The sequence below is a fragment of the Jaculus jaculus genome, chromosome 11 (assembly GCF_020740685.1).
Source record: "Jaculus jaculus isolate mJacJac1 chromosome 11, mJacJac1.mat.Y.cur, whole genome shotgun sequence".
NCBI classification, from domain to species: Eukaryota; Metazoa; Chordata; class Mammalia; order Rodentia; family Dipodidae; genus Jaculus; species Jaculus jaculus.
This window is the reverse complement of record NC_059112.1, coordinates 104,668,242-104,737,932: the sequence shown is the minus strand read 5'-3', so window position 1 is coordinate 104,737,932 and position 69,691 is coordinate 104,668,242. Positions and strand designations below refer to the sequence as shown.

At 45.4% G+C, this 69,691-nt stretch overlaps 1 protein-coding gene across 1 annotated transcript; it reads left to right on the top strand.

The window, feature by feature from the left end:
* Positions 1–25,922: 25,922 nt before the first annotated feature.
* On the top strand, positions 25,923–59,793 carry C11H16orf72 (chromosome 11 C16orf72 homolog). The gene is made up of 4 exons (XM_004652253.3): positions 25,923–26,163; positions 26,891–26,971; positions 43,043–43,318; positions 57,474–59,793. The coding sequence occupies exons 1-4, from the start codon at positions 25,938–25,940 to the stop codon at positions 57,716–57,718; spliced, it is 828 nt and encodes a 275-aa protein (XP_004652310.1). The 5' UTR covers positions 25,923–25,937; the 3' UTR covers positions 57,719–59,793.
* The last annotated feature ends 9,898 nt before the right edge of the window (positions 59,794–69,691 follow it).

The window sequence follows — 69,691 nt, the reverse complement described above, 5'->3', positions numbered from 1 at the left end:
GATGTGTTCCCTCCCATGGGGCGGGCCTCCAATTCAGTTAGAGGGTAGCTGGTTTCCACCATGACAGATGTGCCACTATTGCACCTGTTGGCTCATTTGGCCTAACTGGCCAAACATAAGGCTTTCAGTGTCTACTTTTGAGTATCTTCACTGGTGATTTCTCTCTCTCCCATTGAACTGCATGCAGAATAGCTTCTTCCAGTTTTCTGTCAGCTGGTCTACGTGGAGGTTATCAGAGGAGGTTATCAGCTCAGTTCCAGCAGGGTTTCTCAGTGGCCTTGCAGCCTGAGTATGTGGAGTCTTCAGCAATAGGGTCTTACCATCTATTCCTGGTGGGAAACCAAGGGCCTTGGCAATGGTCTGTAATGTTTTGGGGGCATCAGGAACCTCCTTGGCCAACAACTCACTGGAAGGTATCCTGTCCCCCTTACAGGCATTTTTAATGTGGCGCTGGAGATGGCTCCCATGGCATTGTGCATGCTGGACAAGCACTTTGCCAACTAAGCTACATCTCTGTTGCTTGCATTTCTTTTTCTTTTTTCTTTGGTTTTTCGAGGTAGGGTCTCACTCTGGCTCAGGCTGACCTGGAATTCACTATGTAGTCTCAGGGTGGCCTCGAACTCATGGCGATACTCCTGCCTCTGCCTCCCGAGTGCTGGGATCAAAGGCGTGCGCCACCATGCCCGGCTTTGCATTTTTTTTTATAGCTCAGTGCTAATCCACCATGTGGATGGAGATCATCTGCCCTCTATCCACTTATCAGTGAAGATGCCACCTTCATTTTTGCACTTTTTCTTGGTCTTCTGTCTTGTCTGGTTATTGTGACTGTTGCTGTTCAGTCACCCAGGTGGGCACTGCTGGTGGGCAGATGGTTGTCTTCCAGGTCTGGATCCAGGGATCCAGGGAGAACAGCCCAGGTGGTCCTTGCAAGGTCCTCTTTGCATTCCGTTGATCAAAATATGGTCACATGGTTACCCTAACAGCAAGGGTTGTTGGAAAATGTAGTTCAGCCACCTGCCAAGGAAGAGACAACAGCCTTGGCCCAGCTCTCAACCTCCTGAGGAGAGGCTGCGTGTTGGTGCAAACCTGTAAATCCTGCACTGAGGAGGCAGAAGGATACCTAGTTCAAGACCAGCCTGGGCTGCATAATGAGGCTCGGTTTCACTAGAACAAAACAAAAAGCAGGGAGTGGTGGCGCACGCCTTTAATCCCAGCATTTTGGGAGGCAGAGGCAGGAGGGTCACTATGAGTTCAAGACCAGCCGGAGACTACAGAGTGAGTACCAGGTCAGCCTGGGCTAGAGTGAGATCCTACCTTGAAATAACCAAACCCAAACCAAACGAAACGTGTATATCATCACATTCAAAGTATACTGGGTCCTGATAGATCAGAATGAAAATCTCTAGCTATCTGAAAACCTGTAATCTCATAATTTGGTAGGTGAAGGCAGGAGGATTGGGAGTTCAGGGTCAGTTAAATAGTGATTTTGAAGATAGTTTGTTTCAAAACCAAAACCAAGCTGGGTGTGGCAGCGAATGCCTTTAATCCCAGCACTCGGGAGGCAAAAGAAGGAGGATCACTGTGAGTTCGAGGCCACCCTGAGACTACATAGTGAATTCCAGGTCAGCCTGGGCTAGAGTGAGACCCTATCTCGAAAAACCAAAAACAAACAAACCAAAATATTATTATCATCATCAACAATAATAAACGCCTTTTGCCTAAAACACCCTTTTCCTCTATCCACCTGGCTGGTTCTGGGGGACCATGATGTCATCATCCTGGTTCTTTTTTTTTTTCTTGGTTTTTTGAGGTAGGGCCTCATTCTAGCCCAGGCTGACCTGGAATTCACTATGGAGTCTCAGGGTGGCCTCAAACTCATGGCGATCCTCCTACCTCTGCCTCCTGAGTGCTGGGATTAAAGGTGTGTGCCACCACGCCCGGCTATCATCCTGGTTCTTTACTATCCTCCACCTGTTCATCCTCCTCCTTCATCCTCCTCTTTCTTTGTTCCTTTTTTTTTAAAAGGAGGAATGGTGGCTCATGCCTTTATTTAATTTAATTAATTTATTTATTTGAAAGAAAGAGAGAGAGAGGGAGGAAGAGGCAGAGAGGGAGAGAGAGAATGGGCACACCAGGGCCTCCAGCCACTGCAAATGAACTCCAGACGCATGCGCCCGCTTATGCATCTGCCTAACGTGGGTCCTGGAGAATCGAACCAGGGTCCTTAGCTTTGCAGACAAACGCCTTAACCACTGAGCCATTTCCCCAGCCTTCTTTTTTTTTTTTTTGAGATATTGCATCTAGGCCTTCATGCGTGCTAGACAAACGTTCTACCACGGAGCTGCCTCCTGTTCCAGGGTTCCTGTCTTCTAAGGAGACATCCATGCCCGTTACTTCAGCTAGTACCCATCAGGGACTTCTGTTTTGCAGCTTCAGAAGCCTTTGTCTGGTTTATTTTTTCATCATCCACCCACCTCTCCCCCAGACCAGAAGCTGCGTTAAGATGAAGCCCCCTGTGCCTTGCACACTCGTGTGCCCTCAGCTCCTGCCTCAGAACCTGGCTCCAGGTAGGAGCTTAACGCATGTTAAGTGAGCCTGGACTTGTAGATTAACAATTAAATTAATGAATGCAACATCCCAGCCATGCTGATGTCATGTTTCTGAGAAACAGACATACACAAATTAGACTGTTTTCCAAATATTAATTAATGGGGCCTCTGAGATTTCCCTGGGGGGCTGGCTGAGGAGCGTTCATACTTCGCATCCGAGACAGAAATAGAGTGAAATGAGTTATGCTGGGTCATCGGTGAGTCAGCGTCTGGGAATAGAAACACTGCAGAACCTTTGCTCTGATTAGCGCAGGTAATTATTAGGTACAGCAATTAGGCAGGAATGACCTCAGCCAGGTTGTTTGGGAGCTCTGGAACTTAAATTAGCATTAGCTGTACTAATTTTGCTTTAATGACAGCATTTTCCACCCCAAGCTGCCCCCCCCCCTTTTTGGGGAGTTTTTTAGGTAGGGTCTCTAGCCCAGGCTGACTTGGAACTCCCTATGGAGTCTCAAGGTGACCTTGACCTCACAGCAATCCTCCTACTTCTGCCTCGCGAGTGCCGGAATTAAAGGCACGCGCAACTATGGCTGATGTTTCTGTGTTTTGTTTTGTTTTGTTGTTTTTGAGGTAGGGTCTCACTCTAGCCCAGGCTGACCTGGAATTTACTATGAGGTCTCAGGGTGGCCTCGAACTCACGGCGATCCTCCTACCTCTGCCTCCCACTGCTTTGCGCCACCGCGCCTGGCTCATGTTTCTGTGTTTTTGAGGTAGGGTCGGTCTCACTGTAGTCCTGGTTGACCTGGAATTCACTATGTAGTCTCAGGGTCACCTCGAACTCATTCCTCCTACCTCTGCCGCCTGAGTGCTGGGATTAAAGGTGTGCACCACCACACCCTGATTTCATTTCTTTCTTTCTTTCTTTCCTTTTTTTTTTTTTTTTTAAGTGTTATATTTATATGGTAGAGAGAGACAGAGAGGAAGGGGCAGACAGAGCGAATGAGTGAGTATGGGTCCACCAGAGGCTCCTGCCACTGCAAATGAACTCCAGACACATGCACCACTTTGTGAATTTGGCTTTATATGGGTACTGAGGAATCAAACCTGGGCCATCAGGCTTTGGAAGCAAGTGCCTTTAACAAACATTGAGTGCCTAATATAGTTTTTTTTTTTTTTTTTTAATTTCTTCCTGTGGTAGTTTGAATAGATGGCTCCCACTATATTCAGTGTTTTATTAATTTGTAGTTTGCATCTGCAGTCACCTGGCTGGACACAGTGTCACTGCGTGAATCTTAAAGTTTGGTGGCGGGTTTGAGAATTCAGAATTCAGTCTAAAGACATGCAAAGTGTGCCTAGCTGGAGTTCCTGAAGTGTGCTGTGCTGTGTGGCTTTTGAATTTAGCCTTGTGCTTCTCTCTGTGTTTGGACCTGTGAAGGCAGGCCAGCTTCTTCTGCCATTATGGAACTTCCCCTGGATCTGTAAGCTTCAATAAATATAACTTCCTCCATCACTGTGCCTGGTCTGGAAGTTCATCTCAGTGAACCTGAAGCTGTCTGATATACTTCCTTTCTTTTTTTTCCAAGTAGGGTTTCACTCTAGCCCAGGCTGACCTAGATTTCACTATGTAATCTCAGGGTAGCCTTGGACTCGTCTTTCTTTTTTGTTTTTTGCCATTTTTTGGGGGGGGGCGGGTTTCGAGATAGGGTCTCGCTCTAGCCCAGGCTGACCTGGAATTCACTATGTAGTCTCAGGGTGGCCTTGAACTCACGGTGTTCTTCCTACCTCTGCCTCCCGAGTGCTGGGACTAAAGACAAGCGCCACCACTCCTGTCCTAAAGCAGTTTTTTGTTGTTCTTATATTTATTTATTTATTTATTTGAGAATGACAGACAGATAGAGAAAGAGAAATATGGCTAGAAGAGAATGGGTGCATCAGGGCCTCCAGCCACTGCAAATGATCTCCAGATGCATGCGCCACCTTGTGCATCTGGCTTACTTGGGTCCTGGGGAATCAAGCCTCAAACTGGGGTCCTTAGGCTTCTCAGGCAAGCACTTAACTGCTAAGCCATCTCTCAAGCCCCAAAAGCAGCTTAAAATTTTTTTTTAATTTTATTATTTATGTGAAGAGAGAGAGAGAAAGTGGCCCCTTCATCCCTTCATTTCTTTTTTCCCCCCGAGGGGCAGTCTCACTCTAGCCCAGGTTGACCTGGCACTCACTCTGAGGTACCAGGCTGGCTTCAAACTCACAGCGATTCTCCTTCCTTAGTCTCCCAAGTGCTGGAATTAAAAGCATGTGCCACCATACCCAGCTCCTTAATTTAATTTTTAATCATGGGATGGAGAAATGGCTTAGCAGTTAAGGTTGCTTGCCTGCAAAGCCTTACAACCTAGGTTTGATTCCTCAGTAACTATGTAAAACCAGTTGCACAAAGTGGTGCGTGCATCGGAAATTGTTTTGCAGTAGCTGGAGGCCCTGTCACATCCATTCTCTCTGTCTACCTCTCTTCTCTCTCTACTTGAAAATTAATAGTAAAACAAAATAATTTTTAAAAGATTTATTTATTTTTTTTATTTATTTAATTATTTATTATTATTTGTTTTTCAAGGTAGGGTCTCACTCTAGTTCAGGCTGACCTGAAATTCAATACTCTGTTGTCTCAGGGTGGCCTCGAACTCACAGTGATCCTCCTACCTCTGCCTTCCGAGTACTGGGATTAAAGGCATGCACCACCACGCCAGGCTAAATATGTTTTTATTTATTTATTTATTAGAGACAGAGAGAAGGAGACAGAGGGAGATAGAGAAAATGGGCGCACCAGGGCCTCCAGCCACTGCAAACGAACTCCACATGCATGCACCACCATGTGCATCTGGCTTACGTGGGACCTGGAAAATTGAACCTGGGTCCTTAGGCTTCGCAGGCATGCACCTTAACCCCTTAGCCCATCTCTCCAGCCCCTATTTTTTTGGTTTTCAAGGTAGGGTCTCACTGTAGCCCAGGCTGACCTGGAATTCATTGTGTAGTCTCAGGGTGGCCTTGAACTCTTAGTGATCCTCCTACCTCTGCCTCCCCAGTGCTGGGATTAAAGGCGTGCACCACCACGCCTGGCTGATAATTCTTTTTTGTTGTTTTTGAGACAGAGTCTTGCTTATGTAAATCTTTGGCTGTCCTAGAACTTGTTGTGTAGACCGGCTCAGCCTTGAACTTCCATTGATCCTCCTGTTTCTGCCTGCTGAGTGTTGAGATTATAGATGTTGGTCACCATTCCTGGTTTCACTCAGGTTCCTCTGACCTCCGGCCTGCCCCCACACTTCCTGATGTCTGACTGGATCTGAGGCATAGTGTTGCAGATTACTCACCGAGTGCTCAGAACATACCCATGACCTATGAGCAACGGCCTATTCTTAGTACTGTGCTGTCTTCTCTACGTTACAGATGAGGAAACTGACTCCTGGGGGTTTGAGGGACTTGTCCAAACCACATAGCTGGTGGGCAGGTGGAGGCACATAAACACACGATACACCTCTTGGCTTCAGCAGTAAAATATATCCCTTTCCTAACAATGCACCTTGCAACCTGTGGTCAACCTGGGATCCCCCCACCTGCATCAAGCTGCATGCAGACCCGCTTTAAACAACAGAAATAAGCTATTTCCCTTAGCTAACTGGCAAGGCGCCTTTCCTGTTCAGACATGCTCCGAGATACATCCGGAATCAGGAGAGGGGACGGCTCCTGCATGGATTGGTTTTGGTGTGTGCTCACTGGGGTAAACTGTAAATTTTTTGTTTGTTTGTTTTGTTTTTCGAGGTAGGGTTTCACTCTAGCCCAGGCTCACCTGGAATTCACTATGGAGTCTCAGGGTTGCCTCGAACTCACGGCGATCCTCCTACCTCTGCCTCCCGAGTGCTGGGATTAAAAGCGTGCACTACCACGCCCCGCTGAACTGTAAATTTTTAAGGAGAATCTTCTATTTACCATCTTATGCCCTGAATGCATAATTGGAAGTCCATATGATTAAAATTAGATGCGTGATAGGAAGGGGCAGATACGGTAGAGAAAAGGTTATATAATCAAGTCTGTCAATCAAAAACCAATCCAGTCATGGTGGCACACGCCTTTAATCCCAGCACTTGGGAGATAGCATTAAAAGAATCATTGAGGTTTATGGCCAGCCTGGGACTACAGAGCGAGTTCCAGATCAGCCTGGTGCTAGAGGGAGACCCCACCTTTATTATTTATTTATTATTTACTTATGTATTTAACAGAGACAGAGAAAGGAAGAGAGAGAGAGAGAGAATTGGCACTCCAGGGCTGCAAGCCACCACTGCAAATGAACTACAGATGCATACATGTCTACCTTTTTTAAAAAAAAAAAAATTTTAAACTGAGCATGGTGGCGCACTCCTTTAATCCCAGCAGTCGGGAGGCAGAGGTAGGAGGATCGCCATGAGTTCGAGGCCACCCTGAGATTACATAGTGATTCCAGGTCAGCCTGGACCAGAGCGAGACCCTACCTCGAAAAACCAAGAAAAAAAAAAATTCTGATATATTTATTTATTAGAGACAGAGAGAGGGCTTGTAGCCACTGCAAATAAACTCAAGAAACATGCACCACCATGTGCATCTGGTTTACGAGGGACCTAGAGAATTGAACTAGGGTCCTAGGCTTTGTAGGCAAGCGCTTTAACTGGTAAGCCATCTCTCCAGCCCTTTTTTTTTTTTTTTTTGGTTTTTCGAGGTAGGGTCTCACTCTAGCCGAGGCTGACCTGGAATCCCTATGTAATCTCAGGGTGGCCTTGAACTCCTGGCGATTCTCCTACCTCTGCCTCCCAAGTGCCGGGATTAAAGGCGTGTGCCACCATGCCCGGCTTTTTTTTTTTGTGTGTGTGTATTGAAGTAGGGTCTCACTTTAGCTCAGGTTGACCTGGAATTCACTATGTAGTCTCAGGGTGGCCTGAACTCACTTTTTATTACCATATTCCGTGATGATAAAAAATATCCCATGGTAATACTCTCCCTCCCTCCGCTTTCCCCTTTGAAACTCCATTCTCCATCATACCCCCTCCCCATCTCAATCAGCCTCTCTTTTCTTTTGACGTCATGATCTTTTCCTCCTCTTATGGTCTTGGGTAGGTAGTGTCAGGCACTGTGAGGTCATGGATATCCAGGCCATTTTGTGTCTGGGGGGAGCACGTTGTAAGGAGTCCTACCCTTCCTGTGGCTCTTACATTCTTTCTGCCACCTCTTCCGCATTAGACCCAAAAAAAAAAAAAAAAAAAAGCACAAAGAAGCTGGGCGTGGTGGCGCACGCCTTTAATCCCAGCACTTGGGAGGCAGTGGAAGGAGGATCGCCGTGAGTTCGAGGCCACCCTGAGACCCCATAGCGAATTCCAGGTCAGCCTGGGCTAGTGTGAGACCCTACCTCAAGAAACAAAAAACAAAACAAAAACCAAAACAAAAAGCACAAAGATAATAGATAAATAAACTGGGCACGTTTGCACACGCCTTTCATCCCAGCACTTGGAAGGCAGAGGAAGGAAGATCGTCGTGAGTTTGAGACCAGCCTAAGACTTCATATGAATTCCAGGTCAGCGTGGGCTAGAGAGAGACCCTACCCCGAAAAACCAAAATAAATAAACAAACTCCACCTTTGTCTCATAGTTGACTGATCCTGAAATTTTCTCTGGTTTGAGAATCCGGGCTCCCGGGGAGTGGAAGCGCCTCAGCCTCCAGCAGGGGGCGGCGTGGAGCCGCGCCTGCCCGCGGCCCTCGGTACGAGCCCAGCAGCTTTGCGCTGCCCGCCAGGGCCAGGTACCGGGAATTGCCGACCTGGAGCTGCGGTCACTTGGGAAAGGGTTTCTCCGGTGAGAGTCTTCCCCTAACCCCCCGTGTGGTTATACATTTTATTTTCACTTTTTTTTTTTTTTTGGTTTTTCGAGGAAGGGTGTCACTGTAGCCCAGGCTGACCTGGAATTCACTATGGACTCTCAGGGTGGCCTCGAACTCACAGCGATCCTCCTACCTCTGCCTCCCAAGTGCTGGGATTAAAGGCGTGCTCCACCACGCCCGGCTACTTTTTTACTTTTTCGAGGTAGGGTCTCACCCTAGCTCAGGCTGACCTGCAATTCACTATGTAGTCTCAGGGTGGCCTCGAACTCATGGCGATCCTCCCACCTTTGCCTCCCGAGTGCTGGATTAAAGGCCTGCGCCACCAGCCTGGCTCTTCTTCTTCTTTTTTTTTAAGAACTTATCTTTTCTTAAATATTTTATTTATTTATTTATTTATTTATTTTGTTTTTTCAAGGTAGGGTATCATTCTAGCTCAGGCTGACCTGGAATTCACTATGTAGTCTCAGGGTCGCCTCGAATTCACAGTGATCCTCCTTAGAGTGAATATTGGGGAATTTAACCTGGGTCCTTTGGCTTTGCAGGTGAATGCCTTAACCACTAAGCCATCGTTCCAGCCCTGTGATTATTCTTCTAAGAGTAAAATTTTGCTATTATGGGGAGATTCAGGAAAAGCCAGAATTTTTTTTAAATTTTTTTTTGTTCATTTATTTGAGAACGACAGACACAGAGAGAAAGACAGAGGGAGAGAGAGAGAATGGGCGCGCCAGGGCTTCCAGCCACTGCAAACGAACTCCAGACGCATGCGTCCCCTTGTGCATCTGGCTAACGTGGGACCTGGGGAACTGAGCCTTGAACCGGGGTCCTTAGGCTTCACAGGCAAGCGCTTAACCGCTAAGCCATCTCTCCAGCCTGAAAAGCCAGATTTTAAGTTATGTCACTTAGATGTTTGCAGTTACCTTCTTTTTTTGAAATATTTTTCTTCTTCTCTCTCTCTTTTTTTTTTTGTTGTTGTTATTTTGTTTTTTGTTTCTTGTTTTTTTGACGTAGGGTAGCACTCTAGCCCAGGCTGACCTGGAATTCACTATATAGTCTCAGGGTGGCCTTGAACTCACGGTGATCCTCCTACCTCTGCCTCTGCCTCCCTAATGCTGAGATTAAAGGCGTGTGCCACCACGCCCAGCCCTGTTTTCCTTTTTAAATTTGTTTTTACTTTTATTTTATTTGAGAGCTAGAGAGAGAGAGAGAGAGAGAGAATGGGTGTGCCAGAGCATTCAGCCACTGCAAATTAATTCCAGAAGCATGTGCCACCTTGTGCGTCTGGTTTATGTGGGTCCAGGGGAATGGAGGCTGGGTCCTTTGGCTTTTGCAGGCGAGTGCCTTATCAGATAAGCCATCCCTCCAGCCCCTGCAGTCACTTCTTGTTGCTGGGATAAAGCGCCAGAGCAAAAGCAGCTTGTGGGAGGAAAGAGTTTATTTGGCTTACAGTCTCGAAGGGAAGACTCATGATGGGAGGAGAATGCATGGCGTGAGCAGAAGCTGGACGTCACCTCTGTCACGGCAGGTAGAAACCAGCAGCAGGAGAGTGAACTGAACCCTGGCAGGGGAAGCTATCACAACCCACCCCGATCAACACAGCTCCACCAGCAAGGCTCCACCTCCCAAATTGCCATCAGATGGGAATCAAACACTCAAAACACGTGAGTTGGGGCTGGAGAGATGGCTTAGTGGTTAAGGCACTTGCATATGAAGCCTAAGGACCCAGGTTCAATTCCCTAGTACCCACATAAGCCAGATGCAGTTTATGCAGAACACCTAATTCAAACTATCACACAGATATACAAGGTTTTTCAGTTTTCAGCTTTTATTTTTGGAGGGGTGCATGTGCGTACAGTATGTGTGATATATGATGAGATGTCTGTGTGGTGTATGCATGCATGTGTGTGCAAATATGTGTACCCTGCAAGCACGTGTGTGGAGGCCAGAGAACATCAGGTATCCTCTGCCTCTCTCATCTGCTTGGTTTTATGAGGTAGGGTCTTGTTCTAGCCCAGGCTGGCCTGGAATTCACTTTGTAGTCTCAGGGTGGCCTTGAACTTACAGCGATCCTCTTACCTCAGCCTCCTGAATGCTGGGATTAAAGGTGTGTGTCCAAAATGGCCTGGATATCCATGGCCTCACAGTGCCTGACACTACCTGCATAAGATCATCATAAGAGGAGGAAAAGATCAAGACATCAAAAGTAAAAGAGAGACTGATTGAGATGGGGAGGGGGTATGATGGAGAATGGAGTTTCAAAGGGGAAAGTGGGGGGGTGGAGGGTATTACCATGGGGTATTTTTTAAAATCATGGAAGTTGTTAATAAATAAATTAATTAATAAATTAAAAGGTGTGTGCCAACACGCTCTGCTGGGTCTTTTTTTTTTTTTACAAGAAATATTTAATTATTTATTTGTTGAACAGAGAGAGGCAGGTAGAGAGAGAGAATAGGCATGCCAGGGCCTCTAGCCACTGAAAATGAACTCTAGATGCATGTGCCATCTTGTGCATCTGCATTATGTGAGTACTGGAGAATTATAACCTGGGTCCTTAGGCTTTGCAGGCAAACACCTTAACTGCTAAGCCATTTCTCCAGCCGTTTGGTGTGTTTTTATTTATTCATTTGAGTAGAGTAAGAAAGAGAGAGAGATGCCTGGCTTGATGGTGCACACCTTAGCCTTAACTGCCAAGTCATCACTCCAGCCCACAAATAATTTTTTTCATTTTTATTAACAACTTCCATAATTATAAACAATATCCCATGGTAATGCCCCCCCCTTTCCTCTTTGAAACTCCATTCTCCATCATATCCCCTCCACCTCTTATTCAGTCTCTCCTTTATTTTGATGTCATGATCTTTTCCTCCTCTTATGATGGTTTTGGGTAGGTAGTGTCAGGCACTGTGAGGTCATGGATATCCAGGCCATTTTGTGTCCAGAGGAGCACGTTGTAAGGAGTCCTACCCTTCCTTTGGCTCTTTCATTCTTTCTGACACCTCTTCCACAATGTGGCTCTTTCATTCTTTCTGCCACCTCTTCCTCAATGGACCCTGAGCCTTGGAAGGTGTGATAGAGATGTTGCAGTGCTGAGCACTCCTCTGTCACTTCTTCCCAGCACCGTGATGCCTTCTGAGTCATCCCAAGGTCACTGCCATCTGAAAAGAGAAGATTCTCTACCAAAAGTGAGGGTAGTATTAATATATAGGTATTAACATTAAGAGAAGTGCTTACTGGGCAGTTTGATGAGCACCCGTAGGGCTCATGACTACCCCATTTTAGGGTCTCAGTATCAGGTGTGTACATCAGGAAAGTATTCCCTCTCATGGAGCGGGCCTCCAGTCCAGTTAGAGGACAGTTGGTTTCCAACATGACAGATGCGCCACTATTGTACCGGTTGCCTCATTTGGCCTGGCTGGTGAAACTAAGGCTTATAGTGTCCACTGCTGAGAATCTACACTAGTGATTTCTCTCTCTCCCATTGAACTGCATGCAGAATGGCTTCTTCCAGCTTCCTGTCAGCTCTTCTAAATGGAGGAGGTTATCAACTCAGTTCCAGCAGGGTTTCTCAGTGGCCTTGCAGCCCAAGTATGTGGAGTCTTCAGCAATAGGGTCTTACCATCTATTCCTAATGGGAAACCAAGGGCCTTGGCAATGGCCTGTAATGTTTTGGGGGCATCAGGGACCTCTGTGCCCAACAATTCACTGGAAGTTATCCCATCCCAGTCACTGAAAATTTTCTAGTCACAATCTATGGCTCCTGAGTGTTCCATTGTCCAAAAGGTAGGTAATAAATATTTTTAAAAAATTATTAAAAAGGGCTGGAGAGATGGCTTAGCGGTTAAGCGCTTGCCTGTGAAGCCTAAGGACCCCGGTTCGAGGCTCGGTTCCCCAGGTCCCACGTTAGCCAGATGCACAAGGGGGCGCATGCATCTGGAGTTCGTTTGCAGAGGCTGGAAGCCCTGGCGCGCCCATTCTCTCTCTCTCCCTCTATCTGTCTTTCTCTCTGTGTCTGTCTCTCTCAAATAAATAAATTTAAAAAAATTATTAAAAAAAAAAAGACCGGGCATAGTGGCACACGCTTTTAATCCCAGCACTTGGGAGGCAGAGGTAGGAGGATCACTGTGAGTTTGAGGCCTCCCTGAGACTGCATAAGGAATTGGCTAGAGCAAAACCCTATCTCAAAAAACCAAAAAGTAAATAAACAAATAAATAACTAAGATTAAAAAATATATTTCTAAAAAGCATTCAGGGCCTGGAGGATGATTTAGCAGCTAAGGCATTTGTCTGCAAAGCCAAAGGACCCAGGTTTGATTCCCCAGCGCCCATGTTAGCCTTATGCACAAGGGGGCGCATGCGTCTGGAGTTTGTTTGTAGTAGCTGGAGGTCCTGGCATGTACCCATTCTCCCTCTCCCTCTCTCTCTCTCTCTCTCTCTCTCTCTCTCTCCTTCTTTCTTTGCCAAATAAATAAAAGTAAAATTTAAGAAAAAGTATTCAGGGGCTGGAGAGATGGCTTAGTGGTTAAGGCAGTTGCCTGTGAAGCCTAAGGACCCAGGTTCAATTCTACAAGACCCATGAAAATGAGATGCACAAGGTGGCACATGTGTCTGGAGTTCATTTGCAGTGACTGGAGCATGTGGCATGCCCATCCTCTCTATATGTCTGCTTTTTTCTATCTCTCTCAAATAAATAAGTAGATAAATAAGTACAAATTCTTTATTAAGAAAAGTATCAAAAATACACAAACACATGAGCCTACAAGGGTCATTTTACATTCAAACCAGCACATCATATTATGGGGTAAAATTGTGAGACCACATGCTGAAGTGAGTGCACAGTGACTCATTTGACAAGGCGGTAAGTAGATCAAGACGTAGCTTTGGGTGGTCGTCGCGTCTTGTGGTTCGTTGGTGTCTGAAAAGAGCAACATGCTCTGTTCTTAAGGAACCAGGGCTTCCACACAGTGGTGAATCACATGGGGATGGTTCCCGGGCAGTCAGATGACCTGTTTGCTTTCTATTCTTAACTTTCTCTCTGGCCCAGGGCCTCTCTAGGGTAAAAATAAGTAGTGTTTGGTAACCCTCAGTAGAAAGGTGGTATTTAAGTCCAAAGAACACCTGAACCCAGCTAATTTGCACTAATTACCTGCACCCAACATAGATTAACCATCAGGGAAAACCTCCTTGCCACCACCGTTGTAAGTGTAATCCTATCTTGCAGAATCTCATATATATATTTTTTTGGGGGGGGGGTTCGAGGTAGGGTTTCACTCTAGCCTAGGCTGACCTGGAATTCACTATATAATCGCATGGTGGCCCTGAACTCATGGCAGTCCTCCTACCTCTGCCTCCCAAGTGCTGGGATTAAAGGCATGTGCCACCACGCCCAGCACAATATATATATATTTTATTTTTTAATTTTTTTGTCCATTTTTTATTTATTTATTATTTGAGAGCGACAGACACAGAGAGAAAGACAGATAGAGGGGGAGAGAGAGAATGGGCACGCCAGGGCTTCCAGCCTCTGCAAATGAACTCCAGACGCGTGCGCCCCCTTGTGCATCTGGCTAACGTGGGACCTGGGGAACCGAGCCTCGAACCGGGGTCCTTAGGCTTCACAGGCAAGCGCTTAACCGCTAAGCCATCTCTCCAGCCCTATATATTTTTTAAATAAGGAAACATTTATTTATTTTTATTTGATAGCAAGAGAAGAAAAAGCAAATAGAGAGAGAATGGGCACACCAGGGCCTTCAGCCACTGCAAATGAACTCCAGGCTCATGTGCCACCTTGTGCATCTGGCGTACGTGGGTTCTGGGGAATTGAACCTGGGTCCTTTGGCTTTGCAGACAAGCACCTTAACTGCTAAGCCATCTCTCCAGCCTAAAACATTTATTTTACTTTATAATATTGAAATGTATTTTGTAGTGTGTGCACTATATGTGGTATCATATGTGGTTTTTGTGTGGAGAATCCCATGCGAGGCCTGGTCATCCCTAGAGACTCTGGTTACATATGGTGAGGGATTCCTGAGGGCCTCGTGTATGCTAGGCAAACATTCTACCTCTAAGCCATACACACCTAGCTCCATATATATAAATATATATACATATATTTTATTTTTATTTATTTTTATTTTTATTTTTTTTTGAGGCAGGATACCACTCTAAGTCCAGGCTGGCCTGGAATTCACTATGTAGTCTAGGGCTGGTCTCGAACTCACAGCAATCCTCCTACCTCAGCTTCCCTAGTGTTGGGATTAAAGGTATGCACCACCATGATCAGCCCTTTTGGCTGGTTTTTTGTTTTTACATGAGAGAGAGAGAGAGCAAGCGAATGAGAGAGAAAGAGAGACAGAGATTGGTGCACCAGAGCCTCCAGCCACTGCATCAGACTCTACACGCGTGGGTCTCCTTGTGCGCATGTGCAACCTCGCACGTGGGTCTCCTTGTGCGCATGTGCAGCCTCGCACGTGGGTCACCTTGTGCGCATGTGCAGCCTCGCACGGGTGTCACCTTGTGCGCATGTGCAGCCTCGCATGGGTGTCACCTTGCGTCTTTGGTTTATGTGGGATCTGGGGAGTCCAATATGGATCCTTGGGTTTTGCAGGCCAAAACCTTAACCACTAAGCCATCTCTAGCCTTTTACTTAAATTTTTTTTTTGTTGTTGTTTATTTGCAAGCAGACACAGATAGAAGAGAGACAGACGGAAGGGGGCCACCAGGGCCTCCAGCCATTGCAGGCCAACCCCAGATGAATGTGCCGCCTCGTGCATCTGGCTTTATGTGAGGTTCTGAGGAATCGAAGTCAGGTAATTAGGCTTTGCAAGCAAGCACCTAAACCACTGAGCCATCTCTCCAGCTCCCTGCCCCTCTTTTTCTGAGGTATACAGTCTTGCTCTAACCCAGGCTGATCTGGAATTCACTACTATGTTGTCTCAGGGTGGCCTCGAGCTCACGGCAATCCTACTTCTGTCTCCCCAGTGCTGGAATTAAAGGTGTGCACCACCATACCTAGTTACCTAGTTTATCTTCTTCTTCTTCTTCTTCTTTTTTTTTTTTTTTGAGGTAGGGTCTCACTCTAGCTTAGGCTGACCTGGAATTCACTATGTAGTCTCAGGGTGGCTTTGAACTCATAGTGATCCTCCTACCTCTGCCTCCTGAGTGCTGGGATTAAAGGCGTGCAGTCACCACTCCTGGCCTCTCACCTCTTACACACTTCCTGTGTGAAGCAACATTCTTAGGTGTCTGATAAAGTTCAGGAACAAGGTAGACTTCTTTTGAGATATGTTGGGGCACAGGCCCAAAAGAACATAGATGGCAGCCTACCCTGGTAAGATTAAAAGAATTCCAGTCAGGGAATACATCCTTGATACTGAAAATTTAAAACAGGGTAGTCATGAGCCCTAGGGGTGTAACATCTGCTTCTGACTGGCTAAATGTATATACTATGCTTATCAAACTGCCCAGTAAGCACTTCTCTTAATGTTCCTTGAAGAAGAAAAACTAAAACAAAACAACCAGTAAAACCCATCCCAACTCAATGCCTAATTTACATTCTCAAGGATATAAGAAACCTCCACACAAGTCCCCATGTAGATCACCCCCTCAGGATCCCTCCCAACTCAGCTACTTTCTGCTTTACTTTCTTTCCTAACATAAATTTTTCTTTTTTTTTCTTTCATTTTTTGAGGTAAGGTCTCACTCTAGCTCAGGCTAACCTGGAATTCACTATGCAGTCTCAGAGTGGCTTTGAACTTAATGGCGATCCTCCTACCTCTGCCTTTCCATAGCTAGGATTAAAGGCATGTGCCACCATGCCCAGCAAATAGGTCTTCTTCTAGCCCAGGCTAACCTGGAATTTACTATGTAGTTTCAGACTGGCCTCCAACTTATGGTGATCCTCCTATCTTTGCCTCGTGAGTGCCGGGACTAAAGGCATGAGTTCAAGGCCACCCTGAGACTACGTAGTTCCAGGTCAGCCTGGACTAGAGTGAGACCCTGCCTTGTAAAAACCAAAATAAGTAAAAATAAAAACCTGAGGCTGAGTAGAGTGCCTGCTCAGCATGTACGAAGCCCTGGGTTCCAACCCCAGCACTGCAGAAACTGTGGTGGTTTGAATCAGGTGTCCCCCATAAACCTATGTGTTCTGAATGCATGGCTCCCAGTTGGGAGGTGGAGCTACACTGGAAGGGGTGTATTGTTGGGGAGGCTCTTAGGGGTGTTATATACAGGTCCCTGTTGCCAGAGTTTGGCTTACTCTCTTGCTGCCATTTTCCAGCTGCTGTGGCAGAGGTAAGGTCTAACCTCTGCAAACACCATGCTTTCTCTTGCCGTCGTGAAGATTCCCTTCAGGAGTGTAAGCTGAAATAAAAACTTTCCTCCCAGAGCTGGAGAGATTGCTCAGCGGTTAAGGTGCTTGCCTGCAAAGCCTATCCACCTTGGCTCAATTCCCCAGTGCCAGCATAAAGCCAGACACCCAAGGTGGTGCATGCAGGCCAGTCTGGAACTACAGAGAGTGAGTTCTAGGTCAGCCTGGGCTAGAGTGAGATGAGACCCTACCTTGAGAAAACAAAAAGAAAAAAAAGAGAAAAGAATGATGAATTGTCTAGTCAGACCACTGTTTCTTGTATAACACACAGATTTAGTTTTCTCTACTTAAAAAAAAAAACCCGTCTAGGGTTGGATAGCACAGAGCTGTTCACAAATTCACTCTCAGGCGCATCTTCCTTTCTACCATACAGTTGTTTACACAGTGCTTCTCCCTTTAAGGTTACTTCATGATCAAAGACAGGCTGCTGCAGTCCAGGATATCTTGTTTGTGCGGCAGGAACCCGGAAGGAGGAAGTAACCAGAGCCAGAGGCCAAGCTAAATCAGTTCCTTTTAAATAGCTTTCCTGGAAGCCCCACCCAATGGTTTCCTCTTATTATTTCATCATCCTGTCTTAGCTGCAAGGGAGGCTGGGAAATGTAGTCTTCAAGTTGAGCACATTGCCCAGTTGAATCAAACAGGCACTATTAGCAAAGAATCATGGTGGAATGGACATTGAAATGGACTGGACATCACAAACTCCTTTTTAAAAAATTTATTGATTTTGGGCTGGAGAGATGGCTTAGCGGTTAAGCGCTTGCCTGTGAAGCCTAAGGACCCCGGTTCGAGGCTCGGTTCCCCAGGTCCCACGTTAGCCAGATGCACAAGGGGGCGCACGCGTCTGGAGTTCGTTTGCAGAGGCTGGAAGCCCTGGCGCGCCCATTCCCTCTCTCTCCCTCTATCTGCCTTTCTCTCTGTGTCTGTCGCTCTCAAATAAATAAATAAAAAATTTAAAAAAATTATTGATTTTATTTGCAAGCAATGAGAGAGGGGGGGCACACCAGGGCTTTCAGCCATTACAAAGGAACTTCAGATGCATGTGCCACTTTGTGCATCTGTCTTATGTGGGTCCTGGGGAATCGAACCCTAGTTGTTAGTCTTTGCAGGCAAGCGACTTGAGTGCTAAGCCATCTCTCCAGTCCACAAATTCAGTCTTGTGTTTGGTGAGGCAGTTTAGAATGTCTGGACACCAAAAACAAAAAAAGCAAGAATGCCCTTGGACTTGCCCTTGCAGTCTCTTCACTTTGCTAGAACTCAGAGAAGAATCTACCTTCTCCTTCTCTCTCTCTCTCTCTCTCTCTCTCTCTCTCTCTCTCTCTCTCTCTTTTGTTTTTCGAGGTAGGGTCTCAATCTAGCTCAGGCTGACCTGGAATATAATATGTAGTCTCAGGGTGGCCTCAAACTCACGGTGATCCCCATACCTCTGCCTCCCGAGAGCTGGGATTAAAGGCGTGTGCCACCAGGATGCCTGGCTGTCCTTATCTATTGTCTAAGAGTTTCCTAGACCTGCTTTTTATTTATTTATTTATTTGAGAGCGACGGAGAAAAGGAGGGAGGGAGAAGAGAGAGAGTGAGAGAGAGAGAATGGGTGTGCCAGAGCTTCCAGACTTTGTAAACGAACTCCAGATGCGTGCACCCCCTTATGCATCTGGCTAACATGGGTCCTGGGAAGCGAGCCTTGAACGGGGGTCCTTAGGCTTCACAGGCAAGCGCTTAACCACTAAGCCATCTCTCCAGCCCCCTAGAGCTGCCTTTCCAGAAACAATCTGTACAGCTCCTTGGAAAGAAGCATTCCTGGAACGTTTAAATTTGATCCTGACATTGTGGTTGGTTAAACTCAGGTCCAAAACTTGGTGTCATGGCTGGTTATCTCAGCCCCCATTCAGAATCTATAAGTTAGGGCTGGAGAGATGGCTCAGCAGTTAAGGAAGTTGCCTGCACAGCCTAAGAACCCAGGTTCAATTCTCTAGGTTCCATGTAAGCCAGTTGCACAAGGTGGCGCACGTGTCTGGAATTCATTTGCAGTGGCTAGAGGCTCTGGTGGGCCTATATTCTCTTTCCTTCTCTCCCTGTCTCAAATTAAAAAACAAAATTAGGGCTGGATGGATTAGCAGTTAAGGTGCTTGCCTGCAAAGCCAAAAGGTCCAGGTTAAATTCTCCAGGACGCGTGTAAGCCGCATGCACAAGGTGGCATGCATGTCTGAGGATCGATTGGAGTGGCTGGATGCCCTGGTGCACCCATTCTCTCTCTCTCTCTCCCTGTCCCTCTCACATAAATAATAAATAAAATATGTTAAAAAAATTAAAAATGCGGGACACAGGGTGAGCTTTACCTCTCTTGCCTCCTTCACGACAAGAGCTCCCTGTACTTTTAAGCTCTTTTCTTCTCTCTCTCTCTTTTTGTTTGGTGAGCGCCATCACGCCGGGCTTCTTTCCTTTTCTTGTTGTAATAAAGTCTCTCTAAACCTTATCTTCTGGTCTTTTTTTTTTTTTTCCCCTTTTTTTTGTTTTTCAAGGTAGGGTCTCCCTCTAGCCCAGGATAACCTGGAATTCACTATGTAGTTAGGGTGGCCTTGAACTCACGGTGATCCTCCTACCTCTGCCTCCCAAGTGCTGGGATTAAATGCGTGCGCCACCACGCCTGGCTATATAATTTTTAAAACTTTTTTTTTTATTGACAACTTCTATACTTAACAGGCAATAAACCATGATAATTCCCTCTCCTCCTCCACTTTCCCCTTCACAACTCCTCTCTCCATCATATCCTCTCCCTCTCTCCATCAGTGTCTCTTTCATTTTGATGTCATCATCTATCTTTTCCTTCTATCACGAGGGTCTTGTGAAGGTAGTGTTTGGCACTGCCAGCTCATGAATATCGAGGTCAATTTATGTCTGAATGATTGCATTGTAAGCAGTGCTACCCTTCCCTTGGTTCCTACATTCTTTCTACCACCTCTTTCTCAATGGATCCTGACCCTTGGAAATATGATAGAGATATTTCAGTGCCAAATACTCCTCTGTCACTTTGTCTTGGCAGTATGGTGCCTTTTAGGTCATCCCAGTGGTCACTGCCATCTGAAGCTTCTCTAACCAAAAGTGAATAAATTTTAATTCTTTAAATTCATAAGACAAGAGTCAATTTATTGGTATATTGGCAAAGAATCTCAAAATTTCTTTCTGGGATTATATAGGTATAAGCAACAATGCCCAGCTTTATATCTTTTTTTAAAGTATTTTATTTATTTATTTATTTATTCATTTATTTGAGAAAGAGAGAGATAGGGACAGATGGAGAGAAAATGGGCATGCCAGGGCCTCTAGCCACTGTCAAAGGACCCCAGAAACATGTGCCACCTTGAGCCTCTGGCTTTACGTGGGTACTGGGCAATGGAACCCAGGTCCTTAGGTTTTTGTAGGCAAGCACCATAAGCTCTCCATCTTTAATCTGAGAAGTCAGCAACATTTGATAGAAATTTTCACATTGAAAATGTCTTTATTTAGTGACTGTCACAGCACAAATCTTTTTGGAGTGGGTAGAATTGGAATGCGGGAATGTTTGAGACAAGGTCTCATCCAATCCAAGAGGACCTTAAACTCACTATGGAACTAATGATTATCTTGAACTCCTGATCCTCCTCTCTGTGACTCTGGAATCTTGAGGTTACAGATGTGAGCCACCATACCTGGCTCATAGCAAAAATCTGCATGGTTATTTTCACATTTCTTTGCTCGAAAGGTGGAAGAAGCCATTCTGCATGAAGTTTGATGGGAGAAAAGAGAAATCACCAGTGAAGATACTCATCAGTGGACACTGCAAGCCTTATAATTGGCCAGCCATGCCAAATGAGCCAACAGGTGCAATAGTGGCACGTCTGTTATGGGGGAAACCAACTGCCCTCTAATTGGACTGGAGGCCCACTCCATGGGGGGGAATACATCCCTGATATTGAAAACTTAAAACAGGGGTAGTCATGAGCCCTAGAGGTGTAACGTCTGGTGTTGTCTGGCCAAATGTATATACTATGCTTATCAAACTGCCCAGTAAGCACTTCTATTAAATGCTCACATCCTTATATTAATGCTACTCTCACTTTTGGTTGAGAATCTTCTTTTCAGATGACAGTGACCTTGGGATGTCTCAGAAGGTATCATAGTGATGGAAAGAAATGACCACAATGCTCAGTACTGCAGTATCTGTATCACACCTTCCAAGGCTCAGGGTCTAATGTGGAAGAGGTGGCGGAAAGAATGTAAGAGCCAAAGGAAGGGTAGGACTCCATACAACATGCTCCCTCCAGACACAAAATGGCCTGGATATCCATGACCTCACAGTGCCTGACACTACCTGCATAAGACCATCATAAGAGGAGGAAAAGATCAAGACATCAAAAGTAAAAGACAGACTGATTGAGTTGGGGAGGGGCTATGATGGAGAGTGGAGTTTCAAAGGGGCGAGTGGGGGGAGGGAGGGTATTACCATGGTGTATTTTTAATAATCATGGAAGTTGTTAATAAAAAATTTTAAGAATTTTAAAAAAAGAGAAAAAAATGACAGGTGAAAATAGAGACCTGTGTGGCCGTGGGTTTGGGCACTAAGGCAGGAAGCTGATGTTTTCCACGTGTACTAGAGATCCAGCATTCATGCAGCGCCGTTTCATTTCCTTCTAGTCTATGGCTGAAAATAGATGCCTTTGCCAGCTAAGGTCAGGGACAAAGCTGCTCATGCCGAGTGTGCATGAGGGGAAGAGGTGAGGTCTCGGCTCCTTAAACACGTCGACCACGACTCTGCAGCGGTGCTTCACACCTGTTATCCCAGCCTTGCAGAGCTTGAGCACAGGAGATGGCGGAGTTTGAGGCCAGCCTGGACTACTTTACTTGCTTTGTTTTTATTTATTTGAGAGAAAGACGGAGATAGAGAGAGAATGGGCACACCAGGACTTCCAGCCACTGTAGTGGAACTGCAGGCGTGTGCGCCCCCTTGTGCACATGTGCAACCTTGCACGCTTGCGTCACCTTATGCGTCTGGCTTATGAGGGACCTGGAGAGTCGAACTTGAGTCCTTAGGCTTCACAGGCAAGCACCTTAACAGCTAAGCCATCTCTCCAGCTCTTGTAATTGTTTTTTTTTTTTTTTTTCCAGGTAGGGTCTCACTTTACCCAGGCTGACCTGGAATTCACTCTGTATTCTCAGGGTGGTCTCGAACTCACAATGATCCTCCTACCTCTGTCTCCAGAGTGCTGGGATTAAAGGCGTGCACCACCATGCCTGGCACCTTGTAATTTTTTTTTTTTTGAGAGAGAAAGAGGATTGGCATGCCAGTCCACCAGCCACTGCAGTCGAACTCCAGAAGTGTGCAGTATACACCATCTCATGTGCATGTGTGACTTGCATCCCATTGTGCATTTGGAGAGTTGAACATTGATCCTTATTGTAGGTAATTGCCTTAACTGCTAAGCCACCTCTGCAGCCCAGGTGGTTACCTTCTAAAAAAATAGTGTATCACTTATTTATTTGAGAGAAAGAGAGAGAGTCAGGCGGGTGGGATGGGGAGAGAAAGAATTGGCACATCAGGGCCTCCAGCTGCTGCAAACAAACTCCAGACGCATGTGCCATCTTGTACACCTGGCTTACATGGGTCTTGGGGAATTGAACCCCAGGTCCGTTGGCTTTGTAGGTAAGCACCTTGACCACTAAGCCATCTCTGCAGCCCAGGTGGCAACCTTCTAAAAAAAGATTGTATCATGCCAGGTGTGGTGGTGCACGCCTTTAATCCCAGCACTTGGGAGGCAGAGGTAGGTGGATTGCTGTGAGTTCAAGGCCACCCTGAGACTACATAGTGAATTCTAGGTCAGCCTGGGCTAGAGTGAGACCCTACCTCAAAAAAAAAAAAAAATCAAAACAAAAGAAACAAACAAAACAAAATTCTTCCAGGGTGGGGAGATGGTTCAGAGGTTAAAGGCACTTGCTCCACAAACCTACCAACTGGAGTTCGGATCTCTAGCACCCCAGGTAAAGCCTGACATAAAATGGCACCATGGCCATCTATAATCCCAGAGTGTCCACAGAAGAGGCAAGTGGAGTCAGGAGAATCCCAAAGCTCACATGCCAGCTAGTCTGGCCTTCCCAGCAGCAAAACAAGAGAAAAGCTGTGTCAAACAAAGTGGAAGGGGAGGATCTACAATGTAGCTCAGCTGCTGGAGAGCTTGCCAAAGCACAGTCTTGGGGTGGATCCTCAGCATGACATACAACAGGTGTGGTGGTGTGTCCCTGTGTTCCCAGCACTTGAGATGTGGGGACAAGAGGATCAGAAGTTTAAGGGCATCCTTGGCTATATACAGTGAGTTCACAGAAGACTTGTATGAAAACAAAACAAAACAAAACAAAAGTTGCCCTAGCCTGGTGGTATGCACCTATAACCCCAGCACTAGGTAGGCAGGACATGAGGATCAAGAGTTGGGGGTCACCTGAACTACACATAAGAAAAACAAAATAGCTCTCCAAATAATAATAAAGAAAGAGGGATTGCTTAGAGGTTAAGGTGCTTGCCTGCAAAGCCTCATGATCCAGATTTAATCCCCCAGTACCTACATAAAGCCAGATGCACAAAGTGGTGCATACATCTGGAGTTCCATTGCAGTGGCTGGAGATCCTGATGTGCCCATTCTGTCTGGCTTTCTTGTGTCTGTCTCTGCTAGCAAATAAAAAAAGTATTAAAATTAAAAAAAAAAGAACGAAAGCAAAAAAGGGCTTGAAGTGATGGCTCACAGGTTAAAGGCCCTTGCTTGCAAAATTTGATGGCCTGGGTTCAAATCCTCAGTACCCATGTAAGCCAGATGCACAAAGTCGTGCATGAGGGGCTGGAGAGATGACTTAGTCGTTAAGGCGCCTGCCTGCAAAGCCTAACGATCAGATGTCAATTCCCCAATACCTACATAAAGCCAGATGCACAAAGTGGTACATGGGTCTGGAGTTTGTTTGCAGTGGCTGGAGACTTTGGTTCTCCTATTTTCTCTCCCTCTCTTAAATATATAAATAAATAATTTTTTGGGGGGGGGTTTAGGTCAGGCTGACCTGGAATTCACTATGCAGTCTCAGGCTGGCCTTGAACTCACAGCGATCCTCTTACCTCTGCCTCCTGAGTGCTGGGGTTAAAGGCATGAACCACCATACCTTTTTTTTTTTTTTTTAAAGGTATTTTGAGGTAGGGTGTCACTCTAGCTCAGGCTAACCTGGAATTCACGATGTAGTCTCTGGATGGCCTCGAACTCACAGCGATCCTCCTACCTCTGCCTCCCAAATGCTGGGATTAAAGGCATGTGCAACCACACCAAGCTGCTATTTTGAAACAGTATTTCATGCAATCCAGCCTGGCCTCAAACTCTTATGTCGTGGTGGGTAGCTTTGAACTTCTGATTCACCTGTGTGCAATTCTCAAGTGATGGGATTACAGACTGCAACCTTGTCTGGTTTATTTGCCAGCATGCTAGGAAACGCCGTCCCTTCAACGTGTGTGTGTGTGTGTGTGTGTGTGTGTGTGTTTCAGGCAGCATTTCATAGCTCATGCTGGATTCTGAACTATATAGTCGAGGCTGGGCTTGAACTCGCGATCCTCTTTCCTCAGCTCTTTGAGTGGAGAGGTTACACTCGGTTCCCACTACGTCCAGCTTTGAGGCAAGTCTGGACAAAGTGACAAGGGCGCGAGCCGGCTGTCCCGCGAGAGGCGGGCCGGCGGGGATTTCGGGAGGGGCCGGCGGGGGCGGGGCAGGGCCGGCTGTCAGGTCAGCGGGCGGGCGCGTGCCCTGCTCTCCCAGCCGGGCCTGCGTCCGCGCGTGCCGGGGAGCGTGCGTGCATGCGATCGTGGGTGCGGGACCGGTGCGGGCCCGGGCCGAGGCGGGGAAGCAGGACGCAGGCCGGGATCCTCGCACCCCTCTGCGCCCGCCGAGAGTGGGACGCTGGAGGAGAGCGGTGCGAGAGAGCTTTGCAAGTCATGGGCACCAAATTCACTTTCTGCGCTGCCCTCAGCCCAGGCTCGGAACTGGAGGGCCGCCCTGGGGGTCACCCCCTGCTCAGCGAGCGCAGGAAGAGCCCCCGCCGGGCGTCGTCACTGGGCCCAGTCACGTGACTCCGTCCTGACAACTGGGGGCAGGAAGCAGTGCGCACGCGCAAGCGCTCTCCCACAGCCCCTATATACATTTTTTTCTCCCTCTAGGACGTCACGTGACTCAGATCTGCCTACTGCGCGCGCGGGGTGGGGGAACAAGCCGTGCGCATGCGCAACCCCTCTCCCACTTTTTTAATATATATTATTTTCTTCCTCTTGGCCAGACGCTGCCACTGTCAACTCCTCCCCCTCCCTTCCGTCTCATCCTTCCTGACATTTACTGTTTTTTCCCTCTTTCCGCCCCGCCCCGTGATGACGTCAGGCAGGCAGGCCGGCGAGCCAATCACGACGCTGTCTTCACGGCCCAGTGAGGCGCGGGCCAATCAGGATCCTGACAGCAGGCGCTCCCCGGCCGGCCCTCTTCCCGCCCCCCCCCTCGCGCGGGGCGCCTTGGCCGAGTGGGCGGGGGAGGGCGGGGACAGCCCGCCGCAGAGGCGTCGACAGCGGCGGCGGCGGCGACGTTCTTCAGTGTCCGGGGTTGGGTTCGGCGGTGCGGGTCGGGCTGCGCGCAGTGTTCGGCAGGCAGAGCGGCCGCGGCCTTTAAAAGCGAGGCCACGGCGCCATGGGTGGGCATTAGAAAAGGTGCCGGCGGGCGAGCGCAGGGACGGCGGCGTTTTGATTCCGGCCCGCGGCGACCCTGAGTAAGGGAAGACCTAAGGGTGGGCGGAGAGAGAGACAGAGAGAGAGAGAGAGAGAGAGAGAAGGGGGGGGACGCTCGTCGCTCGGTGGCGGTGGTGGGAGGGTCGTCCCCGTCCCCGGGGCTGGTGCGGGTCGGAGTGGCCGGCCCGTGGAGGTGAAAGGGTAAAAAAAAAAAAAAAAAGGGCTCAGGAGAGCCTGGGCCGCCGCGAGGACTCGTCGTCGTCGTCGTCATCGTCGTCGCCGCCGAGCGCCGGGCCTGTGGACGACGACGCTCCCGCCGAGGCCTCGCCCGGGGAGGACGCGGCGGCGGCGGCGAGGCGGCGGGGGGCCGCGGACGATGGAGGAGCGGAAGGAGGAGGGCGAGGCGGAGATCCAGGAGCACGGGCCCGAGCACTGGTTCTCCAAGTGGGAGCGGCAGTGCCTGGCCGAGGCCGAGCAGGACGAGCAGCTGTCGCCCGAGCTGCAGGAGGAGGCGGCGGCCGCCGCGCAGCCCGAGCACAAGCAGCAGAAGCTGTGGCACCTCTTCCAGAACTCGGCCACCGCCGTGGCCCAGCTCTACAAAGGTGAGGCCGCGCCGCCATCTTGGCGCCGCCCGCGGCTCCCCTGGCCGGCCCCCGGGGGGCCCCCTTCGGCCCCCCCCTTCGCCCCGCTTCTCACCTCCCTCCCTCCCCGGCCGGCCCCGCGGCGTGACGGTGGCCGACGACCGTCTCGGGGCCCGGCGTGGGCGCACACTTGCCGGCCCTCTCCTGCCATCTTGGCCTGGGCGACGCTGACGCTCGGCCTCGGCGGAGCCCCGGGGCGTCTTTGATCGGGGGGTGGGGGGTGGAGAGAGAGAGAGAGAGAGAGCCCGACGCGGGGACAGGGCCTGCGCGCCGCCGGGTCCCCCAGCCTTCACCCCGGGCGGCCCCCCGTCGGGTCGCAGAGGCAGGGGAGGAGTCCCCGGCACAAAATGGCGAAGGAGGCGGCGGGGCGGCCCCATTGTGCCCCGGGCCGGGCCGGGGGCGGGGACTTCGGGGGGTGCCTCCCTGCACCTCGCCGGCCGGCTCTGCGCCCCCGGATCCGCCGACGCTGGGGTTCCCTCCCCCCCCCCCGCCCTCGCCGCGACCCCTTGTGTCCCGTCCCCAGCGGCTTCTGGGATCCCTAAACATTTAACAAAATGGCGAAACCTAATATGGCCGTTCCAGACTGATTGACGCCCAAATAACATTCTCTCTCTCTCTGCGTGTGCGTGTGTTGTCTTTTTTTCTTAAATTCTTTTTTCTTTTTTTTTTTTTTTCTTTTTGTTTTCAGACCGTGTGTGTCAGCAGCCAGGACTTTCTCTCTGGGTCCCTTTCCAAAACGCAGCCACGGCCGTCACCAACCTCTACAAAGGTAAAGAGACCCGTGCGGCATTGCCGGCCGCCGGGGGAAGGGTGGGCGTCCTGCATTCCCCAGTGTGTGTTGTGCTCTTTTAAAAAAAAGTCCAGCTTGCTAACCTTGAATGCCTTGAACTTAGGCATCTCGGGTGCTGTTCTGAGCTACGGGAAGCACAAGCGCTTCTGACACCCCCTCCTCCCTCGGAGGGTGGGACGGGACACATATGGCAGTCTCTGGGGAACACTTGCTTGTCACCATCGAGAGGGGGCTGCTGGTCCTCCTGCAGTTCCGCCTCAGCCCCCCAGCTTCCACGGTATAGCGAGGACCTAACCAGTTCTCAGAGTGCTCTGCCCTGGAAGACTGGTGAGCCTCCTTCCCTGGGAAAGGCCTCAAGGGAAGAAAGTCGGCTTTTGTAGCACACGCTGAGATGGGATAACCCTTGGAAGAATCTTGAGTCAGGCAGTTGATAGCGTGGAAGTGCTTTGAACACTTGCTAGTTGGAATGGTGTACATATCCCCCGTCCAGCTCTTCAAATAGCTCGTGTCTGGTGGTGATTGGGCAGGAAATCAGTAGGTAGAGGTTTTGATATGATCGTTGTGTTTGTGGTGGTGCCTTGTTGATGTTCCTTTCTGATGACCTGTAAGTACACAGTTTTGCCCACTGTGCAACGAGTTTGGCTGTGTACCTTACAGATATGGAAGAGTTGGAAATCTAGTTTTTCCTCAGGTTTCCTATGAAAAAAAGTAATGGCTTTGAGAGAGAAAAGAAAGAATGGATGTTTCAGGCCCTAGTGCCACTGCAAAGCAACTCCAGACATGTGGCAGCTGATGTGGGTATTGGGGAACTGCACTTAGGGCTTCAGGCTTTGCAAGCAAGTGCCTTTAACAGCTGAGCCATTTCTTCAGCCCGACTTGGCAGGTATTTCGAGGTAAGGTCTCGCTCTAACCCAGGCTAATCTTGCAGCCTCAGGTTGGCCTAGAACTCAGTCACCCTCCTACCTCTGCCTCCTACCCCTGCCTGGTTTTGGGGGACAGTAATTTTGAGAACTGTTAAATGAAACTGGTGACTAAGCATATTAGTTTTAAGGAAGGAGGAACTGTTACTCCAGCTTTACTGAGAAAAAGCTTATTTTTGGTTTCTTTTGAAACAAGACCTTTTAAAAAAATTATTATTACTTAAAATTTTTATTGTGTTTATTTGAGAGTAAGAGGCAGATAGAGAGAGAATGGGCACACCAGGTCCTCCAGCCACTGCAACTGAACTCCAGATGCATGTGCCACCTTGAGCATCTGGCTTACATGGATACTGGGGAATCGAGCCTTGAACCAGGATCCTTATGCTTCACAAGTAAGTGTGTAACCACTAAGCCATCTCTCCAGCCTTGAGACAAAGTCTTAATGTAGTGCAGGCTGTCTTTCAAACTTGTGCTTCTCCTCCAGTCTCCAGTGCTGGGATTGCAGCTGTGCATCACCTTGCCTTCCTGGAAATAACAGCTTTGATTTTATACAGTTGAGTCTTAAATTTGGGGGTTCAGCTTGTGCTGGGGATGGAACTCAGTCTCATGGCATTCAACCACTGAGTCACATCTCTAACATCTCTAGCCCATGCTTTTATTTATTTATTTATTTATTTGAGAGCGACAGACACAGAGAGAAAGACAGACAGAGGGAGAGAGAGAGAGAGAATGGGTGCGCCAGGGCTTCCAGCCTCTGCAAAGGAACTCCAGACGCATGCGCCCCCTTGTGCATCTGGCTAACATGGGACCTGGGGAACCGAGCCTGGAACCGGGGTCCTTAGGCTTCACAGGCAAGTGCTTAACCGCTAAGCCATCTCTCCAGCCTTAGCCCATGCTTTTAAAGTTTTGATTACTGATCCTGAACAAATGGCTTTTTGTTTTTCTCCTGAGGTGTAGAGTCTTGCTCCAGATGGAGCTGACCTGGAATTCGGTATGTAGTTTCAGGGTGGCCTTGAACTCAAAGCAATCCTCCTACCTCAGCCTCCCAAATGCTGGGATTAAAGGCATGAGCCACCATGCTCAACAACAAATGGCTTTTAAAAAATTTTTTTTGTTCATTTTTTATATATTTATCTGAGAGCGACAGATACAGAAAGACAGAGGGAGAGAGAGAGAATGGGTGCGCTGGGGCTTCCAGGCACTGCAAATGAACTCCAGACGTGCCCCCTTCTGCATCTGGCTAGCGTGGGACCTGGGGAACCGAGCCTCCAACCGGGGTCCTTAGGCTTCACAGGCAAGCACTCAACTGCTAAGCCATCTTTCCAGCCCAAATGGCTTTTTTTGAGGTAGGGTTGGTTTTGCTTTCGCCCAGGCTAACCTGGAATTCACTGTGTAGTCTGAGGGTGGCCTTGAACTCATGGCAATCCTCCCACCTTTCTGCCTCCCAAGGGATTAGATTACAGGCATGTGCCACCAAGCCCGGCTCTTTTTTATTTTTATTTATTTTTAGCCCTAGTCTGGCTTCGAATTCAGTGGCCACCCTATCTCAGCTGCTTCTTGGAGTACTGTTTATTTTTCACGTTAGGGTCTTGCTCTAGTCCTGGCTGATGTGGAATTCACTATGTAGTCCCAGGCTACCCTCAGCGATCATTCTACCTCTGCCTCCTGAGTGCTGTGGTTAAAGGCCTGCCCCAGTATGCCTGGCCTATCTTAGCCTCTTAAGTGCTGTGTGTATTATTTGTGTACAGTAAAATCACCTTTCAAAATGTGTAATTTTGACATACACAGTATTAATAGATAGAATGTATCCCCCTTCTCCAGTTCCTTTTTTTTTTTTTAAACCCCTTACCAGATTGTTGGTACTGTGTATATTCCCCTTAAAATGTGGTCTGTGGGCTTCTTAGTTTTGACTTAGTATTTTGAGGTGGGTCCATTGAGTTCACATTATAGGTACTTTTTAGTTGCAAGGAAGGATCCTGTTGTATGGAAGCACATGGCTTCTCCTGCTTCTGATGTAGTTCAGTGTTTGAAGGGAAGGCAACTTGTTGGCATTTGCAGTGTGCCAGGCTCCTAGCTGAAGCCATCTACAAATGTGAATGTCTCTTGTCAGATTACAGCAGCAGCATCTTATTGCTAACTCCCCAGAAAACGAGCTCTGGACCTCTTGATTTAAGTTAAGTAAAGGAGATTTATTGAGAATTACCTGAGAAAGCCTGGAGTGTCAGGACAAGCGTGCTTAGTATTTGGGCCTGGTATTCCAAGAAGGGGGTGGGGGAGTAAAGGTTATAACTCAGAAAAGCCGACTGATTTAGCAGTGAGAATCAGAAGGCAACTTGAAAATGCTGTGTCGGAGCTGGTCATGGTGGTTCACTCTTAAAATCTTAACATTGAGGAAGGCTGAGGTAGGATTGTCATGAGATCAAGGCTAGCCTGGGCCAGAGTGAAAGAACCTTGTCTGGAAAAGAAAAAAAAATAGCTGTTTATGCTGGGTATGTGCTCATTCTTTTAATCCTAGTATGTGGGAGGCTAAAGGTCAGCCTAGGCTATGCAGTGAGACCCTGTCTAAAAACAAAGCAAACCAACAGCAGAAAAATGACGCTTTTATTTTACTAAAATGAAGAACATTAATTTTAAATATCACCTGGTTTCTGGATTGTCAATGTGAATTAGTATTATTTTGGCATTAGATTTTTTATTTATTTGAGAGAGGAAGAGGCAGATGGAGAATGAATATGCTAGGGCCTCAGCCACTGCAAAGGAACTCCAGATGCATGCACTGCCTTGTGCATCTATCTGGTTTGCCAAAGTCCGTAGGCTTCAGAGGCAAGTGCCTTAACTGCTAAACCATATCTCCAACTGTTGTTATCTTTTTATTTTTTAACTTAATTTGAGAGCCATAGAGAAAGAGGTAGAGAGAGAGAGAATATGAGTGCAACAGGGCCTCCAGCCACTGCGAATGAACTCCAGATGCAAGCACCACCTTGTGCATCTGGCTCACGTGGGTACTGGGGAATTGAGCCGTGAACCTGGTCCTTAGGCTTCACAACTGCTAAGCCATCTCTCCAGCCCCTTTGTTTAATATTTTTGAGGTAGGGTCTCACTGTAGTCCAGGCTGACCTAGAACTCACTATGCTAGCCTTGAATTTGTGGTAGCCTCCTAATTTGTGGGATTACCGGGATTATAGGTGTTTAGCCACCAAGCTCAGGCTTTAGTTTTATTTTTTATCCTATTTGAAACACTTTGTTTGCAGGGGAAGTGGATAATACCCTCTTCTCATTCCCTTCTTTCTACTTAGGGACCTGTCTTTTACAGAGGAGGCATAGCTGTAGGAGTAATTGACTACCTCAAGTAGAGCCAATAAAATTAGCAGGACAGTGTCATAAGTATATACAGCATTGAGTAGTGCTAATTTTTTTTTTCTCAGGTAGGGTTTCACTTTAGCCTAGGCTGACCTGGAATTCACTATGGAGTCTCAGGGTGGCCTCTAACTCACAGCAATCCTCCTACCTCTGCCTTCCGAGTGCTGGGATTAAAGGCATGCGCCACCATGCCTGGCAAGTAGTGCTAAATTTAAATCAGTGTTCAAAGTTCTGATTAAATGTAACTTACAGGAGAGGAAGGCTGTGGGGAGATCCTTTAAGCAGACAACACTCAATGTATTTTGTGTAAGTAAACATTATATAGCCTGGAAGAGTGGCTCCTCTTCTAAAATGAACACACAGAAAAGTAAGAATTGGCTAAAAACCCAGCCCTTTTGGGTCATATTTCTTTATTTATTTTGAGTAAATGACAAGGTCTCATGTAAGCTAGGTTGGCCGTGAACTTTTGGCAGTTTCTGCCCTTTTTTTTTTTTTTTTTTTTTTTTGGTTTTCTGAGGTAGGATCTCACTGTATCCCAGGCTGACCTGGAATTCACTCTGTAGTCTCAGGGTGGCCTCGAACTCACAGCAGTCCTCCTACCTCTTCCTCCCGAGTGCTGGGATTAAAGGCGTGCGCCACCACGCCCGGCCTAGTTTCTGCCTTTTTTTTTTTTTTTTCCGAGGTAGGGTCTCACTCTGGTCCAGGCTGACCTGGAATTAACTGTCATCTCAGGGTGGCCTTGAACTCATGGCAATCCTCCTACCTCTGCCTCCCTAGTGCTGGGATTAAAGGCGTGCGCCACCACGCCCGGCTTAGTTTCTGCCTTTTGAGCACCAGGATTACAGGTGTGTAGCACTGTGCCTGGCTTGGGGCTTCACTTAATATCCAGAAGCCTTTTGAAAAATTGAATATTCAGTTGTGGTATGATTGGAAGGATTTGGAAGAGAATGCAAGTTCGCCTTGCCTGCTTAGGACAAAAATCAAGTAAAATGTATGCCTTATAATTAAATCTCATGTACTTGGGAGCTTGGGACAGTAGGATGGCAAGTTTGAGGTCTTCCTAGACTAAGTTCATGGCCGGCCTGGGAAACTTGGTGAGACCTAGTCTCAAATAGTGAAAAGAGCTGTCAAGCACAGTGATACTGCTTGGGTCTTGTGTTACCAGATAAATGTGAGGCTGGCTTCCTCTTTTGGTATTTGTTTGTTTTTTTTCCCCCCAAGGTAGGGCCTCACCCTAGCCCAGGCTGACCTGGAATTCACTATGTTGTCTCAGCGTGGCCTTGAACTCAAGAGATCCTCCCTATGATTGCACCATCACGCCCAGCTGTTTCTTTGTTCCCCATCCCCCAATTTTAAATAATTTATTTGAGAGAGAGAAAAAAAGTGGGCCTCTAGGGCCTCTAGCCACTGCACATGAACTCCAGGTGCACACGTGTGTGCCCCCTTGTGAATCTGGTGTTACGTGGGTACTGGAAATTGAAACTGGGTATTATCAGAGCAAGGTTATCCTAGGTTAGTCCCCCCAGGGTCTCCTGGGGTGGGAGCTGTTATCCTACTTCTTCAACAGCCTTTGGAAATTAACTTGATGACACTCAAGAGAGCTGCTTCTCACCCCCCTTTTTTTTTTTTTGTTTTTTTGAGGTAGGGTCTCACCCTAGCCCAGGCTGACCTGGAATTTACTATGGAGTCTCAGGGTGGCCTCGAGATCACGGCAATCCTCCTACCTCTGCCTCCCAAGTGCTAGGATTAAAGGTGTATGCCACCACGCCCGGCTTACCATTTTTTAAAAGGGTTTTCTTCGATTTTATTTTCCCCCTCATTTCATTGAGAGCTCAGGCTGTTCTAGAGCTCATGGCAATCCTCCTGCCTTTGCCTCACAAATGCTGGGGTTGCAGGTGTGTACTATTGTGCTTAGCTGTTTACTTGACTTGATTTTTTATTTTATTTTATTTGGTCAACCCAGTCTGACCTGGAATTCACTATGTATTCTCAGGGTGGCCTTGAAGCCATGCAGTTCTACCTCTACCTTCTGAGTGGTTTTATTTACTTTATTAAATTGAGTAGAATTTTTGTATGGACACATTATATGTTCTTTTTTGTTTTTTTTTTTCCAAGGTAGGGTCCTAATTTTAGCCCAGGCCAACTTGGAACTTAGCTCCAGGCTTTCCTCAAATTCACTGCTATCTCCTATCTCTGCCTTCCAAGTGCTGGTATTAAAGATGTGTGCTACCACACCCAGCCACCTCTTTATAAAAGTGCATTGGGGGCTGGAGGGATGGCTTAGCGGTTGAGGCCTTTGCCTGCAAAGCCAAAGGACTCAGGTTCTATTCCCCAGGACCCACGTTAGCCAGATGCACAAGGGGGTGCACACATCTGGAGTTCGTTTGCAGTGGCTGGAAGCTGTGGTGTGCCTATTGTGTGTCTCCCTCCCTCCCTCTTTCTGTCAAATAAGTAAAAATAAAAAAATATTTTAGAAAAAAGTGCATTTGGAGGGCTGGAGATATGGCTCTTCTGTTAAGGCAGTTGACTGCAAACCCTAATGACCTGGGTTTGATTTCCTCAGTATTGGCATAAAGCCAGAAAAAAGTGGCACATGCATGTGGATGGAGTTTGTTTGCAGTGACTGGAGGCCCTTGGTGTCCCCGTTCTCTCTGTCTTCTGTCTGTCTTTTAAATTTTATTTATTAGAGAGGGGGAGAGAGTGGGGACATTGGGCCTTTGGCCACTGCAATCGAATTACAGAAGCCTGTACTACCTTGTGCATCTGGCTCACATTGGTCCTGGGGAATCAAACCTGGGTTCTTCGGCTTTGCAGGCAAACGCCTTAACTGCTAAACCATCTCCAGCCTTCTCTGTCTCTGCTTGCAAACCAACCAACCACCCACCCGGGTGTGGTTGTACATGCCTTGATCCCTGCACTCAGGAGGCAGAGGTAGGAGGATTGCTGTGGGTTCAGGGCCACTCTACAAAGTGAATTCCAGGTCATCCTGGGCTAGAGCAAGACCCTACCTCAAAAAAAAAAAAAAAAAAAAAATTGTCTCATGGTGGCCTTGAACTCTTGGTGATTCTCTCACCTCTGCCTCCCAGTGTAGGGATTAAAGGTATTCACCATGCCCAGCAAAGAAAAAAAAATGTATTTGAAACATGGGTTGGTTGGTTTAGAATTTTCCCACATATACCAGCAACTTTGTCTTGATCTGCATGTTTTAGGGATGCTTTTGGGTACCCTTGAACATTTTCTGCTCATAGAGGTGTGCTCTGTCAGTTACTGCCGAGGGCTGCAGTCTGCTCTTGTCTGTTGTCCTGGAAGTGTTAGACTCTTTGGCTTTCTGAGGTAGTGTCTCACTCTAGTTCAGGCTGACCTGGAATTCACAGCAATCCTCCTACCTCTGCGTCCCAAGTCTAGGATTAAAGGCGTACGCCGCCACATCTGGCTCCTTGGCTTTCTTAATTGCTGATGAGACTCAGTATCACACAAGCGATAGTAACAAGCTCTTAGTTTTGTGCCTGGCATAGAGGGAGTGCTCAAGTGTTCATGAGTCAGATGTTAACTGCTTCAGATGTTTCTCTCAGTGGGCAGTATGAGAAATTTCCCTTAATAAAGGGAAAACAATTTAGTTAATTTTTCTGTTTTTAAATTTTTGTGTGTGTTGGAATAAGTTTTGTGGTATGTTTTCTTTCTTTCTTTTTTTATCTTTTTAAAAATTTTTATTATCTTTCCCAAAGGAGGTAGGTGTAAATAAATTCACAGGTGAGATGGTGTGATTGTCACATCCTCTTAAATTGCTGTGTCACTTCATTGTGGCCATTTTGAATTTAGTGACTGAACATAATGAGTTTGTGGGCCAAGAGTTGTGTAACTATAGACATCAAATGGTTAGAGACAGTGAGCTCTACCTGGAGGTGGAGGCCATGACTTTTATCTTCTCATTGCAGGAAAATTAGTACTGAGCTTTGTGCCTTTTTTTTTTTTTTGACAGTCTCTCTTATTAAATAATTTTTTAAAATGTCTTATTTATTTGAGCAAGAAAGGCGGGGAGCATGAGAAAGACAGAGAATGGGCATGCCAGGGCCTCTAGCTGCTGCAAATGAGCTCCAGACACATTCATTACTTTGTGCATCTGGCTTATGTTGGTCCTGGGGAATCGAATCTGGGTCCTTTGGCTTTGCAGGCGAGCGCCTTAAACCGCTAAGCTATCTCTCCAGCCCTAGACAGGGTCTTTCTATGTGGCTTAGGCTGGCCTTGAGCTTGAAGCCGTCCTTCCTAAGACTCTTGAGTGTTGCATTTCAGACATAGGCTACCACATAAATGACTGGAAAAATAATTTACTGTGGACTATGGTAGAAACTCCTAAGCTTTAGCTTTGACTCAACTCTCATTATAAATAGACAGCAGTAGCCTCTCAGTCATTTATAAATAGTAGTTTGTAGATTGAATATTTTTTTGTAGGTGTTGTTTTTCTGTTAAAGGCATTTGCTTGTATGTCACAAGTCAGTCTGGCTTTAGTGGTATGGTTGTATACTGGTTTTTCTTTCATTCATGTGGAGGCTGGGGGTCGGGTTGACTTGACTTGGTACAGGCTTTTCTGCTTTGCAGTTGTCTTTATGTATGTAGCACCTCATTCCAAACATTCCATGTGCATACTGGTTTCAGAACAATTTCCTATCCATTAGAACGACTCCCTGAAGTTTAGAAGAACCAAACTGATTGCCTCCTGTCTCTTAACTACCCAGAATTATTAGTCCCATAGCTAGTTGTGGGATTATGTGGATTGCTTTAGAGACTAAGCAGTATTTTGCCCCTTGAACAGATGTGTTCCCTTAATATATGGTTGGCTATTCAAACATTTGAAGGAATTTTAGAAAGGGGAGGACAGAGATTGGATTGGAGGCCAGGCAGGCAAGAAGCAGTAGCTGCTATGAGTAGTACTTTTCAAGGACCACTTTCTCAAGAAGGTTGTTCTAAGACAGTTGGAAAAAGTTTCATTTGGGCGTTGAATTGACTTGGAACTTCATGTTCCTAGTGAGAAAATTTTTGTCATGTTAAGAAAGGATGGTGAGGGCCAGGTGTGGTGGCTCACGCCTTTAATGGGAGGCATCTCACTGAGTTTGAGGCCACCCTGACACTACAGAGTGAATTTCAGGTCAGCCTGGGCTAGAGTAAGACCCTACCTTGAAAAACAAAACAAAGGATGGTGAATATAAATTTCAGTTCAAATATTTTATGTGCTCAGTAATACTTGTTAGAAGTGTTGCTTTGATCTAGCAGTATGGCTGAGCCTTGTAATTGAGAATTTTTGCTTTTTATTGAGGAAAGTAGGTTGTGGAAAGAACTGTCAGTTACCCAGTTTTGGAACCCCTCCTCTTCTGAATAACTTTTTTTTTTTTTTAATGGTTTTTCAAGGTGTAGGGTCTCTAGCTCAGGCTGACTTGGAATTCACTATGCAGTCTCAGGGTGGCCTCTCAAACTCATGGTGGTCCTCCTACCTGTGCCTCCCGAATGCTGGGATTAAAGACGTGTGCCACCATGCCCAGCTTGTATAACTTTTTTGAGGTAGGTGTTTTTAGTCCAGGCTGACCTGGATGAAATTCTTAGTCTCAGGCTGGCTTTGAATTTGGTGATCCTGCTGTGTCTGCCTCCTAAGTGCTGGGACTAAAGGTGTTCAGCCACGTCTGGCTCCCCCCCCCCTTTCGCTCTATCCCAGGCTGACTTGAAATTCAACGTAGTCTCAGGTTAGCCTCGAACCTCTTACCTCTGCCTCCTGCCTCCCATGTGCTGGGATTAAAGGTGTGTGCCACCATGCCCAGCTCTTTTTTTTTTTTTTTTCCTCCCCAGGTAGGGTCTTGCTCTAGTCTCAGGATGGCCTTGAACTCAGGATGATCCTCCTACCTCTGTCTACCAAGTACTGGATTAAAGGCATGTGCCACCATGCCTGACTGAGCTCTTTTTAATAGGGAAATGAAATTGTTAGAAAGGTTAGGTTGACAGTATAGTAATGCCCTTAAGGGTCCACCCTACCTGCCAACTTATGCTCATTTAATTTTGTTGTTTTTTTTTTTTTCTTTTTTTAAAATTTATTTATTTGAGAGCGACAGACAGAGAGAAAGACAGAGGGAGAGAGAGAGAATGGGCGCGCCAGGGCTTCCAGCCTCTGCAAACGAACTCCAGACGCGTGCACCCCCTTGTGCATCTGGCTAACGTGGGACCTGGGGAACCGAGCCTGGAACCGGGGTCCTTAGGCTTCATAGGCAAGCGCTTAACCGCTAAGCCATCTCTCCAGCCCTGTTGTTTTGTTTTTTGAGGTAGGGTCTTGCTCTAGCCAAGGCTGACCTGAAATTCACTATGTAGTCTCAGGGTGGTTTTGAAATCACAGTGATCCTCATACCTCTGCCACTCAAGTGCTGGGACTAAAGGTGTGCGCTCATGCTCAGCTCCTTTAATTCTTTTTATTTTCCCTAAGATTCATTTATTTTAAAGAGAATGGGCGCATCAGGGCTTGTAGGCACTGAAACTCCAGACACAGGTACCACTATATGTATCTGGTTTAATGTAGGACCTGGAGAATTGAACCTGGATCCTTAGGCTTTGCAGGCATGTGCCTTAACCACTAAGCCATCTGTCTAGCCCTCCTTTAATTAAAAAAATATGTACTTTATTGATCTGTCATATCTACTTAGGAGGCAGAGAAAAGTGGGGGGGGTGGAGAGGGATTGAATGGGTATGCCAGGGCTTCTGGCCACTGCAAACTCCAGACACGTGCCACTTTGTGCATCTGGCTTTATGTGGTTACTGGGGAATTGAACCTGGATCCTTGGGCTTTGCTGGCAAGAACCTTCACCAGTGAGGCATCTTTCCAGCTATTATTCCCCTTTTCTAATGTGATTTGGTATTGTTCAAATACTGCTGAGCACAGCATTGTCCCAAATTTTGTGCTGATTTTTGAGAACATGGAGCCCAAAGCTCCCAATTCTGGAATTTGGCGTTGTCATGGTGCACATGTATTTAAAGCAGTGTTTGGCAGGGAACCTTTAGGAAGCCATGTCTGGGATTACATTAGAAAGCAGTCTGAGTCTGATGCATGTAGCTCTCACAGTTTGCTTATGGTAGGAGGAAGGCTTTATTTATTGAATTTTTGTTTATGAGGTAGGGTATCATTCTAGCCCAGGTTGACCTGGAACATACTCTGTGGTGGACTCAAATTCATTGCAGTCCTACCTTTGCCTCCTAAGTGGTGGGGTTAAAGGTGTGTGCCACCATGCATAGCACCTATTTATTGAAGTTTTTTTTTTTTTCTTTTCTGAGGTAGAATTTTGCTGTAGCCCAGGCTGACCTGGAAATTCAGTATGTAGTCTCAGGCTGGCCTCGAGGTCGAGGTCCTCCTACCTCTGCCTCCCAAGTGCTGGGACTAAAGGCATGTGCCACCATACCCAGCTGCTTATTGAAATTTGCAATTATTATTATTATTCTTACTATTATTTTTTTGTACTTTTTGAGGTAGGGTCTCACTCTAACCCAGGCGGACCTGGAATTTACTATTAGTTTCAGGGTGACCTCAAACTCATGACGATCCTATCTCTGCCTACTGAGTGCTGCATGCACCACCACACACCCAGCTCAATTTTTTTTTTGGAAGCAGGGTCTCCTTTTTAGCTCAGGCTGACCTGGAATTCACTATGTAGTCTCAGGCTGGCCTTGAACCCAAGGAAATCCTCCTACCTCCACCTCCACCTCTGAAGTGCTGTTTCTTTTTCTTTCTTTCTTTTTTTTTTTTTTTTTTTTCAAGGTAGGGTCTCACTCTAGCTCAGGCTAACCTGGAATTCACTATGGAGTCTCACGGTGGCCTTGAACTCTCGGTGATCCTCCTACCTCTGCCTCCTTGATGCTGGGATGAAAGGTGTGTGCCACCATGCCTGGCTTTTTTTTTTTCTTTTTCCCTCCCTCTAGCTCAGGCTGACCTGGAATTCACTGTGTAGTTACAGGGTGGCCTGGAACTTAAAATGCTTTTTTTTTATTTTGGTTTTTCAAGGTAGGGTCTCACTCTGGTCCAGGCTGACATGGAATTAACTATGTAGTCTCAGAGTGGCCTTGAACTCATGGTGATCCTCCTACCTCTGCCTCCCGAGTGCTGGTATTAAAGGCATGCGCCACCATGCCCGGCTCTTAAAATGCTTTTTAAAAAATATTTTTATTTGTGAACAGAGAGAAAAAGTAGGGCGCAACAGGGCCTGTAGCCACTGCAAACAAATTTCAGATACATGTGCCACTTTGCATCTGGTTTTACATAAGTATTAGGGAATTGAGCCCAGGCAAAAAGGCTTTGGAAACAAGTGCTCTTATTTAAGTTTTCTCAAGAGAGAAACAAGGTGAGGGTGGGGGCATTCCAGGGCCTCTTGCCACTGCAAATGAACTCCAGATGCATTCACCAGTTTGTACATCTGGTTTTATGTGGATGCTGGGGAGTTGAGCCTGGGCTCACAGGCTTTGCAAGGAGAGCCTTCTCGGCCCACATGTTTTCTATATAATGGGAGTTCGTGCCTGCTGTGTGGATGAGGAAATGAGAGATCAGATACTGATTGGCATGGTAACTTGGCTGCTAATGACAGAGTCTGTGATATACAGTCTAATCCTTCTCAAACCTGTAAGGGTTTATTGTCTTTTTCAAGAGGGGGAAAAAAACCCTTCTGTAGTGACATCTCATTTTCCAGCAGTGCTGGAATCCTTGAGGGGATTGAACCCAGGGCCGGTACATGTTAAGTCCAGCTTGTGCTCTGACAGTGAACTGCTTCCATAGTGTAAAGTAGGTTCCTTCAGCTTGGGATCCTTTGCCCAATGGGTTGCTGTCTTCCTGGGACCCAGCTCTTCCTTGTCTCACTCTTGCCTTTCCAGTCTGCATTTACTCTTGATGGAACAGTCGTGAGGCCAAAATAATCAGCCATAGTGGTCAGGATGCATACCAAAGGGACCCAGTTGTGATTCCTCAGGACCCATGTAAGCCAGATGCACAAGGTTGTGTATGCATCTGGGGTTTGTTTGCAGTGGCTGATGACCCTGGTGCACCATTCTTTTTTTCTCTCGCTCAAATAAATAAAAAATAAAATATTAAAAATATAATCAGAGGGCTGGAGAGATGGCTTAGCGGTTAAGCACTTGCCTGTGAAGCCTAAGGACCCCGGTTCGAGGCTCGATTCCCCAGGACCCACGTTAGCCAAATGCACAAAGGGCCCATGTGTCTGGAGTTCATTTGCAGTGGCTGGAGGCCCTGGTGTGCCCGTTCTCTCCCTTTCTTCCTCTCTCCCTCCCTCCCTCTCTCATTCTCTCTCTCTTTGTCACTCTCAAATAAATAAATAAAAATAAACAAAAAAAATTTAAAGATATAATCTGAGCCAGAATCAATAGTGAAGTGTCTTGTGCTTTTACCAGAAGGACCAGGAGTAAAGGAACTGTCTTGTTGCTTGTCTTTGGGACAAACTGGTGATTTCTTGCACAGCAGCTAACTAAAAACTAAATTGAAGTGACTTTCAAATACTGTTTTTAGCTGGGTAAAATCACTGAAGTACAGAAATCATTTTATTGAATTCAGTTGGAGTACGTCCTTGGAGTTTATTGTTCAGTTGGAGGGGACTTGTAAGGCAAGGCAGTGGGTATCAGTTAATAAAAAGCTGTTGGGAATTAGAAACAGAATGAAAATACACCCAAGACAATGAATGAAGATTTTGTTTTCATCCTCCTATTTAGTTTTGTGTTAGTCATTCAGCACTGACTCCTTATTTTCATTCATTTATTCATTAGTGACAGAAAGAGGGAGGGGAGGGAGAAAGGGTACACCAGGGCCTGTAGCTGCTTGAAACAAACTCCACAGACACATGTGCCACCATGCACATCTGGCTTATGTGGGACCTGGAAAATCAAAACTGGGTCCTTAGGCTTTGCAAGCATACACCTTAACCACTAAGCCATCTCTCCATCCCTGACTCATTTCTAAAATGCTTGCATAGCCAACCTTGTGTATTCCTAATTCTTGGTGCTCAGCCTATCAGTAGGAGTACAGCTTTACCACAACAGGGTAAATGTAGGTGAGTGTGGTCTGAGTCAGTTGTGATGTACAGGCATGTCTTGAATGAGGGAATGTTCCTACTTAGCACTGTGAGTGTTCAGTTCACTCTTGTGACGGTGAGCAGCATAACTCCATGGCTAAAGTCCCACAAACTGGAGTGAGATTCCAGCTCTTCATGTGTTCCCTTACCTTGGGGAAGGGATCACTTGGCCTCCAGTAACTTAGTTTCCTCATTTGCAGTAAGGGGGTGGCTATACCTATCTCAAAGCTAGACATAATCTCTTAAGTGATGTTTAGTAAAGCACTAATATACATCACATAATGAGCAATATTTAGTCCTATTAAACTAAAATTAGGTTCAATGTGACAAGTTATTTTAGGTAGTTTGTACAAAGAAATGTAGTTCCTCTTTCTGTTCACATTGTTTTTTAATTTTAACTTATTTATTTTGAGGAGAGATTTACTTGAGAGAGAGAAAGAGGCAGATAGAGTGGACACGCCAAGGCCTCTAGTGGCTACAAATGGTCTCCAGACGTGTGTGCCACCTTATGCATCTGGCTTATGGGTCCTGGGGAATTGAACCTGGGTTCTTTGGCTTTGTAGACAAGTGCCTTACCCCCTAAGCTGTCTCACCTGCTCATAATTTTATTTATTTATTTTTAAACTTTATTTATTTATTTGCAAGCAGAGAGGAAGGGAAGGAGAGAGACAGAGAAAGAGGAGAAAGGTAGACAGAGAATGGGAGCACCAGGACCTCAAGTGTCGTGCATCTGGCTTATGTGGGTCCTGGAAATGGAACCTGGGTCCTTTGGCATTTGCAGGCAAATGCCTTAACCACTAAGCCATTTTTCCAGCCCTATTTTTTATTTTTTTGAGGTAGGGTCTTGGTCCAGCCAGGGTATAGTCTTGGGCTGCCCTTGTGCTCACATGCTCTGCCTCCCAAGTGCTGGTGGGATTAAAGCCGTGAGTCACCATGCCTGGGTCATATTTGTTATTTTTTTGGGGGGGGGGTGGCTTTCAAGGTAGGGTCTCACTAGCTCAGGCTGACCTGGAACTTATTATGTAGTCTCAGAGTGGCCTTGAACTCATGGTGATCCTCCTGCCTCTGCCTTCTGGGTGCTAGGATTAAAGGTGTGTGCTAACATGGTAGCCTTGCTTATTTATTTATTTATTTTGACTTGGGTCTGTCTCTGTAGCCAGGGCTAATCTGGAATTGCCAATGTAGTAGTCTCAGGGTGAACCTTGAACTCATTGGTAATCCTTCTAGTGCTGCCTCCAGAGTACTGGGGTTAAAGGTGTGAGCCACTACACCCAGCCCAATACTTTATCTTTACTTACTTCACAGAGAAAGAGTGGGGAGGGGAGAGAGAGAATGGGCGCGCCAGGGCCTCTACCCACTGCAAATGAACTCCAGATAATATGTGCCCCCTTCTGACCTGGAATTCACTATATAGTGTCAGGGTGGCCTCAGACTCATACCTCTGCCTCCTGAGTGCTGGTATTAAAGGCATGTGCTCCCATGTCCAGCTTAGATCATGAAAATTAAATGCTTAACATTTCAAATATGACTAGGATTTATTTCAGATTACTAGATTGTTTACAGGTTTAGAGGGCTTACTGTCGTAATTTTGGTTAACAGGTACAATGGATCTTTTTTTAAGAAGGAAATAACAGTATAACTAATGATCATCATGTCTTTTTCTTTTTTTCTAATAGAAAGTGTGGATACCCATCAACGAAGTTTTGATATTGGAATTCAGATTGGCTATCAGCGACGCAATAAGGATGTGTTGGCCTGGGTTAAAAAACGCAGAAGAACTATTCGTAGAGAAGATTTGATCAGCTTCCTGTGTGGAAAGGTTCCTCCACCACGAAACTCTAGAGCTCCCCCAAGACTAACTGTAGTGTCCCCTAACCGAGCTACTTCAACGGAAACTAGCTCATCTGTAGAGACTGATTTGCAACCCTTCCGGGAAGCCATAGCTCTGCATGGTAAAGCCGTTTAAACATATTTCTTTGGAAAAAAAAATGGTTAAGATTATGTGCCTGTGGACCCATTTTCATGTTGAGGGTTAGGTCCAGATACATTGTCTTTTTTTTTTTTTCTTTAATTATAGTAAATACTTGTTCTAGAAATGTTGATTCAAAATGTAAGCTTCTAAGAACTTACATGGGCATGTTTGTCCAACAGCTACCCCAGCCTAAAGATGTTTTTAGGTTAGTTTGAGTTTACTGCTAAGATATTCCAGTAATCTTTCTGTTATATAGTCTAGAATTCATTGTTTCACACTTAGATTTATATACAGTTTTCTTAGTTCTCTTCTCAAAGAGGAAGTCTATGACTCTTAAGACTTTTGTTACTTAGAGTTGCTTGGAGAGCTTGGTCCATGACAGGCAAGTAATTGTAGGGTTGGTTCTCCTAGGAGCCAAAAACTGCCTGTAACACCCTTCATAATCTGTTGTAGAGGATGAAAGTGGATGACCTACCTACAGAGAAGGATGGGTGGATGGATGAAAAAGCCGTCCATTTTTCTTTACTGGCTGTCCCTTAGAGACTTACCTGCTTAGATAGCTAGGATTGTGACAGGTATAAGCGCTGGGGGACCATCAGGGCCTCTCCAGGCCAGTGGGTCATTCAAAGGTATTCGCGGCCCACTTTCGTATTCTTGTAGAAACCTGGGGATGTTATTATTGACAACTCTGTTGCTGTCCAGTATAGACTTGGATGTGCAAAATAGGGAGAGTTACTACTCTGTGAAATGTTAACTGCTGTGCAAAAGCAACAACAGCATCCAGTAAGACTTGTTTGAAACCAAGATGGAATCATAGGGGTGTTACTAGTGAATTACCATGTGTCCTGTTAAAAGGCAGTATTTCTGGGCCATACAGTAGGTCATTTAAAACATGTTAATCTAGTAATAAAAATAGTGGGATATGGAAATTTTAATACCTGCAGAGATATATTCACTTCAGCAAATTTTACAGACCTTGATTATGTGTGTGTGCGCCCTAATCAAAATATGGAGTTGGGAAAAGGATCCCTTTCCCCCCAACTTTAGTTTTATAATAAATTTTTTAAAGTACTGATTTCAAGAGCGAAGTCACTTTGGAAACTGGCAAAAATGAGGTGGTTCTGATCCTGCTGAATTAATGTTACATTTCCCCTTGAATTTGGAAAAACACTAGAGATGTGTACATACTTTGTTAGGTTCTCTTAGTGCATGGTAATACTTGATTTTCTTCCTCAAGTGTGACATGACTTGCCTCCATACTTGCAATATGGAATTCTTTAAAATCCTTACAGTTCCATTTATACTAGTATCCTGTAAAGACAGTTTTAAGACAGAAGCCATGCTTGCCATAAAATAATGCAGGAGTGTATATAGTGAACAGGACAAGTCAGCCCTCCTCGAAACTGCTCTGCTCGTAGACTGTTGCAGCTTTTCAAACGGCAAAAGCATCTTTTGAACCTGTGATGCATTTTTAAAAATTTTGAGTTTTAATGAAATGCAGTTGTGGAAGGGACTATAACTTAGATATGATGTTGTGAAGGCTTTAAAAAGTTTAAATTGAAATAAGAAATTTTGTATAAAAATACTCTCTACAATAATTTTTTTTCCTTTGAGGTAGGGTCTCATTCTAGCCCAGCCTGACCTGGAACTTACTCTGTAGTTCCAAGCTGACCTTAAACTCATAGTGATCCTCCTTCCTCTGCCTTCTGATTGCTGGGATTAAAGGCATGTGCCACCACTCTTGGCCCTATAATAAATTTATAATGTAGTTGTACAATGTTGGGATGAAATAATAGGATTTGCTGAGACTACATAGTAACAAGTCAAACTGAGATTTGTGCTCTGATGGTTTATGGAATTTAATTGTATTGGATTTGATTGTCAGATTTGAGTGTTTAAAGCAAATAATTTGTAGTAAGGGCATTATTAACTAAATAACAATGTAGATTAGGGACTGGTTTTACCTAGTGTCCTTATGATCTGATTGTAGTGGACTGTGAAGTACCCATTTAGAACATAAGGGGAGAGACATATTATGCCAGAGTTAGGTTTTGCATCTTATTTGCATAGTCAAATATGAAATACAAGTAAGGCCAAATAGAAGCTTTTGGGGTTCTTCCTTTGATGGAGGTAGAGTCTAAATCCATGAAGTTTGTGCAGAGAAAGGTGACACAAGAGAAGGATCAAGATGCTGAGGCAGACTGTCAAAGCATCACATTCCTCCTCATGTCTTAGCTCTTCATGGAAGGGATAGTCCCCTTTAGTTTGCTCATGAATGAGCTCCTAGGAAAGAACAGCACCTCCAAGCACACCTGGAGATGTGTGTTATCTGAAGCAAGATGAGATGGTAGAGACTTGAAGTACCCACAGAATAGTCATGTAGATAGAGTGAGATTCCCTTTGGGCCCAGTTGAGTGAGACACTTTTGAGGGAGGATGGGGCTCACTTGCAGTGAAGACAGAAAAAGCACCAATTAATGACTATTAAACAGTTTTGGCTATATTGAGTGGTTACCAAGGTGTAAAACTATGTAACCAATGCTTTTCTCACTTGCTTGCAACATGTTTATTATTATGTGTACTGTAGGACCTACTCATTGGTTGTTAGACTCAGAATAAAGAAATATACAGGCTCATTTTGAATCCTCATCTTTTTTTTAAATTTTTTTGCAAGGTAGGGTCTCACTCTGGTCCAGGCTGACTTGGAATTCACTATGTAGTCTCAGGGTGGCCTTGAACTCACAGTGGTCATCCTACCTCTGCCTTCTGAGTGCTAGGATTAAAGGCGTGCACCACCATGCCTGGCTTGAACCACAATTTTTTGTGTAAACACTATTTCCAGTAGATCCAAACACTTAGACCATTTTGTGGTTGGCTTCCTGTCTACCCTTCTGTTGGCTCTTTCTTTAGTCATCCTGTCTGTCCTGGAGTTCTTTTTCATTTACATTTAATTTCCAAAATACTCTTTTAGGGGGAGGGAGGTTTTGAGGTAGGGTCTCGCTCTGTCACTGTGTAATCTCAGACTGGCCTCCAACTCAGCAATCCTCCTACCTGGGCCTCCTAAGTGCTGGGATTAAAGATGTGTGCCACCACACCCACCTGATTTATATTTATTTTTAATGTCCTGAGCATGATATATATGGAACATCTCAGTCATTTGTACCTGGGATATGTTCTTGCTTTGCCTGCTGTGTCTGAGCTGACTCAGTCACCAATCTGTCTTTCATGAGACCAGTGTAGTGATTTTGAACTTGCTATTTCCCTTGGCAAGACTTCCCTGTGGTATTTCAGGGTCCACATTATGATCTGGTTTTGATTTGTAATCCGACAGGCCTTGAGCAGTCCTTTGTGCTGGGACCACACCTGGGCACCAAGCTGAGGAAATCATCATTTAGTCCTCATGCCTACTCTAAGTTATCATAATCTTACTGATAAAGAAAGGCACATTTGGCTACAGTGGTAGATATTTGGATCTGTGTGGCTGCAAAGTGCACTCTCTTTCTTTCCCATTATATATCTCTTGTGTTATGTGTAGATTTGAGGTGCTTTTGCCACCACCCCCTTGGCAGAGCTTGGGATGAGATAGTTTTGAAACATCTTGAAGTTCTTCTCTAAAATCATCAGAAAATGCTTGAATTTTATGTGTCTGCATTTCTTCACAACAGTAACTCAGTTGTGAAGCTTCATTGTATGGACTGCTTTGTGTCTTTGGTTCACTGTAGTGGGAGCAAGCACATAGGCTTTGTGTGTAGACTAGAGGTTAGGTCCTGTGAAGCTTGGGCAGTGTGCTCTTGATGTCTTAATTCAGTCATCTTTGTCAGGTGGTATGTGAAAAACAACCACATTGAAATGTTGCTTGCTTGCTGCCTCTGGCAGCTGTGACCCAGGACCTCTCTTATTGTTTGGTGGCCTTTTAGGATCCTGTTTGCTTCCATGTGAAAATTGTAGATAACGTTAGAGAGAGAGAGAGGAACTTCTCCAGCCTGTACTGTCTGGAAAGCTTTGAGGTCTCTTTTTGAGAGTTGTCATGGTGAGGGATTGGTGCATTCTGGAGGAGGACCTTTTCTTTTTTTCTTTTTTCTCTTCAAGGTAGGATCTTGGCTGTAGCCCAGGATCACCTGGAAATCACTGTGTAGTCTCAGACAGGTCTTGAGCTCACAGTGCTCTTCCTACTTTTGCTTCCTGAGTGCTGGGATCAAAGGCATGTGGCACCATGCCTGGCTGGGAAGCCCTTTTCCAAGTCAAGCCTCACCCGTAATATATATTTCAAAGCTCAGTTCTCTCCCAGGTGATCTTTGTTGGATACCAATGCTGGTCCACACTAACTCAAAAATCACTTGCTTTCAGTTCCAAAAAGGATTTTAGTGATATTCTTGAATGCAGAACTAGCATTAACCTTATTGGGCCTGGGTGATCTTTTGCACAGTACCCTCATTCTAGACTGATAGCAGCATGTACCTTTGCTGTCCCTAGACACTAGCAGGACCACTGCTACTGATGGGTTTTAGCTTAAGATAGGTTTCCTGATTCAAGTTCTTATGTGGAAAGCAGATTTATGACACATTGGGTAGTTCAGGCAAGGGAGCCTTAAATGTGACATGAGAGAATTTCAAGCAAGTGCCTTAACTGCTGAGCTGTCTCTTTGGTCCCATCACTAGAGAATTTCAAAATGAAGCAATAGGTACTAGAGGGATGGCTTAGCAGTTAAGGTGTTTGACTACAAAGACAAAGGATCCTGGTTCGATTCTCTAGGACCCATGTAAGCCAAGGGGGTGCATGCATCTGGAGTTCGATGGCAGTGGCTGGAGGCCCTGGCATGCCCATTCTCTCCCTCACCTCACCTTCTCTCTGCCTCTTTCTCTCTCTCAAATAAATAAATAAATAAATAGGGTTAGCCAGGTGTGGTGGCACATGCCTTTAATCCCAGCACTTGGAGGCAGAGGTAGGAGGATTACCGTGAGCTTGAGGCCATCCTGAGACTACATAGTGAATTCCAGGTCGGCCTGTGCTAGAGTGAAGCCCTACATAAGGGAGTGGGGGTTAGGGGGAAGCAACGGGCAACAAATTTAAAGGAAAGGCACGTTTTCTCTCTTTTCTTTAAAAAAATTTTTTTATTAACTTCCATGGCTGTAAACAGTATCCCATGGTAATGCCCTCTCTCCCTCCACTTTCCCCTTTAAAACTCAATTCCCCGTCACATCCCCTCCCCCTCTCAATCTCTCTCATTTTGAGGTCATGATCTTTTTCCTCCTATTATGATGGTTTTGTGTAGGTCGTGTCAGGCACTGTGAGGTCATGGACATCCAGGCCCTTTTGTGTTGAGGGGAGTGTGTTGTAAGGAGTCCTACCCTTTGTCTCTTACAATCTTTCCACCACCTCTTCTGCAGTAGACCATGAGCCTTGGAAGGTGTGATAGAGGTATAGCAGTGCTGAGCACGCTTGTCAATTCTTTTAAAATTTTTTATATTTGTATTCTTTTGAGAGCGAGAGACAGAGAAAGGAGGGAGAGAGAGAAAATGGGCATGCCAGGGTTTCCAGCCACTGCAAACGAACTCCAGACACATGCGCCCCCTTGTGCATCTGGCTAACGTGGGTCCTTGGGAATGGAGCCTTGAACCGGGGGTCTCCTTAGGCTTCACAGGCAAGTGCTTAACCACTAAGCCATAGTCCCAGCCCCTCCTGTCACTTCTTTCCAGCACCGTGTTGCCTTCTGAGTCATCCCAGGTCACTGCCATCTGAAAAGAGAAGATTCTCTACCAAAAGTGAGAGTAGCATTAACATAAGTGTATGAACATTAAGAGAAGTGCTTACTGGGCAGTTTGATAAGCATAGTATATAACATTTGGCCAGACAGAGCAGACGTTACACCCCTAGGGCTCATGACTACTAGTGTCAGGGATGTATTCCCTCTTCATGGAGTGGGCCTCCAGTCCAATTAGATGGCAGTTGCTTTTCACCCTGACAGATGTGCCGCTAGTTTACTTGTTGGCTTATTAGGAAAAGGCACATTTTGTGAGGTGTGAAGTTTCGCTGTGTGGTTAAGGCTAGGATCAAACTCCTGTTTTGTCCAGAGAGCTTTCTGTGTCAGCTTTCACAATTGCTGGGACTGTAAGCACTCCATTTCTGCTTTTTTGGGGGTGTGTGTATGGGGATGTGTGTGTTTCTGTTTGGATGGAAGGCAGGGTCTTAAGTTTTACCACTGAGTTATATATCAGTTCTCATAAAGAACATATTAACAATGTTTTGTGAGTTAGGACAACAACTTAGGCTGATTGAAACCCCTGGTTTTCTTGGATTGTTGGATTCTGATTTCTGCAGTTACATTCTTCTATAGAATGTGCTGCTTATATCAAAAGTATACGTTGTTCTTGCTGGAGAGATGGCTTAGCAGTTAAGTTACAAGGTACTTGCCTGCGAAACCTAAGAACCCATGTTTATCTCCAGATCCCACATAAGCCAGATGCACAAAGGTGATGCAAGTGCAAGGTCACACATGCACATTAGGTGGCACAAGTGTCTGGAGTTTGATTGCTGTGGCTAAGGCTGTAGTGGGCCAATTCTCCCTCTCAAAAAAGTGTCCTTTGTCACTCTGTAGTTTTAAACCTTTAGCTCAGTATTTAATCTGGCACAGTGCATACCAAGTGCTGTTGATTGGACCTGGGAACAGGTGACTACAAAGTGTCTCAGTTTCTGTCCTGGTAGACTGCTGTCCCATCACCTGAAGTAGTTAAGCCCACAGAATCAATGAGGCACAGCATTGTGACTTTGGAAAATCATAGGCTAACTGCCTTTTGGGTGTGCCTAAAAACCTCTAGGATGTAAGGGAACCTTTTTCCTGTTTCCCCCTTCCTCTCTCTCCCTCTCCCTCACCTAAATAAATCATCTAAGGGCTGGAGAGGTGGCTTAGCAGATAAGGTGCTTGCCTGCAAAGCCAATAGACCCAGTTTGGATTCTCCAGGTCCCATGTAAGGCAGATGCACATGGTGGTGCATGCGTCTGGAGTTCATTTGCAGTGGCTAGAGGCCCTGATGTGCCCATTCTCTCTCTCTCTTGCTAATAAATGTATAGAAAATAAAATGTTTAAAAAAATCATTTAAGTTGCTGGACAGAATTCTTTTTTTTAAACTTTTTTAAAAAAAATAACAATTTCATAATTAGTCATTAGACCATGCTAATTCCCTCCCCTCCCCCACTTTCCCCTTCCTTCATAAATCCACTCTCCATCATATCCCTCCCTCTCTATTAGTGTTTTTTATCTTTACTTCATCATCTTTTCCTCCTTTTATGAGGGTGTTGTGAAGGTAGTGCTGGGCACTGTGAAGTCATGGATATTGAGGCCAATTTCTGGCTGAACGATTGCATGGTAAGGCCCTTTGGCTCTTACATTCTTTCTGCCACCTCTTCCACAATGGACCTGAGCCTTGGAAGATTATGATGTAGATACTTCAGTACTGAGTACTGGTTTTTTTTTCCTTTTTAAAATTTTCCTGAGGTAGGGTCTCATTCTATCCCACGATGACCTGAAATTCACTATGTAATTGCAGGTGGCCTTAAACTCAGGAAGATCCTCTTACCACTGTCTGTTGAGTGGTGGGATTAAAGACATTTGCCACCAAGCTCAGCTTTCCTCTGTCACTTCTTCTTAGCATTATGGTGCCTTTTGGGTCATCCCAGTGGTCACTGCCATCTGAAAAAGAGACACTTCTAGCCACAAGTGAGAATAGCATCAATATATGGCTATGAATGTTAAGTGCTTACAGGGCAGTTTGGTAAGCATAATATATGCATTTAGCCAGATAAGAGCAGGCGTTACACTCCTGCTCAGACCTCCCCCACCATAGGGTTTTGATTAGGTTTTCAGTATCAGGCATGTATTCCTTCCCATAGAAAAAGCCTCCATTCCAATTAGAGAGCAGATCTGGGTTTTCCCCATAAGACATGCCACTATTGCATCTGTTCAGTCACTTGCCCTGACTATCCAAACATAGGGCTTGCAGTGTTTACTGTTTCACCGCTGATGACTTCTGTCCTGTCTCAGGGCTGCATGCAGTGCAGCCTTTTCCAGGTTTTTCTGTTAGCTGGTCTACAGAGAAGAGGTTTTCAGCTCGGCTCCAGCTTGATTTCTTCTTTTCTGTCTAAAACTCATGAAGGGAACCCCAAAGTGTTCTTTATTTTTTTAGTTCCATAGTTTATTTTAATTTTTTTTGTCAATTTTTATTAACATTTTCCATGATTATAAAAAATATCCCATGGTAATACCTTCCCTCCCCCCATTTTCCCCTTTGAAATTCCATCCTCCATCATATCCCTCCCCATTGATTTATTTTTTTAGTGACCTTTTTAGCCCAGGCAATTGGGACAAGTAGAAAACCAAGAGTCTTGGCAATGTTTTGGGGGCATCAGGGACATCCTTGGTATGCCACCTCCAGGACTGAAATTTTTCTATTAACAATCTGGCTTCTGAGTGTGCCATTATCAAAAAGTAGCTTTCCATATGGTGTATTCACAACATCTTGAATTTTGATTGACTCTCTCCCCAAGATTCTTGGTTCTAAAAAAACTTGTGTGTTGAGGTCTTACATGAAAAATGTAGTTATTTGAATTTTGAATTAGAGGGTTAATGTTTTTTTTTTTTTCTTCTGGGGCAGGGGGAGGAAGAGAAAGAGAGAGAGAAAGTGAATAGATTGATTAGGACCACTAAGGCCTTCAGCCAATGAAAACAAAGTTCAGACACCTAGATGCATGTGTCACCTTGTACATCTGGCTTACATGGTTCTTGGGGAATTGAACCTGGGTCCTTTGACTTTGCAGGCAAGCGCCTTAACTGCTAAGCCATTTCTCTAGCCCCAATTGTTAATAATTTTACCCAGAAAAAAAAAGAAAAGACAAATTTCTATTTTGTCAAACCTGAAGCATAGTGATGGCTCCCTTTTTATAGATGTGGGAAGCTGGTGTTATCTAACCTGAAACATTTTCTTCTTAGTACATTTTTTTTTTTTCTCTTGAGGTAGGGTCTCACTCTAGCTCAGACTGATGTGGAAGTCACCATGTAATCCTCCTACCTCTGCCTCCCGAGTGCTGGGGTTAAAGGCCTGTGCCATCACACCCTCAGCACTATTTTTTAAATCAAAACATTGCTTGAAGGCCAGGGATATAGTTAAGTCATCAAAGTGGCCTGCCCTGTAAACATCAGAAATGTTTGGATCCCCAGTACCAGGGTGGTATCTTGTAGCTCTTGTAATCCCAGTGTTGGGGAGGCTTAGACAAGATCCTTGGGACTTGCTGTACAGTTAGTCCAGCTGAATTGGTGGACCTCCAGGTTCAGATGAGAGACTCTGTCTAGAAATAAACTAAAGTAGAGAGTGTTTGAGGAAGATATCCAACACTGACCTGGCTTTCACATGTATTTACACACATTACACATGTGTGTACACACAGATAGGGACTTGCACATACATATAAACCACATGCTATTCTTGGCCAAATGTGCCCGAGTTGTGTTGAAGTGTGTTATTTTGTGAGGACAGCCTTTTCTGGATCAAATTACTTAGACAACTGAAAAGATCTGGAAGAAATTTAATAATTTATAATTTATGTTTTTTTTTCCCTACCTGGTCTCTTCATCGATTGCTTTAGCTTAGCAAAAAGGTTACCCCCCCCCCCCCGTAGGGTTTTGCTTTAGCCAAGGCTGACCTAGAACTCACTATGTAGCCTCAGTACATATATAGCTTGAAAGCCAACACAGGTGCATAAGTGATAGGATAGAGTAGAAGAAATTCCTGGAAACTTTGTGTGGCAGAAGACTGATTAGAGTGCACTTGGAAGGTTTACTTTTATGCCCATTCTACATCGCATTTCTCCTGAGGACACCTGTACGCCTGGTGTGTGGCACTCCCTGATGTCCCACAGATGTTGAGAGGCCTGTGTGTGTCTTTGTGAACTGAGAGCTGTCAATAGAGATCTAGCAGGAAGAGTGTTTGAACACCTTATTTGGAATCTAAGAGGAGGAGATTCATGCATTAGTTTCTTCATCACTTACACTTCATTACAGTTGTCTCAGTCTTAATTTCCTCTGAAGGCTGGAAATGTTCAATTCATGCCTCTCTTCCTTTTGTTTTTTGGTGGGGGAGTTGTGTTGAGGTAGGGTCTTACCAGGCTGACCTGGAATTCACTGTATAGTCTCAGAATGGCCTCCAACTCCCAGTGATCCTACTATCTCTGCTTTCCAAGTGCTGGGATTAAGCCTGTATGCCACCATGCTGGGCTTGTGGATTGTTTTTCTTCAACCCAGCCTCCAAAACTTGAGAGCAAGTGAGGCACTTAACAGTAGCATTAACATTTCATAGTTGGCATTTTTTATGTTAGAATTAGGTCTTAAATACTAAAGCTCCTGCAGGGAGAATTTAAGAGCTTCCTTCACCAGTTGGTATTTTCTTGAACCTACAGTAAAATTGTTGAGCAGTTTTTTTCATTGTAGTGAAAAAGGAGGCTGTGTAACCCATGTCTCAAAGCCAGTTTACTTATCAAGCACTTATTGATAGCTATGAAGTTCCTTAATATCTGAGTTTAATTTTCTCAGTATATTTCTAATTTATGTTAAAACTTCTTGTAAAATGAGAAAATTTCCCAAAAGTATAAAGTTCAGTACCTTGTGATTCCACTAAATAGAAACAAATGCAGTTAAATGTTTGGTTCTACTAGTTTTTTGTTTCAATGTATAACCATTAAAATTATTTCACAGTTGAGATCATACTACATATGTGGTACTGTATTCTGACATTGTGAGCATTTTTTCCCTTGACATTAAAAACTGTCTTTGAAAAAAATGGAAAGCATTTTGGGCTGTCAGCATAACTGAAAATGTTTTTTTGGTATGACATATGTATCTGTAATTGGTTTGCTTTAGTGTGCTTAACTTCAATAAAAATTCAGAATTGCATATTACAGATTGGGGTGGGGAGTGGTATCTACTTCACATTACCAGAACCTGCCTGGTAGAAAGTCTTTTTCAAACGAGTGAGTTCCTTTTGTGCCTGCAACACTCCACTCCACCAACCCTGCCATTGCCTGGCCCTCACTCAGTGTGCTGCCCGCCTGAATGGCGCACTTCATTCCCAAGGTGGAAAACACTGTTTTTCTAGGCCTCCCAGGCAGAAGGATGCACTTTGTCCCACTCTGGGGTCTTCCTGGAGATGCCTGTCCTGGTGGACCACCCACGCCTGCCCCTCCCACCGGCCCTGGGAGGTGGTAGAGCAGCGTGGGCAGCAGCATCAGGTCTCTGGTTGCTGGCCCGAGGCAGTGAGTTGGCTGGGTGGACGCTCGCTCTTTCTCTGCCTTTGTGTGACGTAACCATGTCATTGACCCTGCCAACACTTCCTTACTCTCCTGGGCCTGCATGTCGTACTACAGTGATGGCGACGCGCTGTCTTAAATAATAATGTTCATGTAACTTGGGTTTCTGCAACTTGACTGGAAGCTTGTTCTCACTCCAGTGTATTTTAAAAGTATAATGAAAACACCCAAATCTTCCTCTATTTCCTGCACTAAGCATTTTAAATGGATGCAGAAAGTAAAAGTGAGTTTGTTTAATGTGAAGCAATGGAGATTTTTTTTGTCAACCATGCCGCTTGTTATTGCTTTTATCAATGGATACCCCGTAGCCCTTTGAAAATCGTGCTCAGGATATACAGCTTCACTTCACTTCTGAAGCATGTGTTTAGATGTTCTGTACTTGTATAGGCCTGATTGTGTTTGTGTGGCTTAGCTAAGGGTTCCCAAAAGAAGCTTCCAGAAGCTGTCACTGATTTTTAAAATAAAATTTGGGCTGTTCAAAATGCATACTTTTTGTTGTTAATCTTAATTATTTTTTGACACTTGTGGAAAGTCCTTGGGAGATGTGTGAATCAAACTTAAAAAAATATTCTCCATGCTGAGAATAGGTAACAGTTGCACATTGATGTCACTGCTAATAAAACCTAGTTACCTGATCAGGATGATTTTTCCAGAAGTTAACGGGAATCTTCAAATTGGCCCTATTGCTTTTTTATGTGTATGCTGAAACAAAGAAACATTTGCTTGACTGCCTAGTATACTTTGGTGTTTCATGAGCTTTGGCATTTGTCATTACTGTCATATAGGACATTCTGCAAGTGTTGTGAGGTGGGGCTTGTTGAATTCTGTTCTTTCAAATGATGAGAGAAATCCTGAATTTATTGAAGGTAGTCCAGTTTATTGCCAAATTATCAGATCTTGCATTATAATCACTTTAGATTTGCACTATGAAGCAAGTATGAAAACCCTGTTGTTGGCTGGGTGACAGTAATCCCAGTAGCTGAGAGGCTGAGACAGGAGAATGACAGGAGCTTTGAGGCCAGGAGCCTGTGTTAAGTGAGACCCTCTTTCATCAAAGATAGATGCAGGCTTTGTCTCAGATTGTTGCTGTCTGTAGGGTCAGGAGAAAGGAAGGCACAGCTCGGGGCCAGCTGCGTTTCAGTATGGTAGCAGTAAGCTCTCTGGGTTGGTTCCTGAAAGCAGCTGCTGAACCTAGATTTATGGGGTTTCAAAATGTGGGGTAGGACCGGAGTGTGCTGGCCTTGGAAAGGTTGAGGTAAAGAGGGGCACTTGGATGTCCTCAGAGTGCCACTGGGAACAGAACACATTTTAGGGGTACAGAGATGGGGGGGACTGGCTATGTGCAGTATTTGGCAAGGGGAAATTAATAGGTATGATGGAGGAGGATATAGTCTTTGAAAAAAATTAATATTTAAACTGCGCATGGTGGTGCATGCATTTATTCCCAATGCTCAGGAGGCGGAGGAAGGACGATGAGTTTGAAGCCAGTCTGGAGCTACAGAGTGAGTGCCAGATCAGCCTGCACTAAAGTGAGACCCTACCTCAAAAATTTGATACTCAGATTTAAACTACTTTTACAGAGTTCGAACTTAGAAGTATTGGAATGTTATTAAATCTAAACTCTAAAACTTACTTTAAAATCCAAGGTAGAACATTGAGTAGCCTGCATTACGGAATAAATGTTGTCAGGCAATAGCAAAATTATAGGTTAGGCTCGAATAGCACAGGAAGAAATTCTTTAGATGGAAAGTTCATTGCCACTTTTAGGACTTTGGATTTATTGTTGTAGTTTGTGTAGGGGCCTGACTACATGCCTTTCACAGGCTTGTCCCGAGCATATGGGTTGGAGTGTAAGTTGAGCCCCTTCACTGTATAAGATTTTAAGCAATGGGTGTTCAACAAGTATTGACATATTCTGGATTTAAGAATGTGAGGCAAAAGGATTCTTGACCCTGCCTGTTCCTTCTCTGAAGGATTAGAGACAGGGTGTTCTAAGGGTCTGGGCTAGTGATGATACAGTCTTGCTTTTCCAGGTTACACCCATTTAGTATTCTATGGCCAGTGTAATTTTAAAAATTTTATTTATTTGTAAGTAGAGAGAGAGGTTGAGGGAAGAGAAACAGAAAACGAGTGCACCAGGGCCTCCAGCCACTGCAAATGAACTCCAGACGCATGCACCCCCTTGTGCATCTGGCTTACATCGGTACTGGAGAATCAAACCTGAGTCCTTTGGCTTCACAGGCAAGCACCTTAACCTCTGAGCCATCTCTCCAGCCCTCTGTAATTTTTAACTGACCTTTAGGCTTGCCATTGCACTTTTTTTTTTTTTTTTTTTGGTTGATACATCACACTGTCACCTCGCCTAGAAAGCCGTGGGCCTGGACACGTTACCTTGCCTCTACTTTGTGCACTGCACAGAGAGGTCTGTTAACCGTGACTTCTGGATAGCAAAAATGGCAGATTTTGAGCAAGCACCTCCTTTCTCCTTCTGTAAACAGTTGGCAGTACCTTGCTAACAGTAGATGGGAGAATCTTAGGATGACTTTGTGCCCTTACTTAGCACAGTGCTTGACATAAGTAAGCTTTCCTTAACTGCTAGCTGGCAATTGGCAGTATTGCCATAAGGTGCAGGTCAAAGTGAGATGATTGGTCCTTCCAGAATAAAATTGAGTACTCTCAACCAGCAGACCTCCTTTGACACTGACAACATGCAAAAGTAAAGTGGGTTGCTTTCAAAAGGGTTGAGTAATGGAGCAACTCTAAAACCTCTTTTCTTCTTCCTAGGTCTTAGTGGTGCAATGGCTAGTATAAGCGTGCGTTCGAGTACCCCAGGCTCTCCTACACATGTAAGCAGTGGATCGAATGCTAGTCGAAGGAGAAATGGACTCCATGATGTCGATTTGAACACTTTCATATCAGAAGAAATGGCACTCCACTTGGACAATGGTGGAACTAGAAAGCGTACCTCAGCCCAGTGTGGCGATGTCATTACAGACTCACCAACCCATAAACGCAACAGAATGATCTAAACTTGCAAACATTTTCACACCCACCATGCTGCTTGAAAGCCACCTGATCCTCAACATATACCATTTCCGCAAAGGAAACACGAGGCCATCTTTCCTTGTTCACTGTTTAATAAGATGAGTGAATTCTCTAGTGGTTGCCATAAAGGAAGTTGTAGGTATTGACAATAGATGCCTCTTGTTAACTATGGCTTTCTCAGAACTTTAATCCTAGCAGAGGACATCAGATAGTGAGTAGTCATTAGCAAGATCATCATAGGCAAACATATATCCGTTCCAAGGCTAAAAGTGACCTTAATTGTATTTATTCTCAAAGGGAAAGGAAATATCAGATGTTTATTTGGTTATAGAATGCTTCTTATTTTTTGGTCCATTTCCTGCTGTGTTGAGTATTTTTGCTTCAGCAGTATTGCTAGGTTCCCACAATTGTCAAGAACACAATTTGGCTTCCGTGTCAGATCTGCAGGCTTCCATGTCTGCAGCACACTGGTCCACGCACCTGGTTTCTACACAGTAACCATGAAACTACTTCCCAGACCCTCCCGTTTTAGTTAAAGCAGTTTCTCATGCTGATGATTGTGTGTAAAGAGGTGCTCTGATGGTCATGCAGTTAACTATTGAATCAATACACAGAACTTGACTGGATTCACTTTGTGTGTGTTAGTGCTCTAAAGATAGCAATATCATTAAACTGCCCCAAATTAACCCTGTAGGCTTCAAATACTCAGCTTTAAAACAAGTACTACTTTCTATGCCGGGTACTTATGGTTAATGTAGACTGCAGTCAAGGTGACTTGAGAGGTCATGACCTTTCAGAGTGGGCTTCCTTTTTTGTTTGGGATTAGTGAGGAGATTGATAGTGGGGGTAGGTAATTCACATTTTGTTTTTCATTTTTTTTGTGGGTGCCCTGCTGTGTGCAGTTTGCATCGTAGTGAGTGAAAGACAAAGACATGTTTTTTCTACTGCCAATGTGATGACAACTGAATTAGCAAAGCCCAACTTTCCCTGTTGTTGTGTTCCCTCTCAGAAGTGCAGTTGGAATCTCATTCTGGAAAAGATGAAATTGCATGAGGTTCCCTAAATGTTAGGAAGACCTAAACAGAAGTTCTCAGCCAAGTCCTCTCTGGGTCAGTATAAGACCTGGTAGCTACAATGTTTTAGAGCATGTTTCCTCTTCCTTTTTCCTCCCGTGAACTAAATGATAGTCTAATTTTAGATGGAGAACTGATGTCAGCCTGCCAGGTACTGTAATTTATTCTATAATATTCTATATCAAGTAGGACAGTGAAAAATGTTTCCTTGCAAACTTGTAGTCCAGTATCAGTTACTTACTGTTTTTAATCTTTAATGACCATTGCAAATCAGTGTAAGGTTTTTTTCTAGAAACTACAGCACTTTGTTGAAAGTTTGCAATTTCTTCAGCCACTTAATAATACCTTTCTGTGAAGAGACCCTGCTAAACTGACTGGGTGGGATGTGAAAGGAATGATGGGAATGTGTGAATTGAAGTTCTGTATTCATTATAGATATTGCCCTTATTTAAAACAGTGACGTCCATTCTCAAAGTAGGAATGAAAAGAGGTATTTCTAAATTTTTTCAAAAGTGAGATTTTGTTTTGTCCTGTTTTGAATATCAGGAAGAATTCTAGCAATCTGTCATGTGAACTGAAGTGTACAAGCCTATGTATTATGAATACTTGCAGGCTTCCCCTTTGGAGTGCGCCTTTGCTTGTCTGTTCTAAGCCCGGCTCTGGAACAGGGCTTTGGTGGTGGGCTGGCTGCTCACAAGAAGCCAGAACTCCTGCTCCGGAAGGATTTTGAGATTGAGGAACACATATTTAATCTCCCCTTTCTCCCTTAATTCTCTTTCCTCCTTCCAAGTTGGATGCCGATATTTTTGGTTGTTTTGTTTAAGTTGGTGCTCTGAAGCTTAATCCTAGTACCCTTTATTCTCAATTGTCAAATTTTGATAAAACATGTGCCATTTTCTTTGGTAAGAGAAAGCAGGTCTTAATGTCTGCCAGAACACAATTTATATGCCTAATTATTGGCTCCATTAAACTTTTTAAAAACTTGACACCATTTGTTACTTTTCTTCTGTTGTATTTAACATCATGTGCTCTGGTCACCTGATTACTCCTTTCCCGGTTCCCATTACTTTCAGGTGCCTCAGCACATAGCAAAAGGAGGTGATTTCTAATCTTCAGTGAAAGTTTAGTTTTTAACATCTCTCAATCTTGCGCACTTCAAAACATTAGCAGGGCGTTTATTAGATTGGCTTGGATGTTTTCTTTGTGAGTCTTGATGCAGAGCATCATGGAAGATTGCATACATGAGTGATTCTTTTTAGAAATAACATTGACATTTTCTCCCTTTGTTTTTTTCTTTTCTTCAAGACAGGGTCTTGCTATTTAGCCCAGACTGGCCTTGGACTCAAAGTCCTTCACCTTCAGCCTCCGGAGTGTTGGGATTATGGGTGCGGTGCTTGCCTGGCCTGCTCACCCTCTTGGGAACAGAATTGGTTGCATTTTAAGGCTTGGCAGTTTTGTGAGTGGGAACCAAACCTTCATCACAAGTGATGGTCTGGTTCTTTCAAACAGCATAACTCCTCAGGTCTGTTGTCCTAACCTGCACGTTCAAATCAAGTTCCTCCCGCACTGCTGCAGCGGGAGCACACTGGGCGTGTTGAACCGATGTTAGAACAGAGCAAAATCGCTTGGAAGCATTTGGCTAAATCTAAAGACCCACAGTCAAATTCATCAATGGATCCCCACTGGAGTAGTGATACTTACTTAAGATCACAAAATGAATAAATCATTGAAATTACAAAACAAGTTGGGGGTTGTCTTCAGTTTTGTATTGTCATCATATCTGAGTATCTTTTTCATGGAATCAAATGAAACTTAAGGCTTTTGAAAAACAATTAGCCTCTTACGAGTATTTTGCAAAGGGCCATGGAATGCAAGTCTGTGTGATTGTGGCTTTGAGCCTAAATGTTTCTAATCTTCAATGAACACTTGAGTGTGCTTTGGAAGGGCAGCCTTACATCAGACCAAGGTATGAGCTGTCCAGGGGACTATGAAATGACCTTTAGTTGGGTGCATAGGCAGCCTTTGTAGTTAACATGAACAGGATCATTGAGTTTTTGCACGGTTACTGTTTACAGATTTTTTTTTTTTCCCCCTGAGGTAGTGTCTCACTCTAGCCCAGGCTGACCTGGAATTCACTCTGTATTCTTAGGGTGGCCTTGAACTCACGGAGATACTCCTACCTCTGCCTCCTGAGGGCTGGGATTCCAGGCATGCGCCACCATACCCGGCTTGTCTACAGATTTTTAGTGGTTTGAAATAATGACTGTGCTGTTATCCCATGTGATTTTTTTTTTTTTTTCTTTAAAGACAGAGTCTCCTAGAGCCCTGACTGGGCCACTTTCTGTGTGGCCAAGGATAACCTTAAACGCCTGGTCTTTGTGACTTCCATCTCACAAGTGCTGGGATTATTGACATGCAGCTCCTTGCTCTTGTCAATTGCACTCTTTTTGAATTTATTTATGAGAAAGAGGCAGAGACAGAACACATATGCCGTAATTTCGAGCCACTGCAAACAAACCAGACACTTTATGTGGGTACTAGGGAATTGAGCCTGGGTCATTTGACTTTGAAGACAAATACCTTAACTGCTACACCATCTCTCCAGCTCCCAGTTGCACTTTTTATTTCAGTCAGTTGTCATCTGGTACTTGATATCCTGAATGAATGAGGCACGTGTGAGGCTGGGGGTCTTCAGAGGTTTTTGCTGAACAAAGCCACTTGTAGGAATTTAAGGTTATGTGTTCAGTACCTGCTTCCACCCCAACTTTGTGAAAAGTTTTCCAGTTTTGGCTCATATGATCTTACCTCATCAGGGGAGTTTCCAGGCTTGTGCTGTAGGACAATTGCCTTGTGTGACATCTGAGGCGTGAGCCTGTGTCAGTGTGTAGTTGGCATACTTGATGTGGCAAGGTTGAAGTTTTTACTTTCTATGATGGGTTCTGTTTACTTCTTGTGGGATTGAGTAAATGGTGTCTTGTGACACTAGTAGGCTGCAGTTCTAGTGTATGGTGTTGAGGACCTTAGAAAAACTTTGGTCTTGCAAAATACGATAGGTAGCCTTTGATTTACTACATGGAATGTGTCTTCCAGGCATGGTGGCTCATGCCTTCAGTCCTAAGCATTTAGGTTAGGGCAGCCTGGGTTGGGGCAGGACTCTGCTAAGTAAGCTGTGACTGCAGAAATCAACCATAGCTGCTTGAACAGTACTTGGGAATATAGTGAAGTTTTTTTTTTTTTTTAAACTAAATAGTCTTTTTGTGTACATGGGTGTGTTTATGCACTCCCCAAGCACTTCATAATTAGTTGTAATACAGCAGTGACTTTCGGAACAATTTAATTTATTTAAGAGAGAAAGGAGACAAAGAGAATGGGTGCACCAGTTGCTTCAGCCCTGCAAAATGGACTCCAGACACATGTGACACCCTGCACATCTGGTTTATGTGGGTCCTGGGGAATTAAACCTGGGACCTTTGGTATTGCAGACGAATGCCTTAATTGCTAAGCCATCTTTTCTAGCCCATTTTAAAATTTTTCTTTTTTTTTCTTTTAAGATAGGGTCTTTATCTAGCCCAAGCTGACCTGCATGCAGTTCATATGTAGTCTCAGGGTGGCCTTGAACTCAGGGTGATCCTCCTACCTCTGCCTCCTAAGTGCTGGGATTAAAGGTGCCACCATGGTTGGCTCTAAATTTTTTAATTTATATATTTATTATTTGAGAGAGAGCAATGACTTCTGGTTTGTTTCCACCAGATAATTTCCTACAGTTGAAACTGCCAATTTGTGCCACATATGGTGGCTCATGCCTGTAATCTCAGCACTAGTGAGGTGGAGGCAGAAGGATCCGTAGTTAACAGGCATCCTTGGCTGTATTGTTTGTTCAAGGTTAGCGTGGGCTACTGGAGAGCTTGTTACAAAACCAACAAAAAGAAACTGCTGGTTCAGAAGCACTAATTTAGATGGATGTCATGGCATACACCTTCAATCCCAGCACTCAGAGGGCTAGCCTGAGACTTAAGAATTTCATCCAGGTCAGCCTGGACTAAAACAATCTATGTCAAAAGTTATACAAGGAAGAAAACTCAATAGCAAAGGCCAGTAAGCTAGGAGATATAAAGGGAAGAGAAAGGAAAGGAGTGGGTACTTAATAGGGTGGTATTGTATATATGTAAGTAGAACAACAAATTAAGGGGTATGCAAAGGTCTAAGTGAGGTCAAGGGAAGTGATTGAGTAAATGAAAGGTGGAGGGAGGGCTGATTAAAATCTAAGGATATAAATAAGTCATATGGAAACCTACTTTTTTAGACAATGGAACACTCAGGAGCCGTAGATGGTTGCTAGAAAATTTTCAGTGCCAGGGATGGGATACCTTGCAGTGAGTTGTTGGCCAGGGAGGTCTCTGATGCCCCCAAAACATTACAGACCATTGCCAAGGCCCTTGGTTTCCCACCAGGAATAGATGGCAAGACCTTATTGCTGAAGACTCCACATACTTGGGCTGCAAGGCCACTGAGAAATCCTGCTGGAACTGAGCTGTTAACCTCCTCCATGTAGACCAGCTGACAGAAAGCTGGAAGAAGCCATTCTGCATGTAGTTCAATGGGAGAGAGCAAAATCACCAGGGAAGATACTCAACAGTGGACACTGCAAGCCTTATGTTTGACCAGCCAGGCCAATTGAGCCCACGGGTGCAATAGTGGCACGTCTGTCATGGTGGAAACCAACTGCCCTTAAGTTGGACTGGAGGCCCGCTCCATGGGAGGGAGTACATCCCTGACACTGAAAACTTAAAATGGGTAGTCATGAGCTCCAGGGATATCTGCTGCTACCTGGCTAAATGTATATATACTATGCTTACCAAACTGCCCAGTAAGCACTTCTCTTAGTGTTCATACCCATATATTAATGCTACTCTCACTTTTGGTAGAGAATCTTTTCTTTTCAGATGGCAGTGACCTTGGAACGACTCAGAAGGCATCATGGTGCTGGAAAGTGACAGGAGTGCTCAGCACTGCAACAGCTCTCACACCTTCCAAGGCTCAGGGTCTGTTGCGGAATAGGTGGCAGAAAGAATGTAAGAGCCAAAGGAAGGTTAGGACTCCTTATAACGTGCTCACCCCCAGACACAAAATGGCCTGGATATCCATGACCTCACAGTGCCTGACACTACTACTACCCAAGACCATAAGAGGAGGAAAAGATGACATCAAAATAAGAGAGACTGAATGAGAGGGGGAGGGGATATGATGGAGAATGGAGTTTCAAAGGGCAAAGTTGGGGGGAGGGAGGGCATTACCATGGAATATTTTTTATAATCATGGTTGTCAATAAAAAATGAAAATAAAAGGAATTGCAGAGTAGAGTCCAACCTGGTCTAGAGTTAGACCTTACCATGAAAAAAGAAAAATTGATGCGTTCTGCCAAAGTACCTTCTTCAAGGATCCACTATATATATGTGTATATATATATATATATATGTATGTATGTGTGTGTGTGTATATATATATATATATATATATATAATGTGTGTGTGTGTGTGTGTGTGTATATATATATATATATATATATATATATATATATATATATAGTTTTTTTGGTTTTTCAAGGTAGAGCCTCACTCTAGTCCAGGCTTACCTGGAATTCACTATGTCGTCTCGGGGTGGCCTTGAAGGCACAGCGATCCTCCTGCCTTTGCCTAATGAGTGCTGGGATTAAAGGCTTGTGCCACCACCCCGGCTCCCAGATAATGCTTTTATGGACATAGCCACAAGACTTGTTTCAGGTCTCTGCCTATCTCAAGGAGAAACCTGTCGGAGGCAGAAGCAATTTTGTAGCTGGCCAGGGAGCTCCCTGATGCCCCCAAAACATTACAGACCATTGCCAAGGCCCTTGGTTTCCCACCAGGAATCGATGGCAAGACCCTATTGCTGAAAACTCCACATACTTGGGCTGCAAGGCCACTGAGAAATCCTGCTGGAACTGAGCTGATAACTTCTTCCATGTAGACTGGCTGACAGAAAGCTGGAAGAAGCCATTCTGCATGCAGTTCAATGGGGGAGAGAAATCACCAGTGAAAATACTCAACTGTGGACACTGTAAACCTTATATTTGGCCAGCCAGGCCAAAGAGCCCATGGGTGCAATAGTGGCACGTCTGTTATGGTGGAAACCAACTGCCCTTTAGTTGGACTGGAGGCCTGCTCCATGGGAGGGAATACATCCCTGATACTGAAAACTTAAAATGGGTAGTTATGAGCCCGTGTAACATCTGCTGTCTGGCCAAATGTATATACTATGCTCATCAAACTGCCCAGTAAGTACTTAATGTTCATACCCATATATTAATACTACTCTCACTTTTGGTAGAGAATCTTCTCTTTTCAGATGGCAGTGACCTTGGGATGACTCAGAAGGCTTCATGATGCTGGAAAGAAATGACAGGAGTGCTCAGCACTGCAATATATCTATCACACCTTCCAAGGCTCAAGGTCCATTGCAGAAGAGGTGGTGGAAGGAATGTAAGAGCCAAAGGAAAGGAAGGACTCCTTACATCGTGTTTGGAAATCCATGACCTCACAGTGCCTACCACTACCTACACAAGACCATTATAGTAGGAGGAAATGATCATGACATTAAAATAAGAGACTGATTGAGAGGGTGAGGGAATGTGATGGAAAGTGGGGATAGGGAGGGCATTAATTACCACGGAATATTTTTTATAATCATGGAAGTTAATAAAAATTTGAAGGGCTGGAGAGATGGCTTTGCAGTTAAGGCGCATCCCTGTAAAGCCTAAGGACCCCAGTTTAATTCTCCAGGTCCTACGTAAGCCAGATGCATATGGTGGTGCATGCGCCTGGAGGCTGGTTGTAGTGGCTAGAAGCTCTGACTTGTCCATTCTCACGCACACACTTCCTCTAATTAATAAAAAATAAAATCTTAAAGAGAAAATATATAAGCAGAGAGAGTGAGCGAGTGAGCATGGGTGGCGTAGGGCTTCCAGCCACTGCAGACTCCAGATGTATCTACCACCTTGTTCATCTGGCCTTAAGAGTGTAGTGTGGGGTCAAACTCCAGTTGTGCTCTGTGGGCATGTGCCTTAACAGCTGCACCATCTTCCAGCCCAATCCCATAGTTTAAATTGTTTTGGTCTCATGAAGAAAGTTTGTGCTTGATGTCCTGGTTATTTGGCTGACATGCAGTTGCAGTCAGGTTCACATTGCTGGCAGAAATCACCTGACCAAGAGGAAGTTTTTGGGGAAAAATGATTTATTTACAGGCTTGAGTGGAAGCTCCATGATGGCAGAGGAAAACCATGGTATGAGCAGAGGATGGACATCACTCCCTGCCAACATCAGGTGGACAACAGCAAAAGGAATGTGTGCCAAACACTGGCAAAGGGACACTGGCTATAACACCCATAAGCCCGCCCCAACAATACGCTGCCTCCTGGAGGTGTTGATTCCCAAATTTCCATCAGCTGGGAACCAAGCATTCAGAACACCGAAGTTTATGGGGACAACTGAATCAAACCACCACACATGACATTAGATATTGGGGATGTGGGTATGTTTGCTTTTTCAGGCTCAGTTTCATCTTATGTGCAACAGGGTTTGAGGAAAAAAGGTTGGAACCTCACCTCAGTGCAATTTCTTGAAAGCTGAAGACATTTGCATACATGTTTTTGGGCTCAGTAGAGTGGCTGACAGGTGTTTTCCCCAGTATGCTAATTCAGTGGGCCATTAGATAAAACAGGGCTGGGATGATGGCTCTGGTTAAAGATGCTTGCTTGCAAAGCCTGTCTGCCTGGGTTGAGTCCCCACAACCCATGCACATACATATGGCTTGGTTTGGAGTTAATATGCTGTACTAAGAGGCTCTTGTATGCCTGTTTCCCCCCCTCCCCATCTGTTTCTCCCTGTCCTCCATTTTCCCTCCTCTCTTCTTACACTGTATTTTAAAGATTTTATTTTTTTTATTAGAGAAGGAGAGAGAGAATGGGCACGCCAGGGCCTCTAGCCACTGCAAACAAACTCCAGACGCATGCGTGCCACCACGTGCATCTGTCTTACTTGGGACCCGGAGAATCAAACCGGGGTCCTTAGGCGTCACAGGCATGTGCCTTAACCGCTAAGTTCTCTCTCCAATCCTCTATATTTTTTGGGGTGTGTGTGGGGGGAAGAGGTTTCAAGGTAGGGTTTTTCTCTAGCCCAGGCTTGGTGGCACGTCTTGGGAGGCTGAGGTAGGAGATCACCATAGAAGAGTTTGAGGACAATCTGGGCCCCATAGTTCCAGGTCAGCCTGCGCTGCAGTGAAACCATGCTTCAAATAAATAAAAAGGTGTCCCCATCCTCAAAAAAAGCCACCATTGGGTTTTGTGAAGAAAAGAATGCAGACATAGTATAAGTGTTCTTTTGGCTTGTTCTCTTATCTTCCATAGAGGTAAACACTGAAGAAATAGTATCCCCTCCCCCCCTTCAAGGTAGGTTCTCACTCTAGCTTAAGCTGACCTAAAATTCACCATGTGGTCTCAGGGTGGCCTGGAACTCATGGTGATCCTCCTACCTTTGCTTCCAGAGTTCTGGGATTAAAGGCATATGTCACCATGCCTAGCTCTGAAGAAATAGTTTTTGAGTATAGCTTTCCAAGTTTTTTTTTTTTTTCTTTCTTTCCCTTCAAGGTAGTGTGTCATGCTGTAATTCAGGTTGGCACACAGTGTAGCCCAGACTGGACAACGTGAGGTGTTCCCAGAGTGCTGGGGTTGTAGGCATTAGCCATCATGCCGGGCTTTTTCATAGTTGATGTGTCTTGCCACTGGAAGTGTGCTGGTTTGTGGGTGGTTCTGTAAGAGTTAGTGTAGAATAAAGCATTGTGGTCACCAAAGGCTTGGAAACTGGGACTTTGAAAGTAGTCATTTAATCTTTTTTTTTTTTTTTTTTTTTTCTTTTGAGGTAGGGTCTCACTCTAGCCCAGGCTGACCTGGAATGCAGTATGTCATCTCAGGGTGGCCTCAAACTCATGGCAATCCTACCTCAGCCTCCCTAGAGCTGGATTAAAGGTGTGTGCCACCACACCCAGCTTCATTTAATCAATTTTGGAGATACTGGGGAGTAGTTGAACCCTGTGCATTGGACACTTGTAGGTAAGTGCTCTTTCACTGAGGTACATCCTCGGCCTGAGCCGAAAAAGTTCTCAGGGTACTTTGAAAGCAGGGGTTCAGGCCAGCCTGAAGCTGCATGCTGCATTCATTACAAGGGCTTGCCGCCAGGTGTGGTCTTTTCAGGTTGAAGTTGATTGTGTTTCAGGAGGGTGTCTGGGTTTAGCAGGTAGAGGCTGCCTCTGGTCCAGGTACAAGTGGCTGGATGTGTGTGCTGTGTGAGCTCTCCCAGCAGGTAGGCAAAGCCCCAGCTCCACACCTGTGACTGACATCTCTTTGCTGCAGGTGAGGTGGGCACCAGAAGGGCTGGATTCCAATCACCCTGGAATTATCTGGTGAGTGCCAGACTGCCGCTGTTGGCCTCAAAGATCTGACCCAGGAATGTCAGGTTGCATCAGCACCTGGGAGCTCAGCTTGTGGATACACAAGGCCCTAAATCCCCTTCTCTCCCCCCCACCCCAACCACAATAATATGGTACTGTAGCGGCTCCGAGGAAAGATGCCCTAGGGAACAGAGGAGCTTAGCAGGGTAAAGAAGAAAAAGAATCTGAGGAGACGGGGTCCCCTGTCACAATTCATGGAGTGTGGGAAGGAGTGCATTGCACCTACCTTGTCCCTGTGGGGGACCTCACGATCACAGTGGGCATTTTGATTTCAAGGAACACCAGTATTTTGTAACTACCAGGAGTTTTAGATTAGCTGTTCAGGACTTCAGAGATTGAGGTAAACATTGCATAGCACTGTGTTTACACAAATATATTTGGGGAAGAAGACTTCATTTCCTTGCCCACTCTTTTTTTTTAATTAAATACTTTTTGTTCATTTTTTGTTTATTTATTTGAGAGCAACAGACAGAAAGACAGACAGAGGAAGAGAGAGAGAATGGGGCGCCAGGGCTTCCAGCCACTGCAAACGAACTCCAGACGCATGCGCCCCCTTGTGCATCTGGCTAACGTGGGACCTGGGGAACTGAGCCTCGAACCCGGGTCCTTAGGCTTCACAGGCGAGCGCTTAACCGCTAAGCCATCTCTCCAGCCCTCCCTTGCCCATTTTTAAGGGAACTGCTGCCCAGGGGCCCTGGTTCCTTCTTCAGAAGGAATGCGTCTTTGGTCCGTTTGCAGATCAGCTGGGCAGGGCGCCAATAGCACTGGACCCCTCAGGCCAGCCCATAGGGCAGCTGGGCGCTGTCGGGTCTCTGCCTGCCCTGGATTGCTTGCCTGCCTGCTTACTCATCTTCAGGCCCCAGGCTTTGAGGAAGTCAGGGTGGTCAGTGTGACAAGAGTGTTCCTCTGGGGCAGGCTGGTTCACTGGGCTTGGCAGGAGGAAGTTTGCACCCACAAGGTCCCAAGGCCACAGTGAGTCATGGCTCACCAAGAGTGACCTGGCCCGGTAGGGTTGTGTCACCTTGGGGTGGATTACAGATTCCTGGACACCTTACCTGAACACACCAAAGGTCTGGAGCAGGACTGTGTGTGCACACACACATCCATTGTATGCAGTTTATCCAAATACACCTGGGGAAGTAAGAGAAGTACCTGGGGTGGTGTGCACCCCTTTAGTCCCAGCACTCGGAAGTCAGTGGCAGGACTGCTGAGTGTTAGCAGTCACCCTGAGACTGCATAGTAGTAAGTTCCAGGCCAGCCTTGACTAGGGTAGACCTCTACCTTGATTAAAAAAAAAAAAGTACAGGTGAGGTTTTGCTGTCTCGAACCTCTTATAGCCACAAGGGT

Coding starts and splice junctions, on each gene's coding strand:
- C11H16orf72 (XM_004652253.3), top strand. CDS start 25,938: ATGGAGGAGCGGAAGGAGGAGGGCGAGGCGGAGATCCAGGAGCACGGG. Junction 26,164..26,890: donor CGTGGCCCAGCTCTACAAAG/GTGAGGCCGCGC, acceptor TTTTGTTTTCAG/ACCGTGTGTGTCAGCAGCCA. Junction 26,972..43,042: donor CGTCACCAACCTCTACAAAG/GTAAAGAGACCC, acceptor TTTTTCTAATAG/AAAGTGTGGATACCCATCAA.